The 69,816-nt window shown below is 46.8% G+C and overlaps 1 pseudogene; it reads right to left on the reverse strand.

Moving 5' to 3' along the window:
- Window positions 1–30,753: 30,753 nt before the first annotated feature.
- Window positions 30,754–32,140, reverse strand: LOC146763096 (uncharacterized; annotated as a pseudogene).
- Window positions 32,141–69,816: the final 37,676 nt, after the last annotated feature.

Raw genomic sequence — 69,816 nt, forward strand, 5'->3', positions numbered from 1 at the left:
ATATCATCATATGAGTAGATACTATTTCCCAAAAATTCATCCAACCTCTCCACCACCCCCAACGGATAATCCATTAGTTTCCCTATTTCCTTTTTAAAAGCCCTTACACCCCCCATATTGATGGGAATGTTTACGAGCCTGACTTCCCTTAAAGGGTATAGATTAGGTCTGTCCCTTTCATCATTGCTATACTCCATGTTTTCTCTCCTCGTCTTATGCTGAGTTCTACTGGTGGGAGGAGATGTGTTTTCCCCAGTGTGAAGCTCGTGTGTGTATGTGTCCCCGTGTTGGGGGGGGTAGGTTGAGAAGGTCCCGGCATGATGTCTGCAGCTGATATTTGTGCATTAGGTGGCAATGAAGACTGATCCGGAGGTGGTCTTGGTGGGGCTGCTGAGACCTGTGCTTGTGATGGAGGAACTTGGTACGGGGGTGGCAGGTTTTCCAGGGGTTCCCAAGCTTTACCCGTACTTACCTTGCTGCCAGAGGTCTTAATAGGGAACAGCTGCATACTGGCATATTCCCATATCTTGGCATAATCCAGCTCCTCATTGTCCCACTCCCCTTCTTCCCATAAGTAGTCAGATAGTGCTTGGCAGAGTTTACTTTCATAGGTACCAAAAAATGGGCCAGTATAGATATTTTCCAATTTCCATATTTCCCCATACCTCTACACAGTAGTATATAATATTTTCCTTGGACCTTTTCCGCCTTAAAGAACAGTCCTCCCAATGCTCTAGCATCCATCTTAAGGGGCTTTCCCTCAGGATTTCAGGCAACTCATCCTTTTCCCCTTTTCCTGATTTAGTTTTTCGTGGTTTTGAGTTCTTACCTTTTTCTGATTTAGTCCTTTCCTGAACCTTACTGTTCCTTTGTCCCATGTTTAAAGTTTTCTTACCGTATCTCTGAGTCAGTGTCCACAAGCCAATCCAAAAAATCAGTTGCCCATGCATATATTTTGGTCCCATCCCGGACCAAGTCTTACCAAATGTTTAAACTGGTCTGTCTCTGACCGAGCCTTGCCAACCTAGTAACCGCACAGTGAACCGGTCCGTGGGTTTTCAGTTGGAAGATGGGTGAGCTCTCTTTTTACCTGTGTTCCTGGACTCCCTGAGTCCAGAGTCGGTGAGGTTTACCAGTTTCTTGAACCTACAAGAACGTACCTTCCCTCCCCCAATCCGTCCGTGACTGAATTCCCGTAACTCCCCAAGTTTCGGGTCGTATGCATGTTGTGAGTGTACCCGATCTCTTTCGCTTCCCCTGTGACAGACCACTTCCCTCGCGGGACAGTGGAACTGCGATATCACGGTTTCTCCTTCGCCTCGTGACCAGGTCACATCTCACACACACACTCAGTCATGCCCCACTCAACCATGCGATACTTACGGCTCTTTTTCCCATGTGGATTCTTCATGCACGTTGATTTTATGAGTGAAAAATTGCTGCTGCAGCCTCGGAAGCATGGCTCCAAATTCTGAGAGCTCTGGGCCTGTTTTTTTCCTTAATGTGGCTTTGACAGCTGTTTTCAGAATCCGGTTGGTTCCGCGGAGTTCCTCTGCCCTGTCCGGCCACTGAAAGCAGCGGGGCGCCGCCCGGATTGAGGATAGGGAATCCCCTGGATACCACCAAATGGGATCATGTTGGGGTCACCAAGATTGTTATAAATGAAAATTGGTCCAGCCAAATTAAAAAAAATATATATTTTGCAATCAAATTCTATCTAGCCCCAGCCACAAGGGAAGAACAGTGCCGAGCCCAGGATGGGCGCTGGGTGTGCAACAAAGAAGTCAGCCTCAGCAGAGGTTTTCCTCTATGCTCACACACCACCATCCTGGTACAAGCCGTTTTTATAGGGAAAATTCCACATGAGGCCAAGATTTCAGCAATCAGTTCTTTCTTCTATTCAGAGTCCCATAGTTTGATGACATTTCTTTTCTTGGTGATGAGGTAGAACAATTCGATATCTGGAGTTGGTGAATCCCTTGATGAAATTTACGGGAACCCTGCATTCACATGTATCTGTCCGGAGGATTTCCATGATATCCATCTCGGGTCGTTCACACAATGATCAGTGCCTGGGGGTCCCCATATCGCTTCAGATATGGCCCATCTCCAGAAGAGCCACATCCTTTTACTTGTAAATCGGGTTTCAACATACACCAAGTTTCTCCTCCTGCGAGGGTGGGGGGGACTCCTAATACAAATGTGTATACTACAACAAATATTCAATATTACATATATCACACTAGAAATGGCACTAATTATATCTACTACACATAACATCTCCTTCCCCTTGTTGCTATATCCCTCAGCCATTCCCTCCCTATTCCCCTACTGTCCCTCATCTTTGTACTGCCCTGATGCCACTGTTCAGCCCCTACCTTTCAACACAGAGTAACCTGGACTGCACCATGAGTGTGCCCTTGGACCCTGAACATTTTACCACGCAGCTGAATTAAACATCTGTGGATATTATGCAAAGACCCCTTTTGCTTCCTTACCCTGGACTTTATTAGCAGCTATTTCAGCTGCAATACTATGAGAGGTTAAAAACTTTAGAGTCACAATTTGCTAAAAAAAAAAAAAAAAAAAAAAAAAGGATAGCAATAAACACAACAATAAAAAGAAAATTGTACAAAAAAGGGAATGGTTTAACCAACAAAGGCAAAGTGTCACATGGTCCCCCAAAACAAAGACAAGATGGCTGCTTTTCCTGGACAGTTCCACATGGCCCCTCTGGAACAAAGACAGCAGAACAGTCCCTGTTGTGGATGGGGGGTACTAGCACTGCCTGGAACAGCCTGGGACCTGTGGTGACTGTTTCTTGCTCCGTCTCTGCGGCAGCAGTGATGGTGATGGAAGTCTCTCTCTCCCCCTGACAGCAAGTGGCAATGGAGATGGGGATGCTGGATCTCTCACTCCGTGGAAGCAGCAGCAAAACTGCAGGCAACCCACTGCTGGGACCTGAGCAGGCTCTGGCTACATGTGGCTCAACTGGACTGGGGGATACTTGTAAGAGCCTGAGATGAGAGATGTGGGACATCAGGCCGCTCTTCAAAATGCTGTTTATTGTATAGAAGATGTTACAGCAGCCATGGGTCATGGGTAACAGAGCCACGCCTACAGCTGCCAGCTACAGCTTATAGGCAAACCTGAAGCCGCTTTTGTTCTGGTTACAATGCATTATATATTTTTCTTTGCTGAGCATCTTAATACATAACAATCAATCAGCATCATACACAGTACCTTTACTATTACCTGTAGCCTATCATAACTGCTATCATTACCATATTACAGTCATTACTACATTACTATCCTACCACGAATTAGTATGTTGCAGTTTAAGCTTAAAGTTGTTTTTCTGTTTTCTTGCAGTGGAAAATTCTTAGACCTTTTTTCTACTTGTTACATCAGCATGTTTTTGCCTATGGTATCTTCTACTTTTCCTAAGACCTATTTCTGCTTGGTAAAAACATATTTTTTAGCCATAAAACCTCTTTCCAGCTCGACTTAACCTTTGCTTTTTTAGTTGCCCAGTAACGACTGGCTCAGCAATTCTTAATTTAGACATCTCTTATTCTTCTATATCAAAACTTGCTTCCATCTCTATTCCACTCTCAGGTTCTACATTCAGAGAGTTTTCTGCCAAGCATACATATCTGTGAAACTTTCTTGTCAAACATTCATCTTTCCCAGCAGTAACCCTCTTCATTCTGTCTCCCGCAGCAACCTTCTTAACAGGAGCTGTCTTTTTTCAAGGCTTGGGCTTCACTGGCTGGACAGAATGACAAACAGGGGACCTGCCGTGATGGTGCAGTCTGGGTAGCTCCCAGCTCTCCCCAGTGCTGGGCTGGAGAAAGAAGAATGGCCCCCCTTCTGTTGATGGCTGCAGGTCTTAAAGAGACAGTCCACTAAAGATGACATAGAGGAGGTGTACAATACACAATTTGGACTCCACCTCCTATCCCTGTAACTAGGACAGCTGATAATGCCTTTGGTTTACGTGAGATGGAATTATTTTTTAAATAAAGGTAGCAGGTTTTAATGTTGTGATGCTGGACAACACTAAAATCTCAACTTCAAAGAACGAGCAGTTTTATATCTCAAGCATTTCATGCAAATATTTGCCAGGATTTGTACCTTAGTACAGTGGCTCTAATATTATACAAAATACTGTAGGAAGACATCCCCAGGGGATTATGTAGCTATTTGGCTTGATACTTCTTTCACTACTTCAAATAAATCATCAGCTTATTCAGATGTGTCAGAGGGCATTCCATTTCCCTGAAAATGACAAATTATAAATAATATGCATTGCTAACTTCCCCCCAATTCAAATCCTATCTAGCTCTCCACTGACTCCAACTGTTGCATCTTGTCTATTTTTGCAGATGTCCTGCAAAATGACTCTGGGACTCTCAGATTTCATGCATGAAAATCATTCTTGTTCAGTGCTACGCATATGTATTCATTTTATTCAGCTCATTTACTGTAAGTGTGAATTTAGAGGGTCTTCCTGTCCCACTTGAATTACAGAAACACATGGAAATAATGGAGATTATTAATTGTTCTGTTGAACTTCGGCACCAAGTAATCATCCAAATAAGTATGTAGCAAGCCTACTTTGTATAGTTTGTGCTGAAAAGCATGACTTCACTCTCAGTATCTCTAAGACAACTAAAGATGATGCAAATATGCCTTTAAAAGTTGCAATCACATATTCAAAAAAAGTTGCAAACTGTGGTTGTCACAAACAAGAGCGTTTGAGAGTGCTTAAAAAAATCACCAACAAGGGTATGAGTAAAAGTCATATTTAATATTAAGCAAGAAAGCACAAATTCATTGTCAAGATTCACTCTACTACTTACAGGACAGCTAAGGCACAACTAGGGAAAAAAAGCAACGCCAAACCAAACAAAATCCAAACAATCAAAACAGAAATTAACTGAGAACTACCTAGGGATGGGGATGGGGGGGGGGGGGGGGCTGGGGGGGTTGTGTGTCTGTAGGGGTGTGTGTGTGAAAAGACAGTGCAGGCAAGGATATAAAGGAATACGGCCTAAAAGCTTAACACTCAACAGTACTCATACCTTAAGTCTAGCAATTTAACATAGGGAAAACACTTAACTTATACCCAACTTAATTTATTACTTAATTTATAGTTTAACAATCTAACAGGTTAACAGCAGTTAACCTAACTTATAACTTCGAAGTTATACTTAACAACACTTAGCTTAGCTTATAACTTATGCTCAACAATTTAGCAAAAGAACAACACTTAGCAGTATTTAAGTAAGCTTTTAACTATAACTTAACCTTACTCATAGGCCTGAATACATAGATATCAGAGGTGCTTAAACATCTAAGAAAGAAGTATTTGTCTCAGATTTGCTGCAGCAGCCAGAGGCCCTGCAAGGCCTCCCTGGCAGTTACTTGCCTAAGATAAATGCCTAGTCATGATGACTGGACCAAAGTAGCCTCTCTTCTGCCTTCGGACCCTCGTTATCTCTCTGTAAGACCATAGGACATATTTGCCTTGACCCTTACTATTGAACCATTTCCTAAAACACCTGTACCCTATATAAACCCCCATTTCTGCCCAGTTCAGCAGAAGAGCTGTCACTGAAACCCTTCGCAGAAGCTGCCAATAAAGACACCACTGTGGAACCTGATACAGCTTTCTCCTCTCTCTCCTTGCATCTGCCCGTGGCATTTAACAAGTAAAGAGCTGAAATCACTAAAGAGCTGAATTCACCAAAGAGCTGATCTCACTTAAGAGCTGAGCTGCTTGATAAAATTGCATGCAGCTGGGAGCTTGCCTGAGGGACCTGGACAGGTTGTGCTTATCAGCCCAGTGCTATCCGGGACATCTACGGCAGCCAGGGTCGGATGGACCCCGGGAACCCCAGGCCATAATATGTGGCCACCAAACTGGTGTGCTGGTACCCTGGCACTACAGAGAGCAGCATTTGCCCTGAATTGTCACTGCCTTGGCTCGCTAAAACCTCCTGAAGATAAGTTCGCTGTTATAGAAGAAGTTATATGAAAGAGGCGTCCGACGAACCTGTATATTGCCATGTGGGACAAGATCCTCAGGAGCCGGACGGTAGACCACCCGCCCAGCAGTCCTTGACCCACATTCGGCTGAAGAAGTGTAAGTTTAAAACAGCCTTTTTTGCACGCTTTTACCTTGTGTCCTTTTTTGATTTTTTTATTATTTTTTTTTTCTTTTTTAATGCTGGGGGAGGGAAGGGAACAATACTGGAATGGGATCAAAACCTAGTAAATTAAAATGATCCCAGAATGAGAGAGACTTATATCTACAAATCCTAGAAATCCTATCTGCTAACAGCTTTTCTTTCTCTAAAGGCAGTCTTTCAAAAACTAACTTGAAAAAAATTATAAAATTGATTATTTTCCAGTTTCTGGACACTAACAAACACTCTTATCAGTTTAGATTATTTTTGGAGCACAGTAGAGACAAGAATATACACTCTCCAAACTAATGAAGACTTTTCTGTAACTCGGTTTTTACCTCTTTTTCATTCTATCATTAAAGCAGTCGAAAAGACAAATATGAAGAGCCCAATTTCTCTGCAGCCTTCTCCTGCTGAGGGCATTCCAATCTTATCTCCCTCACCAGACACTGTGTCTTCAAATGCTAATAAGCCAGATAACATTCCTCTCTCAGTCTCTGAATCATATTCTCCAGTTTCTCCAGGTCCAAACGCCAGCCCTGGGACCACTCTACCCTTGGCCACTGTAAGAGGCTGTCTGAAGACCCTCACTCATTTGCCTGCCGATTGCCATGAGCAGGATTTCCCTTCCCCCTCTGCAGTTCCGGCTTGGAGAAGACAATAGTGCAGGTGCAGCCACTGTACCGTTACGTTGCTTTTCCCAACGAGGCCCGGCAAGAACTTGGCAAGGAGTTGGCAAGGACTTGGCGAAGACCCAGCACGGACCCAGCACCGAGCGGCCTACTGCAATTCCTGCTTTGCTCTCCACCTTTAAGCCAAATGAACTGTTGGGGTGACTCTGGTGGTCTCTCACTGAAGACCCCTCATCTGCCTCACTACCAACGTGACAGACGGAGATCAAGAACCCTCTCCCCAAGGACTGAGACTGAGACTCCTACCACAAACAGTGGGCAAAGGGAGAGAATGACCTGACCTGTTCTTCTCCAGTAACTTCAATGGACTTATTCTTTATTGTGTTTGTTCAGCCTAGAGACTCTCACTGTTCTGCCTGTTCCCCCCCTTTTCCCTCTGTGGACTATAACTAGACCCCTGGGTTAGGTAGGACTTTGGAGACTCTCCCCAACACAACAAGACGGATCCCCATCGTCCGGACCAGTGAGGACTCCGCCTGTGTTGGTAGCTATTCCCATCCCCCTTCTCTCTCTCTCTCTCTCTCTATCCTTTTTATGTCTTTTCTGACCCCACTATCACATTTATTGTTTGGCCCCTAATAAAGGTGCATTTGTTGTGATTAAACTGCTGTTTGTCTTTTGCACTTTGGGATCGGCTAACGAACCATCATGACACCCCGCTATAAGCGGATCGTGACACCACCCTTCCTGGGACAGGGAACACGGGAATCATGCCGCCCCCACCCATTGTCTCTGTACCCGCAGGGTCCATAGAGCCCACCTATACCTTGGCTACCCCACCAGATGGGGCAAGCGCGGATTCCGCTCCCCAGGTTACACAATACATGACATGCTGCTTGCACCGCCCCCCCGCTCAATGTTCAGGTGGAACTGCATTGGTTTCTACCGGGTCCGCCCAACACCAAGCTTCTTAAGCCTAGTGGGATAGTAAGGCGAAGAGCGCGTGGCCGGAGTTCAAGTGTAAGGCTCGGCAGGATATTTCACCTAACCTCGGAAGGGAGACTTAGCTTCCTAAGCCCAGTTGGGGAGTTAGGCAGTGGGGCTTGCACTTATTTTTGAGGGTAAGCCTCGGCAGGACGTTCGACCTTACCTCGGCAAAGAGACAAAACTTGCTAAGCCTAGTAGGAGAGTCAGGTGCAGGAAGCTTGGCTGGAGTTCGAGTGTAAGTCTTGGCCAGGATGTTCGACCTTTTCTGTGCAGGGAGACCAAGCTTCCTAAGCCTAGTAGGACAGTCAGTCGTAGGAGGCTTGGCCTAAGTTCGGCCCCAGAGAGACCCAGACCCCAACAGCATTCAAAGAGATCCAAGAGAAGAGAGTGAGCTCTGAGCCTCGAACAGGCCCTGACATAGGGAGGGCGGGGAAACCCGATCAGCCAATGGGAGAAAACATGCATGTGGCCCTCCGAGAGAAGGACAACTGGGGTATCCGCTGAGAAGGGAGAAGGGGCGGGACCCCAGGCCATTGTCCAGTCACCAAGCGACCACGGCAGAAGCCTCCAGAGAAAGGTGAAGGATGGACAAGTCACCTGGGAAGGGTCAGGGGCATGAGTAAGTGTTTTTGGGATTGATGGGACACACAGGTACTGACAGGAAAACCTGGGATGAACCAAAATGGCACAGGGAGGTACAGAGGGACAAACCATTTTGAACACACATACAGTGGACCTAAAAACAGAACTCCACAGGAAGGAAGGCAGGAAGGCAGGAAGGCAGGAAGGCAGGAAGGAAGGAAGGAAGGAAGGAAGGAAGGAAGGAACTGCCGCGTCTCGTCCCAAATTCGCAAGAGACGATATCTTGCCAGCCCTGGCCAGCTCTCCATGGGGCGATAGGGCAGCGAAAGGCACTTTCTGCTGAATCCAGCAGGGCTTTAAAGGAGTGCCTTCATGGGTCAAAGGACGCTGCTGATTCCACCGGCAAGAAAGGAGGCGAAACTCTGCTGGAGATAGGTCCAAGATTTATTGTGACTCCGAGGACATCCCTAGAAGCCAACAGCACTTGAAGAGATCCAATAGAAAAGAGTGAGCTCAGAGCCTCCAACAGGTCCTAATATAGAGAGGGTGGGAAAACCCGATCAGCCAATGGGAGAAGACATGTGTGTGGCCTGTGGGGCCGCTGTGCTCCAGCTCACTTTGGCTGGATGGAGACAAGAAATCTCTGATGGCTGCTCTTAGAATATATGGTTTATTATAGAGGGTGAAAGGTCCTGCTTGGAGCAACCAGACTCAGCATGTGGAGAGGTCTGAGGGAGTGGGGGAGGGGAGAGAAAAGGGGTAGAGGGAGACAAGAGGATGCTCCAGGAGAGGGTGGAAGTTGCAAGAGGGCGTCTGGTTCCTCAGAGACCCCTTATCAGGGGGCTTCAAGGTGGGCTGGAACAAGAGTTAGGCCAATGGGGTCACAGACAACTGATGCTTCAGGGGAGGGTTACAGGTGTGGGATGAACCATACATTTTGGGGGGTGAGATAGAACAGTCCATTTGAAATTTGGACCTATCTGTGTGAAAAACTGCATTGACTTGTTTATTCATCAAAAATATGAAATTAGGATAAAAGGGTTGGGGGAGGGGGGGGTCGGGGCATGGAATTTGCAGGCTTGGGCAAGGCTGGTAACCGCAAACAAAGATTGTGAAAGATCTTGCAGGACTGGCTGGAACTGATAACCGCAGCGGAAGGAGATCCATCACCTCCACTTGTCAAACCAACTACTGCTAGGACTGATAACCACAGTGGAAGGAAGCCCATCACCCCCACTTCTGCTGGATAAAAAGGGACTGAAGAGAAGAAAGGTTGTCAGCTTTTGGCGGAGCCAGGCTCCCAGCTGAACCCAGCGCTGTTTTGCTTGCTATCGCTTGCTGTAATTAATAAAATTATTAATTAATCTTAAAAAGCTGAAAAAAATTATTCGCCTCAATTTATAACAAATTTGGTGCCGTGACTCGGATCGGAACACCCGGAGAGGAGGTCTCCTGAGGAGGCGCCCCACTGCCTTTGCTTTAACAGTGGCCTTACGTGGACACTCCTCCCCGGACTCCGACCGACGAACCTAAAATCTGATAGCAAGCAAAGAACTGCCGGCGACCCCCTTAATCTTTGTGCACGAAGCCCCAGGCGAAGACACTGGATGGTGTAAGTATTTTCTGAAGGACCTGGTGTCCGGAGGAGGCCTGTTCTGGGAGAACAGGACTGCCTATTCGGGGGTGGGGATCCTGGAGTGTGACGAGTGTGGTGTATGAGAGGGGAGCCAGCAGCTCGGACTCCCCAAGCAATTGTGGACCTCACAGTAGTGCGGTTCCCATATCCGACGACAGACTGGGCCATGAATTGAGGGAAGCAAGTGTGTGTGTGTTAGAAGGCACTCCAGAAGATGGGTCAGAGGAAAAGCAAGCCTGCTGAACTCATGGGTGGGGGAATCCCTGTAAAATTTCCCCATATTTCAGAGGATAGTCCATTAGGCTTAATGATTAAATATTGGAATGCCTTTCCTTCTAGGAAGGGAAAAGATAAAGTAAAAATGGCTCATTACTGCATAGAAGTTTGCAGGGGGGAAACAAATAAGAGGAGATGCAATCCATGTTAGGGATTTTGTTTTCTGCAGAAGAAAGGAGAATGATTAGAGAAACGGGCATGAGAATCTGGGATGATGAACATCAACAGGGACCATTAGCAGATATTAAATGGCCCCTAAAGAATCCCCAGTGGAATAATCAATACCTGTTACACCCTACCCATATGGTCAATTTGAGAAATAATAATACAGGGAATAAGGAAGGCTGTCCCTCGTGGACAGAATGTACAAAAGGCATTCAAGGAACAACAAAAGAACGATGAAGATTCAATTGAGTGGTTAGAAAGGCTGAGAAAAGCCTTTCAATTATATTCAGGAGTGCACCCTATCCTGAAGGAGAGACACTGTTGAAAGTTCATTTTTTGGTAAAACATATGAAGCAGGAATGCTGACAAAGGATGGCTGATGAAGAGCAGTTTAAGGAAGATTAGGGGTGTCAGGGGCTCTATCTGCTGGGGACAAGAGAAAGAACAGAGCCCCATGTAAAATTAAAAATAAGTCCCCAGCAGCAAGAATATGAGTTCCTTGTGGACTCAGGGGCAGAAAGATCAACCGTCCAGACCCTTCCCCAAGGGTGTAAGATTTCATCTGAAATAATACAAATTATTAGAGCCAAAGGGAAACCCTTTGGAGTACCTATAATCGAGGATGTACTCTTAGAAAGTAACTCCACATTAGGAATTGGGTCGTTTTTATTAGTACCAGAATTATGTTATAATTTACTGGGAAGGGATTTAATGATTGAATTAGAAATAGGGATAGAGATTAATAAGGGAGAAGTGACAGTAAAACTGTGTCCTCTCTGGGCTGAGGATGAGAAAAAGATTAATCCAGAAGTTTGGTACACCCCTGATAGTGTCGGAAAATTAAATATTGAACCCTTTGAAGTAACTATTAGAAACCCGGAGATGCCTGTCAGAATTAGACAATATCCTATATCTAAGGAGAAGAGGCAAGGACTGAAACCAGAAATAGAAAGGCTTTAAAAAAAAAAACCAAACAAATAAAAAACAAGTTTACAGGCGATAGTGGCCACTGCTCTCCTAGTAGAGGAAGCTGGGAAGATAATCTTTAGAAGTGAGCTAAAAATCTTATCTCTCTATAACATTCATGGAGTTTTGCAACAGAAGGTCGACAAATAGATAACGGATGCCAGATTCCTAAAGTATGAAGGCATCCTAGTCTCCTCTCCTAAGTTAAGAAACAATGGGCCTGAAAAACCCAGCCCAGTATTTTTTTATATAAAGAACCAATTACAGAACTAACACATGATTACCTCCAACAAATAAAAGAACAAACAAAAATAAGGCCAGATCTTGAGGAAAAAAAACTAAAAGAAGGAGCTCAATTATATGTAGACAAGTTGTCTCAAGTTCTGAAAAAAAAAAAAATAATAAAAAAAATCCAGGTATGCTATAATAGATGAGAAAACATTTAAGACAGTGGAATCTGGTCCCCTTAGCCCCAGCTGGTCAGCCCAATTATGCAAATTATATGCTGTGCTTAAAGCTCTAAATTTATTGAAAGGAAAAAGTGGGGCTATTTTTACTAATTCTAAATATGCCTATAAAGTAGTTCATACTTTTAGTAAAATCTGAGAAGAAAGAAGACCACAAGAACTGCAATACGGATGGCCGAGAAAGAATGGACGCATGCCAGTCGAGTTAAAAGTCCGGCCACCACGGATGACCAGTGGAAAGTACACAGCCAGCCTAGGAATTTGAAGGTTACCATTAAGAAAAATCGATGAACTCTGTGTGCATCATTTAAGTCGATCGCAAAGGAGAACTAAAAGGGATATAATTACCTACTTATTAGTAATTATTTAGTAGTTTATAATAAGGTAAATTATAATTATTATCCTTTCGTATGTGTTAGTAATTATTTTAATGATTATTTGATAATTTGTAATAAGGTAAATTGTGATTGTTGTCCTTTTAAGTGCTTTACATGTAAAATTTGCCAAGAACGATGGCAGGTCCATTGCCAAGGGGGGGAAGCCGCCAACTGGGGTCTGAACAGAAATTGTGTTAAAATCAAGAAAAATTGAAAAATCAGTAGATTTGTTTGGAGTCTGAGGACTGGTAAAAAACTATACACCAAAGGAGTGCATCAGGAAACTTTTGTTTCCATATTAACGAACCCACTCCATTTGTTGCCCAAATTATAAAAGGGTGTTGTCGGAGGGAACTAAAGGGGGTCCCGTGTGACCCACCCCCGGTCAAGGATAAAAATTGGGAACAGTACAAGGTGAGGCAAGAGCAGGGGAAAGGGACGCCCAGGCGAGTACCGCTGCTGCCGAGAAGATGGTTCACCTCGCGGCTCGAAGCACCCAAGTCGGAAAACGAGGCAGAGGGGAAAAAGCCAGGTCCCCCCCCAATGGAATAATGCTGAAATGCTTCAACTATTGCCAGCTGAGTACTAGGCTCCCGCAGACGACCGGTCTGATTGCCTCTGTGTCTAGGTTTGACAAGACAGGAATCTGCGAAGGAGGGCTAAAGCCTCCTGTGCAATGGAGAAGGTAAACCCCCTCCCTCCGAATTACTAGGAGTTTTAAATCAAAAGGCTCTCAGGCAAAGATATGGGAATGGGAGTAACAATTCTTTACTAGGAGAAAAACTAGACAACAATTTAAAAAGGCAAATGCAATCGGTACAAACAAAACCAGTGAAAAAGTCCAGAACCTGAGGATTCGGGGTGCCAGTAGCAGTCCTGCTGGGTCGATTGCTCCCCTTGCAGTGGTTGATGAATTGCAGCTGCAGTGGTGATCTTTAGAAGGGTATAGTTTTCCTCTGAAGATCTGGTGGCAGTGGGGCCGGTCTTCCTCTGCGCCGGGGTTGCCTCCGAGCTCCGCCGCCGTCGCCTCAGCGCGCTCCGGCTGCTTCGCTGCGAGTGCCGCCGAAGAGAGCTGCTTCTCTGGCAATCCCCCAAAGTAAAGAGCTGCTCTGTCCCCAAAAAGGTACCCCCTTATATCCAATAAAAGAGTGCTTGGCTTCCCCCTCTGGGTGGAACATCTCACAATAGGATGGTGTTACGTTACCAGCCCTGCATTGAATCAGTCAATGGCCCACTAACAAACCATTACCTCTTAGGAGCAAAACCGGTTCTTGGAAAAGATAACAAACCTGCCCAACAGGTTTGCCTTCAACAGATGGCAAATAGAATACAAGCTTATCTTACAACCCAGGACACTCTGAAACACCAGAAAGACAACAAACCCAAGAGGGGAAAACAGGATATTATGCAGTAAAAACAAGGTCAGGACCCCACCTTTATTGGCAAATTATTAGTATTTTAATGCTTTATATCATACATAAAGGGGAGAGTTCCCCAGCTCTGCACCAGCCCTTTAAGTGGACACTAACCGGAATAGATGGCAGGGTAATTCGGAGTCAGATAACATCCGGACCCCCTAGTTTTACCCCACAGTTATGTGAACTAGCCCCTGTAGAGCCCTGTTTTAATACTGCGAGATTTTACATGTGTCCAGCATCAAACCCAGGGAAAGGGTATTGCAATTACCCTGGAGAATATTTCTGTAGGTACTGGGGGTGTGAAACAATAGCCTCAAACTAGCACGCAGCAGGAGATAAATTTCTTAAAGTATCATGGGGACCCTATGGGTGTACACCTCCACAAAAGGATTCTAGTGGCGCCTTCTTGGGCGGGTGGAAAGGGAGTTGCCAATTTAACCTGATAACGAATAACCAAACTACAACTCCTACAACACCGCCAAGTGGGGATTCCCGGTTTAACACTCTTTGGAAGTTAGTTGAAGGAGTATATAAAGTCTTAAATGCTACTTAGACAGAATTAACAAAACAGTGTTGGCTCTGCTTTAATATTAGGCCTCCATTTTATAAAGCTGTAGGGATATCTGAAAAGGCGAGACGTCTTAATGGTAGCAATCCCCCACAATGTAATTGGAAAGATTTCCAGGGTAAAGGAATAACTTTGGCTTCAATAACAGGAAGGGGACGATGTATTAGCAGAGTACCCACACACCTAGAATATTTATGTAAGACTGTTACTAAAGCTAAACGGGAAGATACTCCAGCTAAATGGCTAGTTCCCGCTAAAAACACCAAGTATATCTGCTCAAAAGGAAGATTCACCCCCTGTATTTCCTTAGAAATATTTAACGAAACTTCTAACTATTGTATACAGGTAGCTGTGATTCCCAAAATTATCTATCACCCCAACGAATATATGTATAATGTACAAAACATCCCAGAACACCACATACAAAAACGAGAGCCTTTCACCGCACTTGCAGTGACAGTTTTAATGCTTGCAGGGGGAGCAGGTGTCAGTACAGGAGTATCCTCCCTAGTAAAACAAACAAAGGAGTTTAATTCCCTGAGGATTGCTGTAGACGAAGATTTGGAACGTATAGAACAATCAATATCAGCATTAGAAAAATCAGTAAGGTCCTTATCGGAAGTAGTTCTGCAGAATAGAAGAGGACTAGATCTGCTATTCTTACAACAGGGAGGACTGTGTGCGGCTCTCCGGGAAGAATGTTGTGTCTATGCAGATCACACTGGGGTGGTACGAGACACCATGACAAAACTAAAAGCAGGACTTGAGAAAAGGAAAAGGGAAAGAGAGGCCCAGCAGAGCTGGGATGAGACCTGGTTTAATCACTCTCCTTGGTTAACTACCTTGCTATCTACAATTGCGGGTCCTTTAATATTATTAGTGTTAGGATTAGCATTTGGCCCATGTATATTCAACAAGGTAATTGAAATAGTAAAAAGAAGATTGGAAGCAGCACACCTGATGCTAATCAAAGCCAAATATGAAACTCTCCCTGGAGATCCTGAAGTAGAAGAGACTTTGATTCTAGCCCACCAAGAAATAAAATTATTTGATGAACAAAATGATAAAAGATTAAATGGGGGACTGTGAGAAACTGCATTGACTTGTTTGTTCATCAAAAATATGAAATTAGGATAAAAGGGTTGGCGGGGGGGGGGGCGGGTCGGGGCATGGAATTTGCAGGCTTGGGCAAGGCTGGTAACCGCAAACAAAGATTGTGAAAGATCTTGCAGGACTGGCTGGAACTGATAACCGCAGCGGAAGGAGATCCATCACCTCCACTTCTCAAACCATCTACTGCTGGAATTGATAACCACAGTGGAAGGAAGCCCATCACCCCCACTTCTGCTGGATAAAAAGGGACTGAAGAGAAGAAAGGTTGTCAGCTTTTGGCGGAGCCAGGCTCCCCGCTGAACCCAGCGTTGTTTGCTTGCTATCACTTGCTGTAATTAATAAAATTATTAATTGATCTTAAAAGGCTGAATCAAATTATTCGCCTCAGTTTATAACATCTGTAGGTAAGGGCATTATTCAAACTGTAGGGGGGATTGTTTTCATCCTGGCTGTACTATTGGAAATCTATTGCCAAGCAATCATATTTATTCATCCTCTCCAACAGTGGCCCACCAAGGGAAGGACAACTGGGGTATCAATTTAGGAGGGAGAAGGGGAGGGACCCCAGGCCATTGTCCAGTCTCCCAGCAGCCACAGCAGAAGCCTCCAGACAAAGGGGAAGGATGGACAAGTCACTCGGGAGGGGTCAGGGGCATGAGTCAGGGTTTTTGGGATTGATGGACACACAGGTACTGATGGGAAAACCTGGGATGAACCAAAAGGGTACAGGGAGTGTTGCTGTTCGCTACCGACTCCGGGCGGGCGCCGGCGGGACACAGTGGGAGGGGGAGAGAGGCGGTGCTGCTTTTTTTCCCCTTCGGCTCTGCGAAGCTTTGTTCTAGCGCAGGAACAGACGAAATGGCCACACGGGACTCGGGTGCAAACACGTGTTTATTGTGGGAGCGTGTCCCCGAGACACCGGGGCAGCGACCGGGGGTCGGTTATACCCTGTGCTGGGGCGGGGGAACCTGAGCTGCGGTCAATGGGACGGGAGGCAGTGGACAGGGGCAGGGAAACCCCGGGGACAGCGATGAGAGAGGCGGGGGGGCCAGGACAGACCGCGTGGTGAGGGGAAAGGCGGGGGGGGGGGCAGGGACCGGACCGCATGGTGAGGGGGAAGGACAGGGGAATGCAGGAATTAGACAAGGTATTGCGGGAGGGAGGGGGAACGCGCCGGAAGGGGGGAGGGGGTGTGGAGTTGTGTTATTTGTATGTTTTATTATCCCTGTATTATGTATTGGTTTATTCCTTTGTACCCCCATGTACAACTTGGTTTACCCACAGTTTTCCCGCCTTGCCCCCCCTTCCCGCCTTTCCAGTATCTATCCATCACCCTGGAAGGGGCACTTAACCCCCCCCCCCCGGTGCCTTGTCTGTCACTCGGTGCCCCTTCCCATCCATCCAGAAGCTTCCACCTTGGGCACCGGGTGATTGGGCGAGGACCTGGGGCTCCCCCCATATCCTTCCCCTATTGGACCACATCATATCACCCTATCCCGGAGCCACTCCCTATCCCTATCCCCATCAGTCGTCGGTTACCCCTCCCTTACAGTTTATAAGCCGGTGCAAGCACCTTGTGCTTGTTCCTGTTGGCTGGCACCGTTCTAGGATATTTGGCCCCGTTGGGCTACAATAAACTCGAACTTAGCCCCCAGCAGGATCCGCTCTTCATTTACCACCGCGAGGCTTGCTAGCGCTGCCCGGAACCCACAAAGGCACTCTCCAAAGCCCAGCTGGGAGCGGCAGAGGGTGCCTCAATCGCCCGCCCTCGCCCCAGGACGAGCTAGCCGGGGCTGAGATTAGGGATTTGGGGCGGGAGCGCGGCAGCTGGTGCCCAACGAGCGGCCCCGTTTTTACGGCGTTGGACCCTCGTTTGAGGATTTTAGGGTCGCGCAGACCTGAAGAATCGTCCTCCCTGGCCATCAGCTACCCCAGTAGCAGCAAACCCACGTTCTAGTGGGTGGCACTCTCGGGGACAGGACCGGCAGCTCCGGAACGCACCGCCAGAATCGGTCCTCTCGCGGAGAAGTTCTAGGATTGGTTTTTCTTTTCCACCCTTCCCTCTCGGACCCCTTTGGTTTGTGAGTATAGGGGCCCCTGGGGCTTTCCCGGTCCTTTTTTGGTTGGTTCCTTTCCCCTAGGGTTTAGGGAAAGGATCCCTTTTTGGTGGGTTTCTTTTCCCCGGGGTTCGGGAAAAAAATTCCTGTTTTTGGTGCTTCCCTTCCCGGGCGGGAAGCTTAAGGACTGCGGCAAAGCCAGAAGCGTGGTCTTTTGTTTTTCGTTCGTGTTTTCCCAATCGTAGGCGCTGCGGCACGATTTAACATCTAACAGCCATGGGTGCAAAGCTGTCCGTGCTGCAGAAGAGCATTTATTCCCAAGTTGTGGGTATCCTTTTAGTGGGGGGAATTAAGGTTAAAAAATCTGAAGTTAAGAAGTTTGTTCAGTGGTTGTCGCATACCTTCCCTGACATTTCGGCAGCTAAATTATACCAAGTGCCCTTTTGGGACCAGGTAGGGAAAAAGATCCTGCGACAGTCGGATCTCTCTCTCTCCATATTCACCCATTTGGCTCTCCAAATTCGCGATATAATTAAATATCGCTACGAAAGTCTGCCACAGCCAGCCGCAAACAAACCGATCCCCAGTTTGGCTGTTAGTTCGAATAACCCTATTCCGCTTTCCTCTCCCTCTCTCCCGAAGTCGGGTATTATCAGACAGGCATCCCGGCATTGCCCGCAGTCAGATTCTGGCCCCTCTGAGAATATCCTTGACTCCCCGCAGGACGGTGCAGGCACTGTCTCTGCTTCTACCCGTTCCCCTTCTTCCCCGCGCTGTACAGCCCCATCCCGTGGAAACTCTGTTCGTTTTAAATTGTTCCAGACCCCCGAAGATCCCTCATCCCCCATCCTCCATCCCCAAACCCCACGAAATGGCTCCCCTTCTCCCCCCTTCCCCAGGACACAAGATGGCAGTGACCGCGTGGCTTTTCCCGCCACTTGTGCTCCTTCTTCCCATGATCCCTGTCCTCCCCCCTCCCATAATCCCTTCCGGCAGACCAACCCCTTCTGCTCCCCGGATTTCTCCGCCTACATCCCTCCTCCACCCCCCGTCAACTCCCCCTCCCTTGAATTATTCAACACCCCACCCCTCAGCTCCACCCCCGGGGAGGGGAGTCCCCAACATACAACTCCCCCTGCTCCAGACCACGCCTCGTCCCCTGGTTCCCACGACCCCACTTCCAGTTCCCACGCTTTTGGTTCCGGGGGGGGGGGGAGCATGGGAACCCCGATCCACCCCAATCCCTACCTGCCTTCTCGGCCGCACCTGTCACCTATACTCCGCGGCGGCGGGGTAGGCCCCTTGCACAGTGGTCCCCCATCCCCCAGCAGACCATCAAAGAGCTCTGCAAGGCCAAGAAGGGGTTCAGGATGGAAAGTGAATACTTCCGAGGCTTATTAAAAGCAACCCTTTCCTCCAAAGAATATGTCCCCGCGGATATTCGAACTCTCTTCTCCTGTTTAATTACCCACGGAGAATTCCTCATCTGGGAGTCCGAGTGGAAGCGGGAGATCAGGGAGGTGTTGCCTGACCTCTGGGCCAATGCAGATAGCTCTAGGGATGAGGATGGGGCTGTAATATCGCTAGACCACTTGTGCGGGGAGGGGGATTGGAAAATGGGGACCAAGCAGGCAGAAAAAATCCCCAGAGAGGCGCTGCAAGTCAGCACTAGGGCGGCAGAAAAGGCGTTTTTTAAGTTAAGACCCAGCAGTACGGCTATTAACTTCTTGTCCCTAAAGCAGGAATCCCTAGAACCTTTTGTCGCGTTCGTGGATCGCTTGCATCACGCGATAGAGGCTCAGGTCCTGGACGAGAGGCTGCGAGAGGGGATGCTTGCCACAGTTGCGAGGCAGAACGCTAACGACGCGTGCCGGCAAGCAATCCTCAGTCTGCCCCTGGGCCCTGAGCCTACCCTTCAAAGTATGCTTCAGGTCTGCGCGCGAAAGGTGACGGTTCCTGCTGGGGACACTCCAAGGACTCCTAAACCACCTACTAGGAGTGTAGCCTTCGTTGAAGCCGTGACATCGCCAGCCACCCCTTCTCCAGATCGCCGCCCTACAGGAGCACCCCCGAGGGGACAACAGCACCATCAGGCCTGCAATCTATGTAGGCAGAAGGGACACTGGGCTTCCCAATGCCCGCTGAGGGACGAGTTTTTTAGGTTTAAACAGCAGCGACAAGAAAAGAGTGCCCCCAACTCGGGGGGAAAACAAAAAAACTGAGTCATCAGCGCAGTCCCTCCCTGCGCGAGGACATAAATATGGTGGGCTCTATAACATCAGAGGAGGGGAGGGACAACTACCTGCAATGCCCACCTGAGGACATTTCACTGGACTTGACACACCGGACTATAGCTGACAAACCAGCCTATATGAAGGAGGATGTGGATTTCATTCCCACTGCCTGGCTGGGTCGAGGCTCGAACCAGCCCAAGCTGGTACGTAACGCCCCATCTGATTTCTCCCCATATAGGTTGGCCCTGATTGAGGCTCTGCACCTAAGGGACAGCGACTGGCACTCCATCGCCGTCGACACAGAGGACCTGGGAACCTGGAGGAACCTCCACAGTAAATATATCGTTCTTGGGGACACAAAATTCACGCCTCTCGAAGTCACCATTGCACCATCCCTGACATCCAGGAACACCAAGCAATTAGTGGTGTGGCTGCACTGCCCCCATCCTCCGGTCTTCCTTCCCAAGGGCCAAATCATCGCCCAGGCCATTCCAGCATCTAGGCCTCCGGCACACCCTGAGGATCTATGGAAGAAGTCAGCGAAGAAAAGCTACCAGGTGTGCCAGGCCCAGGTCATAGAGAAGGAAAGGCCAAAGCTCTCCTGCTATATGCGGAAGGATGGGGAGTACAAACACCTAAGTGGTCTCCTGGATACAGGGGCAGACGTGACAGTCATTCCCGCACGGGATTGGCCGTCACGCTGGGAATTGCAAAACGTGGCGGGGAAAATTCAAGGTGTAGGGGGTTCTCAATGGGCAAAGCAATCAAAAAACATCATAAAATTTGAGGGGCCAAATGGGCAATCGGCCTATTTACTCCCGTTCGTATTAGATTACACGGAACCCTTGTGGGGGAGAGACCTGATGGCCCAGTGGGGGGTCACAATTGACATCCCGACCCCCCAGGTTTTTCGGGCAACAGTCACTGAGGAGCGTCCTACCCGGAAACTTAATTGGCTCACAGATACACCTGTGTGGGTAGAGCAGTGGCCGCTCAATAAACAAAAATTAAAAGCGCTTCGAGAGCTCGTGAAGGAGCAACTCGCCAAAAGGAATATCCAGGAAACAACATCCCCCTGGAATTCCCCTGTCTTTGTCCTGAAAAAACCTGGCAAAGACGACTGGCGCCTCCTTCATGATCTTCGTGCCATCAACAATGTAATAGAAGACATGGGTCCTATCCAGCCAGGGATGCCGTCCACCACAATGTTACCAGAAAATTGGGAATTGGCTGTAATTGATATCAAGAATTGTTTCTTTCAAATTCCCCTACACCCTGATGACGCACCACGGTTCGCCTTCTCGGTTCCTTCCATCAACTGAGAAGCCCCAATGGAGAGATACCACTGGAAAGTTCTTCCCCAAGGCATGAAAGTCAGCCCAAGCATTTGCCAGTGGTACGTCTCTTCATTGCTGTCCCCTGTGCGTGCAGCCACCGAGGGCGTGATCATCCAGCACTATATGGATGATATTCTTATTTGTGCCCCCAACAGCGATCTACTTACACACGCGCTTGAACTGACAACCAGTGCGTTGGTTGCTGTAGGGTTCGAGCTGCGAGAGGATAAGATTCAAAAAATGCCACCGTGGAAGTACCTGGGTTTGCAGATAAACAAGCGAACCATTGTTCCGCAGAAATTGGCCATAAAAAATTCAATTCGGACTCTAGCCGACGTGCAGCAGCTGTGTGGGTCTTTAAATTGGGTGAGACCCTGGTTAGGTATTAACAACGAAGACCTAGCCCCTCTTTTCAATTTATTGAAAGGGGGGGAAGAGCCTAGTTCTCCCAGGGAACTCACTCCAGAGGCTAAAGCTGCTTTGCAGAAGGTTCAGGAGGCAATGTCTGCCAGGCAGGCCCATAGATGTGATCCAGGCCTGCCCTTCAGATTCATCATATTGGGCAGACTGCCACACCTCCACGGTGTCATCTTCCAATGGGCAGACACCCTAGGAAAGGGCAAGGATCAGGACAAAAGGGACCCACTCTCCATCATAGAGTGGGTATTCCTGAGTCATTCATGATCCAAAAGGTTGACACGGCCACAAGAGCTGGTGGCAGAGCTAATCCGCAAAGCGAGAACGCGGATTCGGGAGCTGGCGGGGTGTGACTTTGATCACATCCACATTCCTTTGAAAGTGGAATCGGGCCAATTCACAAAGGGAATGTTGGAACACCTGCTGCAAGAGAATGAATCATTGCAGTTTGCACTGGACAGCTACACCGGAAAAATTTCTGTTTTGAGACCGGCCCACAAAATTTTCAATTCGAAAATCCAATTCACTCTGTCAACGAAACAGATTCAGAGCAAAAAACCCTTAAAGGCTCTAACAGTTTTTACGGACACGTCCGGAGGGTCCCACAAGTCAGTAGTGACTTGGAAAGATCCTCAAACTCAGCAGTGGGAGGCAGATGTTGTTGAGGTGGAAGGATCCCCGCAAGTAGCTGAGTTGGCCGCAGTCGTTAGAGCTTTTGAGCGGTTCTCTGAACCTTTTAATTTGGTCACCGATTCGGCCTATGTAGCAGGTGTAGTGTCCAGAGCACAGGATGGAATCCTGCAAGGTGTCTCCAACGATGCCCTTAGCAAGTTGCTCTCAAAGCTGATAAGGCTAGTCTCCCACCGAGAGCAACCATTTTATGTGATGCACATCAGGTCACACACCGACCTGCCGGGGTTCTTGGCCGAGGGCAATCGGCGTGCCGACTCCCTCGCTGCCGCCCCCGCACAGCTGGCGCCGCTCCCAGACAAGTTCCAGCAAGCCAAAATAAGCCACCAGCTTTACCACCAAAATGCGCCTGGTCTGGTCCGGTAGTTCCATCTAACCCGGGACCAGGCCAAGGCCATTGTGGCCACATGCCCGTCCTGTAAGTCGCTCCCTCTAACATCAGTGAGCGCAGGGGCTAACCCTAGGGGTCTGAAGTCCTGTGAGGTGTGGCAGATGGACGTTACTCATATCCCCTCCTTCGGGAGGATGAAGTACGTCCATGTCTCTGTGGACACCTTCTCTGGAGCAGTTTTCGCCTCTGCCCTCACAGGGGAGAAGGCCAAGGAAGTAGAGAAACACCTGATACAAGCCTTCTCCATGCTGGGCGTCCCAAAATTGATAAAAACAGACAATGCCCCCGGGTACACGTCCAAGGAATTCGCAGGCTTCCTGCAGCAATGGGGAATAGAAGATAAAACTGGCATCGCCTATTCCCCGACAGGTCAAGCCGTGTTGGAGAGGACTCATCAAAGCATCAAAAGGATGCTTAAACAACAACAGTCGTCAGCTAAAAATGAGTCCCCCCAGGTTCAGTTGGCGCGGGCCCTTTTTACCATCAATTTCTTAAACTGTTCCTTCGAGTGCCTCAACCCCCCCATCGCGAGGCACTTTAATTCCTACGAGCAGAGCAAGGTCAGGGAAAAGCCGCCAGTTCTCATTAAAAACCCTGAGACCTGGCGGCAGGAAGGACCCTATGACTTGGTCACCTGGGGACGGGGGTACGCTCGCGTATCCACGCCCTCAGGCCTGAGATGGGTCCCTTCCAAATTCGTCAGACCATATGTCCCTAAGACCCAGAAGAGAAAACCGGACAGTCCTCAAGTTGGGTACGCCGCCCTCCAACGGCGGAAAAGGTCCCCCTCACCTGATCCCCCCTCTTCCCTCTCTGGCTCCCGGGATTCTCTGTTCCCCTTTGAGTTGGACCTCCCCTACCTCGACTATTAATTTCAGTTGCTTTCTAAAAAAACAGGACTTTTGCTGCTGCTGGGACTCATTGTGTTTATTACAGGCTTTAGCGTAGTGATGAACTGGAACCCTTGAACAAGGAAGGGTTTCAAGAAGAAAAATTTCCAGAAAAAGGAAACATCTGGTTTCAAAATGAGCCCAGTGACTGTGAAGCCCCCGTTTAAAGACTTACTTTATCCTCTTCACCTTTCTTTCTTTTTAAACAAAAAAAGGAGGAGATGTGGAGTTGCGTTATTTGTATGTTTTATTATCCCTGTATTATGTATTGGTTTATTCCTTTGTACCCCCATGTACAACTTGGTTTACCCCCAGTTTTCCCGCCTTGTCCCCCCTTCCCGCCTTCCCAGTATCTATCCATCACCCTGGAAGGGGCACTTTACCCCCCTCCCCCGGTGCCTTGTCTGTCACTTGGTGCCCCTTCCCATCCATCCAGAAGCTTCTACTCAGGGCACCGGGTGATTGGGCGAGGACCTGGGGCTCCTCCCATATCCTTCCCCCATTGGACCACATCATATCACCCCATCCCGGAGCCACTCCCTATCCCTATCCCCATCAGTCGTCGGTTACCCCTCCCTTACAGTTTATAAGCTGGTGCAAGCACCTTGTGCTTGTTCCTGTTGGCTGGCACCGTTCTAGGATATTTGGCCCCGTTGGGCTACAATAAACTCGGACTTAGCCCCCAGCAGGATCCGCTCTTCATTTACCACCGCGAGGCTTGCTAGCGCTGCCCGGAACCCACAAAGGCACTCTCCAAAGCCCAGCTGGGAGCGGCAGAGAGTGCCTCAATCGCCCGCTCTCGCCCCAGGACGAGAGCTAGCCGGGGCTGAGAACAGGGATTTGGGGCGGGAGCGCGGCAAGGGGGAATGGGGGGGAAGAAGGGAAAATTACAAACCCCCTGCAGCTCACTGTTTTGTATTAACATAAAGGAAAGGGAGTTCTGAGATAAAAATAAATTAGCAGGGTTGCAAAAAGACATCAGAAACTGATACACCAATCATAGTTACAATGAATGGGGCAAAAATCTTTTTTACATTACAACTGAAGATAAAGGGTACTAAATTATCATAAACACATTCTGTATTGAGGATGAAAGCAGGATTCCTGATGCGATGCTTGTGGTTTTCAAATTCTAGCAGAGCAGAAGCAGGCAGCAAACAGAGATATGGTTTCTCCAATATGATTATTGGGTTGCCAAGTAGGCATAATATCTTGGGTATTAATTAAATGGGATGATCTTTCTTTCTATAAAATATAACTCAACAAACAGATTATTCCAAAAATAATCAAAAGCAATAAGAAAATTTTTTAGCAAAATAAAAGGGAACATTGGGTAGGGTACATTAAGGAATAGGATAGGGGAATCAGACAATCACTTAATTAGTGATTGTCATGAATAATAAGGGGAATCGGCAAGGAGTGGACCAGGATACCGCCATTTTAGGGGAAAAACAAAATGACGGATTCCTGGTCCCGGGTTTCTACTCCATTTCCTCAGAAGGAGGTCCCTCCCGATCCTTCCCCCTGGAGGAAGAGCCAGAAGAAGGATTGGGGAGTATCCAACCCCATGTCCCCACAATAGGGAGTAGCCTCGTGCAGGGATGGTGCAGGGCCATTGAGGGAGGGGTGGGGCCGGCGGGAAAACGTGGACGGAAGAAAAGGGTCAAGGTGGGAAAATGGGTTCCAAGTAGCGTGGCCAGCGCCATCTTGGGAGGGGGTGCCAGGTGCACTGCATCTCGCCTGGGGAGGTACGGCCAATGCCACCCCTAAGGGAGGATAACAGTGTCCGTCAGGGCGCTTGGGGCGGCTTGGCCGCTGCCATCCCCAAGGGAGGAGGTTCGGGGAAGTCCGTGGGGAAAAAGGAAGGGGGAGCTTCACGGAAGCTGAGGGGGAAAACTACAGGAGAGGGGCCTGAGGCGGCTGGAAGCTGACGAAATGCATGGATGTGAAGGGCCTCTCTTAGGATGTTAACAATTCTCCCATAGCTAACGTGTCGCCGTTTACAATTCTGTCCCATTGGTGTCCTTTCGATCCCCCCTGCCCCCATAGCCCAGAATAGGGAGGAGAGGGTAGAAAAGGCAGCTTTCCGAGAAAGATAAGGAGCTTTCCAGTATGAGTTACCCCAGAAAAGACTGAGCGAGGTTGCGTCCTCCTCGGAAAATAAAAAAGCCTCCCGGCCTCCAGGGACATGCAAGCCTACAGCCCCCATCTGGACGCAAACGGTGGTTAAAACTCAAAAGAAAAAAAGGTAGCTCCGCCGCCCGCCAGGGTCCCACACCCTGCTCTGACCCAACTTACCCTCCTGGCTCGGGCGGTGAAATCTCTATCTCTCTCCTTGGTGGTGGAAAATCGCGCTAAACTGAGGATGTATTCTTTCGTAGTTTGGCTCTCCCAGAAGCCTGGGTGTTCCCGTTAACCCAGAGTTTGTCCCCTGAATCTCTGGGTTCGGCCACTGTCAGCCTCTGGTCTCCATTCAAATGCCGTCTTCTGACAGGCCACTCATTGAGCTCAGTCCATCGAGCCTCTGCCAAACTCTCCTCTTTGTTCCTCATGTAAGTATACCAGGCTCCCGGCCCCTGCAGTCCATCTGCCCCTGCAGCACGGCCGCTCCCGGGCGGGTAGAGAGCACGCCGGCGAGGACGAAGAGGGTCCCGGAGCTTCGGGTTTGTTTTCCGCCCGGCGAATCCACTCCTCTTAGCGTCTGCAGAGCTATTGTGACGGCAGAGTTCCTTTCTCTTTCCCCTCTTTCACAAACTGATGGGAAGAACCATCCTCTGCTACCATTTGTTGCCGTTCGCTACCGACTCTGGGCGGGCACCGGCGGGACACAGCAGGAGTGGGAGAGAGGCGGCGCCGCTTTTTTCCCCTTCGGCTCTGCGAGGCTCAGTTCCAGAGCAGGAACAGATGAAATCGTGACATGGGACTCGGGTGCAAACACGTGTTTATTGTGGGAGCGTGTCCCCGAGACACCGGGGCAGCGACCGGGGGTCGGTTATACCCTGTGCTGGGGTGGGGGAACATGAGCTGCGGCCAGTGAGATGGGAGGCAGGGGACAGGGGCAGGGAAACCCTGGGGACAGTGATGGGAGAGGCGGGGGGGCCGGGGCAGACCACGTGGTGAGGGGAAAGGCGGGGGGGGCAGGGACCAGACCGCGTGGTGAGGGGGAAGGACAGGGGAACGCAGGAATTAGACAAGGTACCGTGGGAGGGAAGGGGAACGCATGGGAAGGGGGGAGGGGGAATGGGGGGAAGGGAAAATTATAAACTCCTGCAGGAGGTACAGAGGGACAAGCCATTTTGAACATACATACAGTGGAAACTAAAAACACAACTCCACAGGAAGGAAGGAAGGAAGGAAAGAAGGAAGGCAGGAAGGAAGGAAGGAAGGTAGGAAGTGCCAGTGTGAATGGCCGCAAAAAAAGGCCATTTTCCATTGGAAAAAGATGTCATTTCCCTAGGCTCTGGGTATCAGCTCTGAGGTGGCATTTGCATCTCTGAGATCACACAGATTCCTAGTTGCTGACCACTGTAGTTGTGGAGAAATCCTGCAAAGTTTACAAATTTGGAGGTTAGGATGGCACTGTGGGCCAGTGTGAGCGCACGCAAAGAGAGGCCATTTTCCATGGGAAAAAGAAGTCATTTCCCCAGGCTCTGGGTATCAGCACAGAGGTGGCATATGGGGCTGTAAGATCACACAGGTTCCTAGCTGTTGACATGTGTAGTTTTGGAGAAATCCTGCAAAGTTTGGAAATTTCAAGGTCAGGACGCTACTGTGGGCCAGTGCATGTGTCCTCAAAAATAGGCCATTTTCCATGGGAAAAAGAATGCATTTCCCCAGGCTCTCGGTATTGGCATAGAGGCGGCATTTGGGGCTGTAGGGGAATGTTTTGTCTTTTACTCTGTTAGATTTAGTATTGTATAAATGCTGGAAACTCTGCTAATTTGTAAGTTTGGACGCCACTGTGGGCCAGTGTGAGTGGCCGCAATAGGAGGCCATTTTCCATGGGAAAAAGAATAATTTCGACAGGCTCTGGGTATCAGCATAGAGGTGGCATTTGGGTATATGAGATTACACATGTTCCTAGTGCTGACATGTGTAGTTTTGGAGAAATTTTGCAAAATTTGGAAACTTCGAGGTCAGGATGCCAATGTGGGCCACTGAGAGTGGCCGCAAAGGGAGGCCATTTTCCATATGTCCAAGATTGAAGTACCAAGATGTTTCCTATTACCATCTGAGTAGCAGTAGTCTCTGGGAAGTTTTCCTTTTCTCCTGTTAATAGGCCCATCAATATCTTGCCACATGACTCAGAAATAACACTCTCCAGGAGCAACTTCTGTTTAACAGGTGATTAAGGACACACCTTGTGACTCAGAATAACATCAGCCCATTGTGAGATGTTCCGCCACGGGGGAGGAGCTAGGCATTCCCACCTGGATAAATCCGGGGATTTCTAGACAGAGAGGCAGCCTTTCCACAGGTTTCCAAGAAGACACAGCAACCACATCTGCCATTCCAAGAGGACTGCAGCCACTCCAATTTGGACTGCTACCAGCACGCTGGCCAGAGGGGTGTCAGGTTGTATTCTGACTTTGTCAGTGGTCTTCCTTTTGTATCATTGCATGTATTTTTGTCTTTTTCCCCTTTCCCAATAAATTGTATTTCTGACTTGGAGTCTCTCACTGGTTTTGCTTTCAAACCAGAACACCATGGAAAAGGGAGTAATTTTCTCAGGCCCTGGTTTTCTGCTTGGAGGTGGCTTTTCTGTCTGTAAGGGAATGTGTTGTCTTCTCCTCTGTAAGCTTTAGTATTGGAGAAATCCTGCAAAGTCTGCCAATTTGTAGGTTTGGATGGCACAGTTGGCCAGTTCAAGTCGCCGCAAAGAGAGGCAATTTTCCATGGGAAAAAGAATGCATTTCCCCATGCTCTGGGTATCTGCTTAATGGTGGCATTTGGGGCTATAAGATCACACAGGTGCCTAGTTGCTGACATGTGCAGTTTTGGAGAAATCCTGCAAAGTTTGTAAATTTTGAGGACAGGAGGCCACTGTGGGCCAGTGTGTGTGGCCGTGAAAATAGACCATTTTACAAGGGAAAAAGAAGGCATAGCGGAGGCACTTGAGGCAGGACGGTAACGCTTGGTTCTCTTCTCTGTAAGACTTCGTTTTGTAGAAATTTTGCAAAATTTGCAAATTTTTGTGGGCCAGTGCGTGTGGCTGAAAACAGAGGCCATTTTCCATGGGAAAAGGAAGTCATTTTACCAGTCCCTGGTTTTCTGCTTAGAGGTGGCATTTGTGGCGGTAAAGGAATGCCTTGCCCTCTACTCTTTAAACTTTAGTATTGTAGAAATCCTGCAAAGCCTGCTAGTTTCCAAGTTTGGACACCACTGTGTGCCAGTGCATGTGGAGAAAACCTGCACAGTTTGCCAATTTAGAGGTCAGGGCGCCACAGAGGGCCACTGTGAGTGGCCGCAAAGAGAGGCCATTTTCCATAGGAAAAAGTAGGCATTTCCTCATGTTCTAGGTATCTGCTTAGAGGTGGCATTTGTGACTCCAATATCACACAGGTTCTTAGTTGCTGATGTGCAGTTTTGGAGAAATCCTGTAAAGTTTGTAAATTTCGAGGTCAGGACACCACTGTGGGCCAGTGAGTGTGGCCACAAAAAGAGGACATTTTTCATCGGAAATATAAGGCATTTCCCCAGGCTCTGGGTATCATCTCAGAGGTGGAATTTGGGGCTCTGAAATCACACAGGTTCTTAGTACTGACGTGTAGTTTTGGAGAAATCCTGCAAAATATACAAATTTTGAGGTTGGGATCCCACTGTGGGCCACTGTGAGTAGCTGCAAATGGAGGCCATTTTCCATGGGAAAATGTAGGGAACGCTGGGCTCCAGGACGGCTTAGATGAATGGAGATGAGAGATCTCTGAAGGCTGCTCTTAGAATATAAGGTTTATTAGGGATGGAGAAAGGTCTTGCTTGGAGCTGCCAGACACAGCACGTGGCAAGGCCTGAGGGGATGGGGGAGGGGAGAGACAAGGTGTAGAGAGGATGCTCTAGGAGAGGGTAGAAGTTCTAAGAGGGGGAAAGATCCAAGAGAGGGGAAGTTCCAAGAGAGGGGAAGTTCCAAGAGGGCGTCTGGCCCCTCAGAGACCCCTTATCAGGGGGCTTCAAGGTGGGCTGGAGCAAGACTTGGGCCAATGGGGTTACAGACACTTGATGTTTCAGGGGAGGGTTACAGGTGTGGGATGAACCATACATTTTGGGGGTTGAGATGGAACAGTCCATTTGACTTTTGGACTTATTTGTAGGTAAGGGTATTGTCCAGCCAGTAGGGGGGATTGTTTTCATCCTGGCTGTACTATCATAAATCTTTTGCCAGGCAATTATATTTATTCATCCTTCCCAACAGGAAAATATGTCATTTTCCCAGTCCCTGGCTTTTTCCTTAAAGGTGGCATTTGGGGCTATAAGATCACACAGGTTCCTAGTTGTTGACATGTATAGTTTTTGAGAAATCCTGCAAAGTCTGCTAATTTTTCAATTTGGATTCCACTGTGGGCCAGTGCCAGTGGCCGCAAAGAGAGGCCCTTTTCTATGGGAAAAAGAAGTCATTTTCCCAGGGTCTGGTTATCAGCTGAGAGGTGGCATGTGGGGCTGTAAGGAAGTGCATGGTCTTCTGTTCCGTAAGCTTTAGTTTTTGGGAAATCCAGTAATTTTTTGCCAATTTTGAGGTTGGGAGGCCAATGTAGGCCATTGTGAGTGGCCACAAAGCGTGGTCATTTTCCATGGGAAAAAGAAGTAATTTCCCAGGTGCCGGAGACAACCCTAGGTCGCAGGGTGGCTCCATGTGGTGGAAAAATTTCTTTTCCAACCCATGCTTCCAAAGAAAGGCTCAGTAGTCTCTGTTCGTCGGTCTCAAGGCAGTTTATTGTAAGCTATTCAAAAGATTGTCTTCTTGGGCTGCTGTGGTTTGTTCAGCAGCTCAGGCAATGGCACACACACGCCTGACATCCTCTCTGTCTTTCGTCTTCTTCTTCTCTCCCACCACGGCTGGGCTGCTGTTATCTTTTATATAGTACATTACGTGTTAAATGTTTACAGTTTTTCCCCAATACCTACTACCTATATTAAATGGTGCTTTTCTACTCTAAGCCAATCTGTGAATGCCAACATCACCAAAAACATGTGGGTAAGGAAGAAGAAAGAGGGAGGACAGGACAGGCCCATATCTCTCCATCTTAAAACTTCTGACCCCAATGTACAAAACTAAAACCCCCCTGTACAGGACTTTAAAAAACCCCTGTACAGCACTGAAAAATTCTTCCCTCTACTTTGTTACTACTTCTACTATAATATCTAAACTTTTGTGACTTCTTGTTCTTCCTGCAAGGTTGCTAAATCATTCTATGGCTCAAATCCAAAATCAGAGCTGTTTCCAGCTGCCTGCCAGGGTCTCAAATGCTTCTGACCTGGACCCGGAACCTCCAAAAATGTCTGAGGGACATTTTGAGTTCTGACATCTCCCTTTACCGTTTGCACCAAAAACACCTGTTTTGCCACTTTGTTCATGGCCCGTCGAATGCGCAGAAAGATGCATGGCAAAACAAGCAGAAGAACTAGAAGCCCCATAAGAATATAAAATGCTATTTTCAAAAGCTCCCTCTACAATGGTGAGAGATTAAAAAAGTTAATGAAATCATCCCAACAGGATCCTGTAACTTCTTTCAATTTACTGGTGCTGTTTTGCATTTGTTTTATATTTTCATGGATAGATTTTGAGTGATCAGAGAAGTTCATGGAGCACATGCCCTCAAATTCTTTGCACCCATGCCCATGTGATAGCAGCATATAATCAATTGCCGCCCTGTTCTGAAGTGTTGCTTGTCTTGCACTGTCGATATCTGTTAACATGTCGCTCAGTGCAGAGGAAATGGCATGAGTGTGTTTGCTCAACCAACATGCCATGTGGTCCAATTGTGTAACGGCCACCCCTGATGCTGCTTGGTGTGTGAAAAGTGCTATTGCAATTCTCCGAGCCTTGTTCCAGGTATAAACTTCATCATCACAATTCGGACTATATTGCTCAATGGATCTTTTTTCCCTGCCTGTCTGTTCCCTCAAAATTTCCAAATCAGGTGTTATCAATGAGAGTTCTCCAATGCTATATGGACCGCCCTTGACTTTTGCAGGGATAGCAGGCCAAAATCTGTCCCTCCAAATCAAAAACATTCCTTTTGGTAAAATGGCTGGGTTTTGGAGGGATGGTTTGCTCATCATTTTGGTGTAATTATACCAGGATGATGCATTTCTGTAAAAGAGCTGGTTTGGAGTGACATCTATTATGTGGTTATCTGTCTCTGTCACTCCCAATTGATTGAATTTGATACATAATTTCATTTTTGTTGACCCAAAGATGTCCAATTCCGGAGGTTCGAAGTGAGACACAGGGAGGAACTGTGTCCAAACATGCCATCCTTCCACAGGATCTGAAAGACTTCAGAACCCTTGGAGGGATGCTTTTTGGGATTGGCCATTCCTCCACTGGCACACCTACCAAACATGTTGAGAATGGTTTCCCTGGCTTTGAATGGGTCAGGCAAATGCTGTCCAGACCCGCTGCCTTTGCCAAAGTCTCCCACACATTTTCCCTTGGTTGTCTCATGGGAAAATCTGTCCTATTGCCCAAGACAACAGGCGAGAGAATGAAGCACATGAACACTCTCTGTCTGAACCCCATGTCCATGTTCCCACCCTCTGTAAGAAACCCCGCAATGCAGCAACACCCAAATAACACTTAATTCCCTAGAAAAACCCCAAGTCTCTGAGTTGTCAATCATTTTCTGATGAGATGTCTGCAGCGTCATTGTCTGCCTTTGTCTGCGTGCTTGCCTTTCTGCTTCTTGGGTCCACATCCACTCTTGTCTGCATCCGATAAGGTTTCATGTGCCTTGCTGACACCCACTTCAGTCCTTGTCCTGTGGAAACACAAGCGAAACCCTTGTCCCAAGTTATTAATGCAAATGGGCCTTCAATTTGTCCTGACTCTGGGTTTCAAAACAAAACTAAAGGATTCTCCCTTAGTTTTGCTTGTGTGCTGTTCGTAAAGTGTCTGATAATTGGTGGAGTGGGCTCTGAGAAAGAACCATTTTAAAAATTCAGCACATACAGAGCTTTGTTCAACCGCATAGAAGGTGTTGCACCTGCCTCCCCCCTTTTCTGTTTATCCAAAAGGGATTTTAAAGTAAGATGTGTTCTTTCAATGATTGCTTGACCTGAGGGAGAATAAGGAATACCAGAAATGTGTTTGACTCCCCATTTTTTCAGAAATTTGTCAAGCACCTTGCCTGTGTAAGTTGGACCATTATCTGTTTTTATTTCTTGTGGCACCCCTAATGATGCAAATTCTTGTAAAAAATGTCTGCAGGCATGTTCTGTGTTTTCCCCTGTATGTAATGATGCAAAAATTGCCTCTGAAAATGTATCTACTGAAACATGAATGTTTTTGAGCCTCCCAAAAGATGGATATTTTGTGACATCACTTTGCCACAGCTGAAGACTTTGCAATCCCCTCAGATTGACTGCTCCTGTGGATGCAGGTGGCTGCACAAGCTGGCAATCTGGGCAAGCACTGATGATTTCCTTTGCCTGGCTTTTAGAAAGGCAAAAGGATTTCATCAATGCTTGTGCATTTTGATGGAAAAATGCATGGCTCAATTTTGCTTGCTCAAAAATGTCTGGCAGTGTCTCTGAGATGGGCATTGTGAGTTTGTCTGCACGAGCATTCCCTTCTGCTAAAAACCCTGGAAGTGAGGAATGCGCTTTGATGTGTGTAACAAAATATTTGTGTTCTCTGTTTTCTAGGATTGTTCTCATTCATGATAGATATGAATATAAAATTTCATAATCTGTGTGTTTTAAAAGTGATCCCTGTTGGGGAAGATGAAACAAGAAAGCCTTATAAATATGACTGCCTGGCAAAAGATTTAGAAAATACAGGGATTGAAATGGTAACAAGTTTTGAGATACCAAACCTTAGTTACTGAACAACTAGAAAACAATAGTACAGCCAGGATGAAGACAATCCCCCCTACAGTTTGAACAATGCCCTTACCTACAGATAGGTCCAAAGGTCAAATGGACTGTTCTATCTCACCCCCCAAAATGTATGGTTCATCCCACACCTGTAACCCTCTCCTGAAGCATCATGTGTCTGTGACCCCATTGGCCTAAGTCTTGTCCCAGCTCACCTTGAAGCCCCCTGACAAGGAGTCCCTGAGGAGCCAGACGCCCTCTTGGAACTTCCACCCTCCTGGAACTCCCCCTCTCCTGGAACATCCTCTTATCTCCCTCTACCCCTTGCCTCTCCCTTTCCCCACTCCCTAGGGTCTGTCACGTGTCACGTCTGGCAACTCCAAGCAGGGCCTTTCACCCTTTCTAATAAACCATATATTCTAAGAGCAACCTTCAGAGATCTCTCATCTCCATCCATCTAAACTGTCCTGGAGTCCAGCTTCCCCGCAATCCCTCTAATCGTTTGACCACATTTGCAACATACGCTGAATCTGTGATCAGATTGAGGGGTTCCTGAAATAGCTGAAAAACCCTGACTACTGCTGCCAATTCTACAATTTGTGGTGAACCCTGTACCATTTTGATATCTGATTCCCATTTCCCTGTTTTTGGATTTTGCCATGTGATAACTGATTTGTGAGTTTTCCCTGAACCATCAGTGAACACTGTTGAAATGAACAGGTTTTATGTCTTTATTAGTGTTCAGATCTTTATTAAAAAGTCAGCTCGGCAGGGGGGTGTTGTAGCTTCTTCCGGTAGCTGAAGAGTGAGAAGGCGTGCAGAGTCTGTCCCTGGAGTCTCTGTGGCACACTGGTAGCCGGAGGTGAAGAGACGTCCAGTCTGTATCTGAAGTCCCGATCAGCAGACCATCCTCTCTCCTTTCCTCCTGGCCCACTGGTAGCCGAAGGGTGGCGGGATGTGCAGAGCCTTCTGCCGAGATCCAGCAGCAGCTATCCCTCTCCTGCCCTCCTGGTAACACCAGGTAGATTGTCTGATTCCTTGTGCCTGCTTCCCACAGCCCAGTCCAAGCTGGTCCTCTGCAGGTTATAGTGGCAGGTTAAACACAGACTAGGGATGGGGTTCCCTTTTCCCCAACCAGCACACCCATCCAGCCCCCTCCACTGTGCCCCTCTTTTTCATTTTGGGGTGTTTTTCATCCCCAAAACCCCCTCCCATTATTCCACTGGCTTATTTTGCATCCTAGTCCTAGTTTGGGTGGGGGTGTAGGTGATTCCCAGGAGCGATTAGCTAATTAACATTTCAATGTCAGTACTTAGGTCGAGCCAAGTGTCCCAGCCAGGCTGTTTTGTTCATAACACTGTCACCCCTTCCACTGGTTCCTGACTTATTTTTGGTTTTTTTCTAAAACTTATTTTTGCATTTAACATTCTGTGAGCTGGAAAATGAGCTGTGAAAACTCTTGGATACCCTAGCAATGCAATTGAAAAATCTTGTGATTTTTGCATTGCCCACTCAAAATATTTTTTCTTTAAAGTTACATGAATGACTGAGAAATCTTTGCCTGACATTGTCAGCAACCTGGTCCTTGGCTTAATAATGATCTGAGCTATCATCTCTAAGTCTGTGAGAATTGTTTTTGAGGATCTGTAAGCTAAAAAACCCCACTCTATCAGCAAAAGAGGGACCATTTGAGATAAATCCCACTGAAAAATCAACCCATATAACTGTGCTGTTTCCCCCAGCACTGCCAAATGAAAAGGCAGTGATTTCACAAAGTGATGTGCTTGTTTCTGTTGAATCAAATCTGTGATCTTTTCAAGATCTTTTCGTGCTTCAGGCGTCAGAGTTCTGGGAGATTTGATGTTGTTGTCCCCTCTCAAGAGGTCGAGCAATGATGAGATGTCATCATTGGTGATTCCCAAGATTGGTCTCATCAAGTTGATTTCCCCCAAAAGCTGTTGCACGTCCTGCAGATTGGTGACTTTTGTGTTGATTTCCAGTTTCTGTGGCCTTATTGTCTGCTTTGTGATCTTCCATCCCAGGTATTTCCAAGGTGCAATTTCTTGTATTTTTGGTGCACTGATTTCCAGTCCTGCTTTTTGCACCTGTGCAATTACATAGTCACAAACCTTCTGCACCTCCTGTTTCGTTGGTGCTGCAATGAGCAAATCGTCCATGTAATGAATGATTTTTGTTTTTGTATGTTTCTCCGGTGCTGGATGAAAAGCTTGAGCCATGTTTTAGAGTTGTGTTTGCACTGTATATCCCCTCATAATGGTTTGTCCCTCCATATCCCCTCTTTGTACCTGTTTGGTTCATCCCAGCTTTCTCATCAGTACCTGTATGTCCATCAAACCCCAACCCATCCCCCTGTCTCCTCCCAGGTGATGTTTCCATCACCTGGTGACCCTTCCCCTTTGTCCAAATCCTTCCCCCAGGGTCACCAGGTAACTGAACCCTGGCTGGGACTCCTCCCCAACCCCCTCCTCAGTGGTCACTCTGAGGCCTTGCCCCCAGAGAGCCACTCCCATGTCCTTCTCCCATGGGCCGTTCGGTTTTCCCCGCCCCCCTATATCTGGCTGCTCCGGGCCGGGAGACCCTCTCTATTGCTCTGGAGGTCCTTCAAAGCCAGATGTGGCCTGGGATCTCTCCAGGACCTCATTAAACTTTGGAACTAATCCTGAGGGAGAGCGCCTCTTTCCTTTGCTTGTGGGACCAGCTCGTCTTTGGACTCACGTGGGAGCTTCTCCAAGCCCCCCGGGATCCAAGGAGAAGTTCCTTCCCTCTGCCCAACTCGCCCCACTGCCCAGCTGGCTGGGCTCCACAGGGGTTCTATCTCCATGGATTCGAGGGGGAGACGCAGCACTCATGTCTTCGATGACCTCATTGATCTTCCTGAGATCGTGAAGCAGTCTCCAAGACCCTGAAGTTTTCTTGCAAATGACAAACACTGGGGAATTCCATGGGCTGTTCGTTGGTTTGATGTGTCCCTTCTGCAGCTGTTCCTGGACCAACTTTTTCAGTGCACTCAGTTTCTTTTGTTTGAGGGGCCACTGATAACCTGAAACGGGATCATTTGTTTTCCAAGTCAATTTCAGAGTGGCGAGTGCCACAGTGACCCCTGTTAAAAATCCAGTTCCAATTTCAGTCCCCATTGTGCCAAAAGGTCTCTTCCCCACACTGTGATGGGCTTTTGCACGTTGAAAGGATGGATGATTGCTGTTTTTCTTCCTGAGCCTGTGAAAACAATTGTGTTCTCACTCTGCATGCATAGGGAACTTCCTCCTATGCCTGTGAGAGACCCCAAAGGTGCAACCAAGTCCCATTCCCTGGGCCAAAAGATGTATGAAATGACTGTGACATCTGCTCCTGTGTCAAGCATTCCTGTGATGGCAATTGTTTTATCATTACAAGTCAACTGACAGGTAACGATGGGTCGATCTCAGCTCAAATGTTTCACCCAAGATGCATGTATTTCCATTTGGTCACCAGAAAAAGAGTCCCGTTTTTTGAACACTGGCATGATTTGCTTTTCTGGGTGAGATGGCAAAGCCATGGCTTGGGCTATCGGTGTATTTTGTGGAATTGCCAGAGCTGATTGCAAGGCTTTTGCCGTGACCATCAGCTCCTCTTTATGGTTTGCTGAAATCAAAGATGGATAAACAAAAAGTCCAAGAATTCTGCTTCTGTCCCTGGCCATTATAAAAATATCTTGCATTTTCCAAGAAGTCCCAGTGACACCCATGGGTATCACTGCATGGATGTTTTCCAGAAGGCACGTCAATTTGGTGTTTGCCAGGATGCATTGGAATCCGGGTGGTACCAAGTCTGGGTCGCTGGGGATTTTGGAGATTGTTCTACCAAGGGGTTCTGTTTGTTGTTCCCCAAGGATTGTCCCTGCTGGTTTTGTGTCACTGCCAGGATTTGTGTGGGAGCATGCTGGCGATGATTTGCACTCCTTTTCCCATTTCCCAGAATCGGAAGAGGTTTTCCATCCACATCTGTCTGTGAATGACACTCACTTGCGAGATGTCTCGCTCTCCTGCATGGGGGACAAAGGTCTAGTGGCTTGTTGGGTTTTGCAAATTGTGGGCAGTTCCTTTTAATATGTCCTTGTGCCCCACACCCAAAACATTGCCTTTCTGCACTGGTGTTGCTCTTTGTGTAATTTGCAACAGCTTCCTTGACTCGTTTTTCAATTCGGTCTCCCAACTGCTCCTCCATGATGGATGCAACATGTTGTGATGTCCCCACCTTGCTGCACGCCTCAATCATGTCTGCCAAGGTGACCTGGTGTGGCATCATGCTGATGATTCACCTGTATTCTGGGTTAGCATTGGAGAAAGTGAGGCTTTTGGTTATATGTGGTTTTGCCCCCTCATCAGTCACTTGTCATTCCACTGCCTGTGAAAGACGATCCACAAATGAGGAAAATGGCTCCGAAGGACCCTGTTTGATCTCGGTGTAGATGGTGTCCTGGACCCCCGCTGGAGCAATCTGTAGAATGGCTCTCCGTGCTGCCTCTTTGATGTTGCTGAGCACGTGCTGCGGAAGTCTCACTGCCTGTTGAGTCAGATTGTCCTCAGAAGGGTCACCAGCAAGCTGCACCATGGTGAGGTTCATGTTTGGCCCACCTTGGTATCTGGCTCTCAGCTCCTCCAGGGATCTCCTCCATGCTTTCTGCCACACGAGAGCTTGGGTGTCTTTAAGAACTGATGTTGCAAGATATTTAAGATCATAAGGTGTTAAATCATACATGCCAAAAATGCTTTTCAACATTTGTTTGAAATATGGTGATGACAACCTGCTGTCTCGAATGGCTTTAGTTAAATCTTTGATTGCACCACGATCCAGGTGTTCCCACCTCGTGTTTTGGCCCTGAGTGTCATAGTTCACTGGCATCATTATGTTTCCCGAACCCTGTAATAAACCTTTCTCCTTTTCCAATTCTGCTTGAATGTCCTGCCAGTCCACTTTTGCGCTTGGCAAAGCTGGAAATTTTGTGGGTACTTGCCTGTAGAGTGGAGTAATCTGTTGTGACTGCACCTTTGGTGCAGCAGCACTCACCAATACCAACGGCATCTGTGGCATCTGCGAAGATGAAGGCTAAGTGCTTCTGGATAAAAATGGAACATCTGCTGTGGAGGAGAACACACGGCTGCCCCGCATTATTTGGAAAATTTTTGGAAGATGAACCAACAGTTCTGTCTGTAACTCCAAGGCTGTGCTCAAGTACCGTAAAAGAAACTCGACAACCCCTTTTGATATTAAAATTGACTCTCCCTGACCCAAAAAATCGGCACACCTTGATGTTGGAATTGTCCAAGCTGGGGCACCCTCCAAAGCAGTGATGTACACAGTATAATCCTGTTGCTGCGCCTCAGCAGAAGTGTCCTGAGTCCCATGCTGTTCTGGAATCAGCGGAGGTTCCTGCTGTCGTGCAGATGGGGCTTTTTTGACTCTGGATTTTTTCTTAGAAGAAACTGGAAAAAAGTGATGCAATGTTACAGTCCAACCACTAGGTGGCGCAGTGGCTTGGATGCCCGAGTCCTGTGAAGCCTGTTGCAATGTTGTGGTCCCGCCACTAGGTGGCGCTGCCGCCTGACCGAATGAGGTTGGGACTGCACTTTGCTCCTCTAGTTGTATCTCTAATAAACGTTTGAGCATTTCTTCTAACAATTGATTCACATTTGCAAACCCTGCGATCTGAGAAACGGACTCTTGCTGTATCGACTGTTCTAACCTTGGAATGCCTGAGGCTGGCAGGGTTTGGCTGTGAGCCTGCACTGGCTGTGTATGTTGCCATGGGAACCGTGGAGGGGCCGTGCCCTGAGAGATGTTTACATCCTGGTCACGCCCCGTCCCTGCCTGTGTCATCACAGGGGTGTGGACACTTCTGCTCCGACCCCGGCCACGTTTCTGCCTAGCTCCAGACCACACAGCCGCAGATCGGGAGTCACTCTCGTCCCCCATGAAACTGACGTCACCACTCTCCCGATCCCATTCCGGCCCTGATATTTCCGCCCCGCTCTGCCCCTTATAGGGACACGCCTCTCCTGGCTCTGCGCCAACGCCCGCAGCCCCCGCGCGCCGCCTCCGCCTATGCCCGTGCTGCGTTTAAGACATGCAAGATATTCCCCGCTCCAACTTCCGGGTTTCGCTCTACCGTCACGCACATGCGCGCTGCCACTGCGGCGGCGAGAGAAGAGTCCTACTCCTTCTCAGCCGCCCGCTCGGCAAACGCTGCCGCTCCGGTCAGAGAGCTGTCTTCCCGCGCCTGCCAGGCGGCCGCTTCTGCGGGTTCACGGATCCTCGTCACCGAAGGCGTCACCGGGCGCTCAGGGCGTACAACCGCCGTGCCCGCACTCCCCGCCTTCCCCCCGGTCCGCCTCGTTCCCAATTCCCCCTTCTTTCGCCTGCTGTGTGGGCTGTTTTGAACTCCCTGCCTGCGCCACTGCGAGAGCCCGCTCTTCCCCCTCTTCCCTCTGCTCTACACTCGCGCCTTCGTCCGCTCCCCATCGTGGCCGTCGCAGTCCCCCTCGCCGCGGGTGCAGACACGGGCTGAGACTGTGCCTGGCTTATCTATCACCCTCTGAGGGGTTTCTGCATCAGAGGAGATTAGGGATTGAGGTTCAAGGGAGTCTGAGGAAGAGTGAGAGCCTGGGGACGCGGGGAGTGATGAGACATCATCTCCCTGATTTTCCATGGGAAGTGATCCCGCTTCCCCTGGATCTGTGGTGAGCGGGTTGCCCCAAGCTCCTGACTGGGCAATTCTCCCCCTTGATCTCCCGTAGGAGCCTGGGCTATCTGGTGTTGAATACCGCGTTGTGAAAGTGACTCTAATACTATTCTTGCTGAAGGCAAAAGTTTCACAGCGATCTTATCTTTTTTATGGCTCGGTAATATAACTGCTTATTGATCTCTTGCCAAAAATTTGGCTCAAACAAGAGATGTGCCTCTGTGTGTGGATAATTACACCGCACCCACAATATCAAGGCTTTAAGCATTTTGGAGCTATCTCTACCGGATGGGTAGAAATCATGCCCTGTAAGGCTGATAAAATTTGGGTCTGGTCTTGGGAATATCGAGTCCCCATGTTCTTAATTTTGACCGTTCTCACCAAAAGCTCGGTCAGCACGAGGTCAGTCCGGAGATGGCACTGATCACTGTCCAGCAGGTCACACGTGAGACATCCCAGGCGCGCTTCTGGTTTTCTCCTCCCTGGAGTGTCCTCGAGACGAGTTGCCTTGGTGAAGGTCAGGATGTTTTGTCTTGAGCTTTCCACTCCCTCTCTCTCTGGAGTCTTCGGAAAATGTGTGTGCCTTTTTCCGCTGAAGGTTGGAGGTTGCTTGATGGATTGGCTTCTTGCCCTTTTTGTTGGCCGACCCAGGGATGCCAGATGCCGGAGACCACCCTAGGTCGCGGGGTTGCTCCGTGTGGTGGAAAAATTTCTCCTCCAACCTGTGCTTCCAAAGAAAGGCTCAGTAGTCTCTGTTGTTCAATCTCAAGGCAGTTTATTGTAAGTTATCTAAAAGATTGTCTTCTTTGGCTACTGCGGTTTGTTCAGCAGCTCAGGCAATGGCACACACACCCCTGACATCCTCTCTGTCTTCCGTCTTCTTCTCTCCCCCCACCCCTGGGCTGCTGTTATCTTTTATATGGTACATTACGTGTTAAATGTTTACAGTTTTTCCCCAATACCTACTGCCTATATTAAATGGTGCTTTTCTACTCTAAACCAATTTTTGAGTGCCAACATCACCAAGAACATGGAGGTAAGGAAGAAGAAAGAGGGAGGACAGGACAGGCCCATATCCCTCCATCTTAAAACTTCTGACCCCCATGTACAAAACTAAAACCCCCTGTACAGAACTAAAAAATTCTTCCCTTTACTTTGTTACTACTTCTACTACAATATCTAAATTTTTGTGACTTCTTGTTCTTCCTGCAAGGTTGCTAAATCATTCTATGGCTCAAATCCAAAATCAGAGCTGTTTCCAGCTGCCTGCCAGGGTCTCAAATGCTTCTGACCTGGACCGGAACCTCCAAAAATGTCTGAGGGACATTTTGAGTTCCAACACTCAGGCTCTGGCCATCAGCTCAGAGGTGGCATTTGAGGCTCAGAGATCAGACAGGTTCCTAGTACTGACAGGCATAGTTTTAGAGAAATCCTGCAAAATTTGCTAATTTGTAAGTTTGGATTCCACTGTGGGCCAGTGCCAGTGGCTGCGAAGAGAGTCATTTTCCATGGGAAAAAGAAGTCATTTCCCCAGGCTCTTGGTATCAGCTCAGAGGTGGCATGTGGGGCTGTAAGGGAATGCACAGTCCTCTGTTTCATAGGCTTTTGTTTTTGGGAAATGGTGGGAGGAGGAATGATTTGAAAAGTTTTCATTTTGGATTTAGGTGTGTGTTTTCCTTTCTCTTTTTTTTTTTTTTCTTCTTCTTTATAGTACTATAGTAGTAGTAGATTAATAAAGTTTTTTTTTTTCCTTGATATTAAGCTTGGGCCTGCTTTGCTCTGTTGCGCTGGCATTGTGCCAGTGCCAAACCATGACAGGATGCCACTGTGGGCCAGTGCAAGTGGTCGCGAAGAGAGGCCATTTCCCATGGGAAAAAGAAGGCTGTTCCCCAGGCTCTAGGTATCTGCTTGGAGGTGACATTTGGGGCTCTGAGATCACACTGGTTCCTAGTACTGACATGTGTAGCTTTTGAGAAATCCTGAAAAATTTGCAAAATTTCGAGAACAGGACGCCACTGTGGACCACTGTGAGTGGCTGCAAAGAGAGGCCATTTTCCATGAGGAAAGGAAGTCCTTTCCTCAGGCTCTGGGTATCTCCTTAAAAGTGGCATTTAGGGCTATAAGAACACACAGGTTCCTAGTTGCTGACATGTGTAGTTTTGGAGGAATCCTGCAAAGATTGTAAATTTCATGGTCAGGACGCCACTGTGGGCCAGTGTGTGTGGCCAGAAAAAGAGGCCATTTTCCGTGGGAAAAAGAAGGCATTTCCCCAGCTCTGGGTATTTTCTTGGAGGTGGCATGTGGGGCTGTAAAGGATTGCTTGGTCCTCTTCGGTCTATGCTTTAATATTGGAGAAATCCTGCAAAGTCTACTAATGTGCAAATTTGGACGACCCTGTGGTACAGTGGTAGTGGCTGCAAAGAGAGGCCATTTTCCATAGGAAAAAAAGACATCATTTCCTCAGGCTCTGGGTTTCAGCTAAGAGGTGGCATTTGTGGTTGTAAGGCAATGATTTGTCCTCTACACTGTAAGCTTTCGTTTTAGATAAATCCTTCGATGTCTGGTAATTTGTAAGTTTGGATGCCACTGTTGGCCAACACCAGTGGCCACAGAGAGAGGCCATTATCCATGGGAAAAAGAAGTCATTTCCCCAGGCTCTGGGTATAAGCTCAGGGGTGGCATTTATGCCTCAAAGATCACATAGGTTCCTAGTCGCTGATATCTGTTGTTCTGGAGAAATTTTCCAAAGTTTCGCAATTCAGAGTTCAAGACACCACAGTGGCCCAGTGCAGGTGGCATAAAAGAGAGGCCATTTTCCATGGGAAGAGTAACTCATTTCCCCCATCTCTGGGTATCTACTTAGAGGTGGCTGTCCTGGTTTGTAAGATATGCTTGTATTCTATTTCCCATCTGTTGGAGGTTGGGCAGGTTTGTTATGTCTTCCAAGAACAATGGTTTGCTCCAAAGAGGTAATAGTTTTGTTAATGGGCCATTGACTGACTCACTGCAGGCCTGGTAACGTAACACCATCCCATTGTGAGATGCTCCACCCAGAAGGGGAAGCCAAGCACTCTTTTATTGTATAAAGGGGTACCTTTTGGGAGAGAAGACAGCTCTCTCTCTTTGCGGGATTCCCAGAGAAGCAGCTCCTTCGGCAGGATTCTCAGAGAAGCAGCTCCTTCAGTGGGATTCCCAGAGAAACGGCCGGAGCGTGGTGAGGCGGCGGGGGCGGAGCTCGGAGGCGGCCCCAGCGCAGAGGAAGACCGGCCCAACTGCCACCAGATCTTCAGAGAAAACCATACCCTTCTAAAGATCACCACTTCAGCTGCAATTCATCAGCCACTGCAAGAGGAGCAGCTATCATTTCAACCGGACTGCTACCAACACCCCGAATCCTCAGGTTGTGGACTTTATCACTAGTTTTGTTTGTACCAATTGCATTTGCCTTTTTAAATTGTTATCTAGTTTTCTCCTAGTAAAGAATTGTTACTCCCATTCCCATATCTTTGCCTGAGAGCCTTTTAATTTAAAAATCCTGGTAATTCGGAGGGAGGGGGTTTACCTTCTCCATTGCACAGGAGGCTTTTGCCCTCCTTCACAGACTCCTGTCTTGTCAAACCAAGACAGTGGCATTTGGACCTATAGGATCACACAGTATCCTAGTTGCTGACTTGTATAGTTTTTGAGAAATCCTGCAAAGTTTGCAAATTTTGAGGTCAGGATGCCACTGTCGGCCAGGGCGAATGGCAGCAAGTGGAGGTAATTTTCCATGGGAAAAGGAAGTCATTTCCCAGGCTCTGGTTATCAGCTTTGAGAAGGCATTTGAGACTGTATGATCACACAGGTTTCTAGTTGCTGACTTGTGTCGTTCTAGTGAAATCTTACAAAATTTGGAAATTTAGAGGTTAGGACGCCATTGTGGGCCAGTGCTAGTGGCCGCAAAGAGAGGCCATATTCCATGGGAAAAGGAAGTCATTTCCCCAGGCTCGGGGTATCAGCTCTGGGGTGGCATTTAGGGCTCCAATATCACACAGCTTCCTAATTACTGACATGTGTAGTTTTGGAGAAAGCCTGCAAAGTTTGAAAATTTTGAGGTCAGGACACCATTGTGAGCCACTGTAAGTGGCCGCAAAGAGAGGCCTGTTTCCATGGGAAAAATAGGTCATTTCCCAAGGCGCTGGGTATCTCCTTAGAGGTGGCATTTGGGGCTATAAGATCACACAGGTTCCTAGTTGCTGACATCTGTAGCTGTAGAGAAATCCTGAAAAGTTTGCCAATTTTGAGGTCAGGACGCCACTGTGAGTCAGTGCATGTGGCCGCAAATTAAGGCCATTTTCCCTAGGAAAAATAAGTAATTTCCCTAGGCTCTGGTTAACAGCTCAGAGATGGCATTTGTGAGTGTAAGGGAATGCTTTGTCTTCTACTCTGTAAGATTTAGTACTGGAGAAATACTGCAAAGTCTACTAATTTGTAAGTTTGGACCCAACTGAGGGCCACTGTGAGTGGCTGCAAATTGAGGCCGTAATCCACGGAAAAAGAAGTCACATCTCCAGGCTCTGGGTATCAGCTCAGAGGTGGCATGTAGGGCTTTGAGGGAATGCAAGGTCCTCTGTTCCATATTTTTTAATTTTTTGGAAATCCTGTAAATTTTGCAAATTTTGAGGTCGGTACGCCAACGTAGGCCTTTGTGAGTGGCTGCAAAGAGAGACCATTTTCCATGGGAAAAATAAGTCATTTCCCCACGGTGGCACTTGGGGCTCTGAAATCACACAAGTTCCTAATTGCTGACATGTACAGTTTTTGAGATATCCTGCAAAGTTTACACATTTTTAGGTCAGGACGCCACTGTGGGCAAGTGCATGTGGTCACAAATTAAGGTCATTTTCCATAGGAAAAACTAGGCATTTCCTCAGGCTCTGGTTTACAGCTCAGAGGTGGCATTTGGGGCTATAAGATCACAGAGGTTCCTAGTTGCTGACATGTGTAGTTTTGGAGAAAGCCTGAAAAGTTTGCAAATTTTCAGGTCCGGATGCCACTGTGGGCCAGTGGGAGTGGCCTCAAAGGGAGGCCATTTTCCATGGGAAAAAGAAGTCATTTCCTCAGACTCTGGGTATCTGCTAAAAGGTGGCATTTGGGGCTGTAGAGGAAGGCTTGGTCCTCTTCGGTGTAAGCTTTAGTTTTCGAGAAATCCTGCAAAGATTGCAAATTTTGAGGTCAGGATGCCACTGTCGGCCAGGGCGAGTGGCTAAAACTGGAGGGCATTTTCCATGGGAAATGGAAGTAATTTTCACTGGCCCTGGTTTTCTGCTTAGAGGTAGTATTTGTGGATGTAAAGGAATGTTTTGTCCTCTGCTATGTAAGCTTTAGTATTGGAGAAATACTGCAATGTCCGGTAATTTTGAAGTTTGGACAGCACTGTGGGCCAGTGTGAGTGGCCGCGAAGAGAGGCCATTTTCCATGAGAAAAAGAAGTCATTTCCCCAGGCTCTGGGTATCTGCTAAAAGGTGGTGTTTGGGGCTGTAGGAGAAGGCTTGGTCCTCATCACTGTGAGCTTTAATTTTGGAGAAATACTAAAAAGATTTCAAATTGTGAGGTCTGGACGCCCGTCTGTGATGCTGTGTGTGGCCGCAAAAAGAGGACATATTCCATGGGAAAAAGAAGGCATTTCTCCAAGCTCTGGGTATCCACATGGAGGTTGTGTTTGGAGCTGTAGGGAAATGCTTGGTCCTCTTCGGTGTAAGCTTTAGTTTTCGAGAAATCCTGCAAAGATTGCAAGTTTTGTGGTCTGGATGTAACTGTGAGCCAGCGCCAGTGGCTGCAAAGAGAAGCCATTTTCCATGGGAAAAGAAGTAATTTCCCCAGGCTCTGGGTATCTGCTTAGAGGTGTCATTTGTGGCTCTAAGATCACACAGTTTTCTAGTTGCTCGGACCTGTAGTTTTAGGGAAATCCAGCAAAGTATGGAAATTTAGAAGTCAGGATGCCACTGAGGGCCAGTGCGTGTGACTGCAAAGAGAGGCAATTTTCCATGGGAAGAAGAAGTAATTTCCCCAGGCTCTGGGTTTTGGCTAAGAGGTGGCATTTGTGGGTGTAAGGGAATGCTTTTTCCTCTACTCTGTAAGCTTTAGTTCGGGAGAAATCCTTGGATGTCTGCTAATTTGTAAGTTAGGATGTCACTGTTGGCCAATGCCAGGTGCCACAAAGAAAGGCCATTTTCCATGGGAAAAATAAGTCATTTCTCCAGGCTCTGGGTATCAGCTCAAGCGTGGCATTTGGGGCTCCAATATCACACAGGTTCATAGTTGCTGACATGTCTAGTTTTGGAGAAATCCTGCAAGGTTTGCAAATTTTCAGGTCAGGACACCATTGGGAGTCACAGAGAGTGCCTGCAAAGAGAGTCCATTTTCCATGGGAAAAAGAAGTCATTTTTCCAGGTTCTGGTTATCAGCTCAGATGTGGCATTTGTGGGTGTAAGGGAATGCTTTGTCCTCTACTCTGTAAGCTTTTGTATTGGAAAAATCTTGGAAAGTCTGCTAATTTGTAAGTTTGGACGCAACTGAGGGCCGCTGTGAGTGGCTGCAAAGTGAGGCCATTATCCATGGGAAAAAGAAGTCACATCTCCAGGCTCTGGGTATCAGCTCAGAGGTGGCATGTAGGGCTTTGAGGGAATGCAAGGCATTCTGTTCCGTATTTTTAAATTTTTTTGAAATCCTGTAAAGTTTGCAAATTTTGTGGTCGGTACGCCAACGTAGGCCTGTGCGAGTGGCTGCAAAGACAAGCCATTTTCCATGGGAAAAATAAGTCATTTCCCCACAGTGGCATTTGGGGCTCTGAAATCACACAGGTTCCTAGTGCTGATATCTGATGTTCTTGAGAAATCCTGCAAAGTTTACAAAATTTCGAGGCCTGGGCGCCACTTTAGGTCCGTGTGAGTGGCCGCAAAGTGAGGCCATTTTGCATGGTGTCCTGGCTTGTAGTATAAGCATGTATTCTATTTGTCATCTGTTAGAGGTTGGGCAGCTTTTCTTATCTCTTCCAAGAACAATATCTCCCTCCAGGGTGATCTCTTCTGTTAATGGACCATTAAATGACTTGGTGCATGACTGGTAAAGTTACACCATCCTATTGTGAGAAGCCCTACCCAGAGGGAGGAGCCAAACATCCCTACCTGCATAAAATAAGCCTTTTTTTGGGACAACAGATCAGCCTTTTCGCTGGATTCCCAGAGGAGCAGCTTTCTTCTCTGCTGGATTCCCAGAGTAATATTAGGCCCATCTATTCCATCACCAGACCTTCAGAGAAAACTACATGCTTCTATAGGACCACCGCTTCAGCAGCATTTCATCTGCCACTCCAGGAGGCGCAGGCACCATTTAACTGGACTATTACCAACACCCTGACTCCTCAGGGTGTCAGGTTTTGGACTCTATTAGTAGTTTTGTTAGTGCTAATTACATTTTCTTTTTAATATTTTTATTTTTTTCCTAGTAAAGAACTGTTATTCCTACTCCCATAAATTTGCCTAAGAGACTTTTAATTTGGAAATTGTGGTAATTTGGAGGGAGGGGATTTACCTTTTCCATTCCACAGACTCCTGTCTTTTCAAACTGACACATGGAAAAAATAAGACATTTTTCCAAGCTCTCAGTATCAGGTCAGAGGTGGCATGTGGGCCTGTAAGGGAATGCCTGGTCCTCTGCTCCTTAAGCTTTATTTTTTTGAAAATCCTATAAAGTTTGCAAATTTTGAGGTAGGGATGCCACTGTGGGCCAGTGCCAGTGGCTGCAAAGAGAAGACATTGTCCATGGGAAAATAAGTAATTTCCCCAGGGTCTAAGTATATGCTTAGAGGTGGTGTTTGGGGCTCTGGGATCACACAGTTTCCTAGTTGCTGGCATCTGAAATTTTAGAGGAATCCTGGAAAGTCTGCTAATTTTGAAGTTTGGACGCAACTGTGGGCCAGTGTGAGTTGCTGCAAAGATAGGCCATTTTCCATGGGAAAAAGAAGTAATTTCTCCAGGCTCTGGGTATCAGCTCAGAGGTGGCATTTGTGGGCTGTAAGGGAATGCACGGTCCTCTGTCCCGTAAGTTTTAGTTTTTGGGAAATCCTGAAAAGTTTGCAAATTTTGAGGTCAGAACACCACTGAGGGCAACTGCGTGTGGCCGCAAAAAGAGGCCATTTTCCATGCGAAAAAGAAGTCATTTCCCCAGGCTCTGGGTATCGGCCTAGAGGTGGCATTTGGGGCTATAAGAACACACAGGATCCTTGTTGCGGACATGTGTAGTTTTAGAGAAATCCTGCAAAGTTTGCAAATTTTCAGGTCAGGATGCCACGGTCGGTGAGGGAGACTGCCCACAATTAGTGGCCATTTTCCAGGCTCTAGGTATGAGCTCAGCGGTGGCATTTAAGGCACCAATATCACACAGTTTCCTAGTCACTGACATCTGTTGTTCTGGAGAAATTTAGCAGAGATTGCAAATTTTGAGGTCTAGATGCCACTGTGGGCCAGTGTGAGTGGCCGCAAAGAGAGGCCATTTTCCATGGGAAAAAGAAATCATTTCCCCAGGGTTTGGGTATCGGCACAGATGTGGCATTTGGGGCTCTAAGATCACACAGGTTCCTTGTCACTGACTGTCTTGGTTTGAAAAAACAGGAGTCTGTAAAGGAAGGCAAAAGTATCCTGTGAAATGGAAAAGGTAAACCCCCTCCCTCCAAATTACCACAATTTCAAAATTAAATGGCTCTCAGGAAAAGATATGGGAATGGGAATAACAGTTCTTTACTAGGAAAAAAACCCCTAAATTTAAAAAAAATGTAATTAATACAAACAAAACTACTGATAGATTCAGAAATCTGACACCCTGAGGAGTCAGGGTGTTCGCAATAGTCCAGTTAAATGGTGGCTGCTCCTCCTGGAGTGGCAGATGAAATGCTGCTGAAGCGGTGGTCCAATAGAAGCATGTAGTTTTCTCTGAAGGTCTGGTGATGGAATAGATGGGCCTCTGGGAATCCAGCAGAGAAGAAAGCTGCTCCTCTGGGAATCCAGCGAAGGCGCTGCTCTGGTGTGCCAAAAAGTGCTGATTTTATGCAGGTAGGAATACTTGGCTCCTCCCTCTGGGTGGAGCATCCCACAATCATTCGATGTAACTTTACCAGTCATGCAGTGAGTCATTTAATGGTCCATTAATAGAAGATATCTCCCCGGGGGGAGACATTGTTCCTGGAAGAGATAAGAAACTTCCCAACCTCCAACAGATGACAAATAGAACACATGCTTATCTTACATACCAGGACATTATCTACCCCTTATTCTATTTCCATCTGCATCACAATGAAATCTTACACCTAGTGCTTACTTAAGACCAGGTTTCCCTGTGGTGCACAACGGGTTTCCCCATCTTTCTGCATTACCCACCAAGTGTAACCAGGTCCTTGAGCAAAAACAATCCCATGGATAGGTTTGTCTTTGCCTGAGGTTGCATTAATCCAAACAGTTTTTCCTAAAATACCTTTCTGTCCTGGTTTGTAAGATAAGCTTGTATTCTATTTGCCATCTGTTGGAGGTTGGGCAGGTTTGTTATCTCTTCCAAGAACAATGGTTTGCTCCGAAGAGGTAATGGTTTGTTAATGGGCCATTGACTGACTCACTGCAGGCCTGGTAATGTAACACCATCCCATTGTGAGATGCTCCACCCAGAGGGGGAAGCCAAGCACTCTTTTATTGTATAAAGGAGTACCTTTTGGGAGAGAGAGCAGCTCTCTCTCTTTGCGGGATTCCCAGAAAAGCAGCTCCTTTGGCAGGACTCCCGAGAGAAGCGGCCGGAGCGCGGTGAGGCAGCGGCGGCGGAGCTCGGAGGCGGCCCCGGCGCAGAGGAAGACTGGCCCAACTGCCACCAGATCTTCAGAGAAAACTATACCCTTCTAAAGATCACCACTTCAGCTGCAATTCATCAGCCACTGCAAGAGGAGCAGCTATCATTTCAACCGGACTGCTACCAACACCCCGAATCCTCAGGTTGTAGACTTTATCACTAGTTTTGTTTGTACCAATTGCATTTGCCTTTTTAAATTGTTATCTAGTTTTCTCCTAGTAAAGAATTGTTACTCCCATTCCCATATCTTTGCCTGAGAGCCTTTTAATTTAAAAATCCTGGTAATTCGGAGGGAGGGGGTTTACCTTCTCCATTGCACAGGAGGCTTTTGCCCTCCTTCACAGACTCCTGTCTTGTCAAACCAAGACACTTTCATATGTACCACAGGGACTTTATCACCATCTACTGTATGCAAGGGTTCTGACTGGGCAGGACCAGCTCGATTGATGGACCCTCGGGTGTTGACCATCCAGGTTGCTTTTGGCAGGTTCATTTCCCAATTTCTAAATATTCCCCCACCAAGTGCCTTCAGGGTAGTCTTAAGGAGTCTGTTGGCACCATTCAACTTTGCTGGCAGCTGGAGCATGATAGGGAATATGATATATCCATTTGATACCATGTTCTCTGGCCCAGGTGTTGATAAGGCTATTCTTGAAATGGGTGCCGTTGTCAGACTCAATTCTCTCAGGTGTGCCATGTCTCCACAGGACTTGCTTTTCCCGGCCTAAGATGGTGTTCTGGGCAGTGGCATGAGGCAGAGGGTAGGTCTCCAGCAATCCCGTGGTGGCTTCCACTATGGTCAGCACGTAGCACTTGCCTTGGCGTGTCTGAGGCAGCGTGATGTAGTCAATCTGCCAGGCCTCCCCATACTTGTACTTGGACCACTGTCTGCCAGTACCATAGGGGCTTACATTGCTTGGCCTGTTTGATGGCAGCACACATCTCACAGTCATGGATAACCTGGGAAACACTGTCCATAGTTAGATCCACCCCTTGGTCTCGTGCCCACTTCTCGGTGGCATCTCTGATGACCTGAGGCATCATGAGCCCATCGAGCTAGGAACAACTCCCCCTTATAGTGCCAATTTAAGTCTATCTTTGACATCTCTATTCTTGCTGCCTGATCTACCTGCTTGTTGTTTCAGTGCTCCTCCTTAGCCCGACTTTTGGGGACATGGGTGTGGAGTTGCGGTTTTATATGTTTTATTACATCTTTATTCTGTCATGGTTCGTTCCAGTGTACCCCCATACTGTATTGGTTTCTCCCTGAGTTTTCCCGCCTTTCCCCAAGTGTCAGTTTCCCTAGAAAATGCCAAGTCAGTTCCCTGCCCCCTCCCAAGTGCCTTGTCTGTCACTTGGTGCCCCTTCCCCTACCTCTAGAAACTTCTATCCAGGGCACCGATTGATTGGATGAGGTCCTGGGACCCCTACCCTATCTCCCCCTCACTGGATCCTCCAGATGTCAATCCCCACAAGAGTCACTCCTGTCTGTTCCCCACTGGCTGATCGGCCCCCCTCCCTCTCTCTATGTAGCATGTTGCCAGCACCCCTCAGTTGCTCTTGTTGGCTGGCCCCCTCCGGTGATGTTGGGTCCACAGGACCTCAATAAACATCGGATTTTCGCCCCCAACAAGTGTCTCTCCTCATTTCCTCGCCGTTGGAATCAGCAGCGACCTCAGGACCCACAAAGCACTCTCCAAAGCCCAGCCGGGTACAGCGGAGGGTGCTTCCACTCGCCCTACTCGCCCCGCAGGAGAGCTAGCCGGGGCTGAGGACAGTGGTCTGGGGCGGGGACGCGGCACATGGGCATCTACATGATGGACTTTCACTGTTAGTTTCTTTACCCGAGAAGCAATGTTTTTCCATATGTCAGCAGCCCAGATTGGTTTGCGTCTACATTGCCAGTTGGCCTTTCTCCACCTTCCCAGCCTGCCCCACAGAGCATTGGCTACCATCCACAAATTGCTATAAAGGTAGAGCTTTGGCCACTTCTCCCTTTCTGCAATGTCCAGGGCAAGCTGAACAGCCTTGAGTTCAGTGAGTTGGCTTGATCCACCTTCTCCTTCAGTAGCGTGTGAAACTTGCTGTGTGGGGCTCCATACAACTGCTTTCCACTTCCAGTTCATCCCTACAATGCGACAGGAACCGTCAGTGAAAAGAGCGTAGCAGGTCTCCTCTGCTGGTAGTTGGTTATATGGTGGACATTCTTCAGCCCTTGTCGCTTGTACCTGCTCCTTGTCATCAGTGAGACCAAAGTTTTCACCTTCTGGCCAGTTCGTAATTATCTCCAAAATCCCAGGGCGATTCAGGTTTCCAATACGGGCGCACTGACTCATGAGGGCAATCCATTTGCTCCATGTAGCACTGGTGGCATGGTGGGTGGAGGGAACCATTCCTTTGAACATCCACCCCAGCACCAGTAGTCAGGGTGCCAGAAGGAGTTGTGCTTCCATGTCAATCACCTCCAAGGAGGCTTGAACTCCTTCATAGGCATCCAAGATTTCTTTCTCTGTTGGGGTGTAGTTGGCTTCAGACCCTCTGTAACTTCAGCTCCAGAATCCCAATGGTTGGCCTCGAGACTCATCAGGCACCTTCTGCCAAAGGCTCCAGGACAAACCATGGTTCCCGGCTGCAGAGTAGAGCATGTTCTTCACATCTGGTCCCATCCTAACTGGGTCAAGGGCTACTGCATGAGTTATCTCCTGCTTGATCTGGGTGAAGGCTTGTTGCTGCTCAGGGCCCCAATGGAAATCACTTTTCTTGCGGGTAACCAGGTTAAGAGGTCTCATAATCTGGCTATACTCAGGAATGTTCATTCTCCAAAAACCTATAGGACCTAGGAAAGCTTGTGTTTCCTTTTTGCTGGTTGGAGGAGACATCGCCGTGATCTCGTTGATGACCTCAGTGGGAGTCTGGTGCCATCCGTCTTGCCATTTCACTTCCAGGAACTGGATCTCTCGGGCAGGTCCCTTCACTTTGCTCTTCTTGATGGCGAAGCCAACTTCTAGCAGTGTCTGGATGATCCTCTCACCTCTCTCAAACACTTCTGCCACTGTGCTCCCCCACACAATGATGTCATCAATGTATTGCAGGTGTTCTGGAGCTTCACCCTTTTCTAGTGCAGTCTGGATCAGTCCATGGCAGATGGTGGGGCTGTGTTTCCACCCTTGAGGCAGTCGGTTCCAGGTGTATTGCACACCCCTCCAGGTGAAAGCGAACTGAGGCCTGCATTCTGCTGCCAGAGGAATGGAGAAAAACTCATTAGCAATATCAATAGCGGCATACCACTTTGCTGCCTTGGACTCCAGCTCGTACTGGAGTTCCAGCATATCCAGTACAGCGGCACTCAGCGGTGGAGTCACTTCATTTAAGCCACGATAGTCCACAGTCAATCTCCATTCTCTGTCAGATTTGCGCCCAGGCCAGATGGGGCTGCAAAGCCAGGGACCTCGCTAGACAGGAAAGCTGGACTGGACAAATGCAGATGAGGCCAATATGGTCAATCAAACGTTCTCTGTTTATTGTCTGAAAGATGGCAGTTTATATACACTCCAACATAGTTTACAAATTGTGAACCCAGTATCATTGGTCAGCAAACATTTTTTACCTTTGCCTTAAGGTCATCAGGCTTTTCACACTTCAGCTCTACCCTAATTCACACTCAGGTAGCTCATTACTTGGTGGTTACCTTAACATAATTTCTAACTGTGCCACGACTAATTTGCTACTACGCAAAAGTCTTCCAGGCCCCACCAAGGCTGCTTATCAGGGGCCTAGTCTGAGGGGTAGCTCAATTCTTACTCCAGACATAAATCATGCCCTCTCTCTCAGAAATTCTGCAACAGGGCTCTTGAAGGGTGAGTGGGTTTTGCTGACCACCCCTTGGCTCTCCAGCTCACGAATCATTCTGTGGATGGGGATCACGGCATCTTGATCCGTCCGATACTGCCGGCGGTGCACTGTCGAGGTCGCAATTGGCATGCGTTGCTCTTCCACCCTTAGGAGTCCTACTGCAGAGGGGTTTTCTGACAGTCCAGGCAAGGTGTTTAATTGCTTAATGTCCTCTGCCTCTACAGCAGTTATTCCAAAAGCCCATCTGAGTCCCTTTGGGTCTTTGTAATAGCCGTTCTGGAGGAAGTCAATGCCTAGGATACACAGAGCATCTGGGCCAGTCACTATAGGATGTTTCTTCCACTCCTTCCCAGTCAGGCTCAACTCAGCTTCCACCAGAGTCAATTGCTCTGATCCCCCTGTCACACCAGCAATGGAAACAGGCTCCGCCCCCACACATCCTGATGGTATCAGAGCACACTGTGCACCAGTACCAACTAAAGCATCATATTTTTATGGCTCTGATGTGCCAGGCCATCGGGTCCACACTGTCCAGAAGGTCCAGTTTTCCCGTGCCTCTCCCTGGCTAGAGGCAGGGCCCCTCTAACACTGGTTATTATTCCTTTCCTGGGCATGCATACTAGAGGTCCCTTCAAGGGGATCTGAAAGATCATACCCAAAAGCTTGGTCATGGGACGTTGAGGCTACCTTCACCTTGGTGGAACTCCCCTGGTTAGTTTCCCTCCTTGAGTTGGTGCGAAATATAAACTTTAAGGAATTTAGAAATTTTAGAGGAGCTAAGATTTTAGTTAGAAATAAGCCTTACTAGAGTTAATTAAAATAATAATAATAAATGAGTAGGCCTTGATGAAGTTAGGCGTTAGTAGTTAACTAATAATTGATTGCTTGTCAGCACAATGTTTAGTTACTTGGGTTTATAATGAAGAATATAAAAACTGACAAATAGCTTTTAGGAACATAAGACAATTGTGGGCCTCCTCTGTTCTGAAACCAATTGAAGACAAGGAATGGGGGTTCTAACCAGAGTTCATTTGTCATATTTGCATTGAAAAGGTAGAAAGGTCAGAACGAGGAAGACTTCATTTACTTCCTCATTTTGGGACCACTGACCCATTTCAAGGGACAAACTACACATCCTTAATAGCTTTTGGAGTGATTAGCATACAAAGCGGGGAATGGGATGTACCAAAGTTATGAATATTTATTTGTATTTCGGGTATTCAATATTTGTATGGATAAAAAGACTCCGTAATCACCTGGAAGGTGCGGTGTGTATTTGGGAACTATCCCGCATGCTGCCCCGCGTCGAATAAACATACACTTTCTAACTTTAAACTGTTAGAGAGTTTTTGTCTGTCACAGATGGATATCGGTACTAGATCAATATCCATATTTTTAATAAATCAGATGCACCTGTTCTTCCAGGACAGAAGTGGGTTTCCCATCCCACCTCCCCATGTCTTCACCATGGTCATGCAGGAAGAACCACAGATTAGCCCTTGGGGTGTACCCTCTCTCTCTAGCTGGGGAATGTTGGGCTCTGACTTTGAGGCCTGTGACTCTCACGGGTGCTGCATTAACCTTCTTCATCTCCTCTTTGAACTCCTTAATCACAGCTGAGATATGAGCCTGCATTTGGTCATTAATCATACTCTCATAATTCCTAAGTTTGTTGACAACAGAGCCCACTGTCTCTCGGTTAGTGTCAGCATCAATTGTTGCAGTGAAAGTGGTGTACTGAGATAGCCCAAGGTTTGCTAGACTCCACAGCATTTGTCCTGTGCACCTGACCTTGTCGGGGTCATTATTGTGTCGTCCATCCCTCCCAAAGAGTACCTCCAATACTGCCACTTCCCTCAGATGTTAGATCCCTTCCTCAAGGCTCTTCCAGCTCATTCTATGATGGTGCTCCTGCATTCTCTCCCTGTGGACACACCTCTCTCTGACACTCATTAAAAGCTGCTCCCCGAGAGAAAGGGGTCCTGGCTCCCTTACAAAAATCTGATTCATACCTGAGTCCTGGCCAAGGGTCCCAAGTTCCTTGCCTCACCACTGTCCGGCTGCACACCTGTACCCATAGGGTCCCAGACCTGGATTAACCAAGTAGTATAAGGCTCATGCCCTCGTCGCACAATGTCTTTGTGCAGATTATGGAGACTTTTGTACGTCAGGGACATGGTGATGATCGCAACCTCTGGCTCCCCTGTTGGGTTGTGAGGTTCTTCCATTCCTATACTTATCTGGGTGCTCTGCTTTCATCTTAGACCTCCTTGTTTCTACCAGGGCAACTGCTGCTGTCTGTGACTGCCTTTGTGGTTCAGCTGGAACCTGGACAGTTGTAACATCTGTGGGTTCCACAGCTGTACTATTAGACTGTCCCTCCTCAAGGCAAAGGGCCGGTTTCTCACCAGCTGGGGAAATGTACTCCAGCATCTCATGTAACCAGAACCCTCACCCAATCTGGGTGGTTCATTTCTGAGGCGGGCTGTGGCGCAGGGTCAGGCTCTGGAGCAGCAGCATCTCCAGTCTCTGGGGCCATGTCAAGCTCTGCAGCAGCATCTCCAGTCTCTGGTGAAGGTGTCAGGGTAGTTATCCAGGTTAATCTTCCCTTATCTCCAAGTGCTAAATATAACAGGCATATCAGCAACACCACCCATTGTATGATATCATTAGCATTTAGAGTGGGTCTTAACCCTTTGAAAACTGGTGGAGCAGACCCAAAAAGATGGTTAAAAGGTTGGGAAAAAAATTTCCTCTGGTGTCATTTCCTCACAGTAGGTGCCATTACTAAAGTAACCCCAAAAACATACAGTTAGTGTGTGATAGTTCTGAATCCATGTACCTTCCTTCCAGAGGAAGTTAAAGATCCATGAATTCCTCACCTTATTAACCCATAAGCCAAACTGGATAACAGCTAAAGTAGCCTTAGTTATAGGACCCATGTCTAGATAAGGGCCTGCAAATGGGAGAAATACAGCTGCGACCAGGTGCCACCCAAACCAGGGTAAACGAGACCACATGGTGACACTTAAAGATGTTTCTATATCAGCACACACACACAAAAAAAATTAAATTACTTAAGAACTGTTAATGCTTTTTTTCTCTCAGTGCCCCTGAGCCCCACATTGGGCACCAAAATCTGTCTTGGTTTGAAAAGACAGGAGTCTGTGAAGGAAGGCAAGAGCCTCCTGGAAATGGAAAAGGTAAACCACCTCCCTCCAAATTACCAGAATTTCCAAATTAAAAGGGTCTAAGGCAAAGATATGGGGATGGGAATAAAAATTCTTTACCAGGAAAAAAACTAAAAAAAAACCAAAAACAAACTGTAATTAGCACCAAAAAAACTACTGATAGAGTCAGAAACCTGACACCCTGAGGAGTCAGGGTGCTGGTAATAGTCCAGTTTAAATGGTGGCTGCTCCTCCTGGAGTGGCATATGAAATGCTGATGAAGCGGTGATCCTGTAGAAGGGTGTAGTTTTCTCTGAAGGTCTGGTGATAGAGTAGATGGGCCTGGTCTTCCTCTAGGTATCCAGCAGGGAAGAAGCAGATACTGACATCTGTAGCTTTGGAGAAATCCTGTAAAATTTGCTAATTTTGAAGTTGGTATGCTACTGAAGGCGAGTGTGAGTGGCTGCAAAGAGAGGCCATTTTCCATGGAAAAAAGAAGTCATTTCCCCAGGCTCTGGGTATCAGCTCTGGGCTGGCATTTGGGGCTCTAAGATTACACAGGTTCCTAGTTGTTGATGTGTAGATTTGGATAAATCCTGCCAAGTTTGCAAACTTTGAGGTCAGGATGCCGTGTTGGGCAAGTGCGAGTGGCTACAAAGAGAAGCCATTTTCCATGGGAATAAGAAGTCATTTCCCCAGGCTCTGGGTGCTTTCTTATAGGTGGTGTTTGGGGCTGTAGGGGAATGCTTGGTCCGCTGCAGTGTAAGCTCTGGTTTTTGGGAAATCCTGTTTTGTTTGGAAATTTTGAGGTTGGGGCCGCAATGTAGGCCAGTGCGAGTGGCTGCAAAATTATGCCATTTTCTATGGGAAAAAGAAGCCATTACCCCAGGCTCTGGCTCTCGGCTCAGGGGTGCAATTTGGGGCTATAAGATCTCACAGTTCCTAGTTGCTGACATCTGTTCTGGAGAAATTTTGCAAAGTTTGCAAATTTTGAGTTCAAGATGCCACTGTAGGCCACTGCGATTGGCTGCAAAAAAAGGCCATTTTCCATGAGAAAATGAAGATATTTCCTCAGGCTCTGGGTATCAGTTCAGAGGTGGCATGTGGGGCTCCAAAATCACACAGGTTCCTATTCGTTGGCATCTGTTGTTCTGGAGAAATCCTGCAAAGTTTACAAATTTTGAGGTCAGGACGCCATTGTGGGCAGTGCAAGTGGCTGCAAAGGGAGGTAATTTTCCATGGGAAAAGGAAGTAATTTCCCCAGGCTCTGGTTATCAGCTGAGATGTGGAATTTGGGGCTATATGATCACACAGGTTCCTAGTACTGACATATGTAGTTTTGGAGAAATCCTGCAAAGTTTGGAAATTTTGAGGTCAGGACGCCCCTGTGGGCCAGTGTGAGTGGCTACAACGAGAAGCCATATTCCATAGGAATAAGAAGTCATTTCCCCAGGCTCTGGGTATCAGCTCAGAGGTGGCATTAGGCGCTCTAAGAGTACACACGTTCCTTGTTGCTGACATCTGTAGTTTTGGGGAAATCCTGCAACATTTTGAAATTTTGATGGTGCTATTGAGTAGCAAACAAGGGCTTTGACAGAAGAACATACAGAACAGTCTTGTTCTTACCTTCTGACGAGCAATGAGATAATAGGGATTACAAAATATTTTGCAGCCCTCAGGAAGAATTTTCTTAAGAATTAGAATTTAGAACTAGATGATATTAGAACTAGATTTTTCTCATGAATTCAACAGGTGTAGCTCATTTTGACAGCTACTATCAAGCTAAATCCTGAGAAGTTTGATGTACTTGAGCGGGCCAGCAGTTGTTTTCTGTAACTGCAAAAGTTCAGCAAGACTTGTGCTAGCCTTCCCCATGCATCTGCCTGTAGTTCATGGCATTTGTAGATCATTCAAGTGAGTATGAAGGACAAAATAGATGGAAAATATTTGGTATTTGAAATTAAGAATAAAATTCTACAGTTCATGCATGGCTGAATTAGGGAGTGAGTTTTCTGTGAGTAAATGACTACAGGTGATGTCAGGTAGAGGCTGTGCTTGTAAATCTGTGGTGATCTCAGCTGGATGCCAGTGCACATAACCATTTTATCTTCTGTGTGTCTGGATTGCCTTCCCACACAGAATGGTGTTTTTGAAAGGACACTCAGTGCTCTGCCACTCTCCAAATGTCAACAAGAACTCTTGTTCAGACCACAGGTGCTCTGCAGGGTTCCTGTGTCTGCTAAGCACAGGTAAGCCAAACTGAGTAGAATATACAGTCCAATTAGAAGCATGCCATTTGCTCACATAGCAGTACTAGTGAAACGTGGATGAAAAATCAAACCCTACAATTATAATAAAGATCTGTAGGGAATGGGTATGTTTATTCACAGTGCTCTGGACGTATGTCGAGATTCATTGCTTTTCAATGGACATGCGTACCTCTGAGAGCTCTTGATCCTTTATTATTGCCCTTACTAATTTCTATATGCATAGAATTTCACAATTGGCTAATGCATATTCATTCTGCTGATTTCACATTACACTTACAGCTAGTTACACTTGTACTCAGTTTTTGTCAGAAAGTACAGAAAGAACTCTTGGGTTACTCTGCCCTGTCTGTTTCAAGGTCCGAGGAGTCTTTCTTATTTCTTATCTTTTAGTGTAGAAATTTGCACTCTTCCTTAGATAGGGTAGTTTTCCTAGGGCTGCATATTAGCTAGACTAAACAGCATATTTAGCAATCTCAAAGTGGCACATTTCACCTAAATCCAAATGGATTTCTACCCTGTTAAATTTTCACTCTGTCTCATTCCCCCCTTTTCTCAAGATGATAAGTAAATTATTTTACTTAATGCAAATTATTACATTAGTAAGTGCCCTTTAGTGCTTTACTATGTACATTTGACCTACTAGGCACAATTACAGAAGTACAGGGAGTTCTCAAGCATACACAATTTTTACCAGCATATACAAGCACAGTTTTCTGATTAGTGTCTGAATGAATTTTGAATTGGTAAATAGTGGCATTGAGTACAGTTAAGTACTAAGGCAGTGGCCACATTAGAAGCAGGATTATAGGTTACAGATGCTTTTCACCCTCTCCTGTATGATTAAAGTTGCTGTTGCTTGTATATAAAACTGTGCTTGTATAAAACTGAAAGTTAAAGACATATAACTAGTGATTTTGGACCCTGGCTTTTTAGATATAACTGTAGGGGTTGTTTTAAGTTTCTTAGCCTACCTGATGTAGTGGCTAGCTCTCTCATATATTTAGTATATTGATTGGAACCTGGGACCAAGGCTACTGAGCATTGTTTTGGATAGAGGTATTCTAGGATTTTAATTACAATTATACACAAAGCAATTCTAAAAAAGAAATTGCAAACTACCCCCCCTGTTACAATACATTCATTTTGCCTGAATAAGTTTTAGTCTCAGTTCATTGTCTCTTGGTGTCAGTTTTTAAGGGGCTTCTGGGACCATTTTTATTTGAGCATGGTGGATCTAGGCATTCTGCTTCTTAATCTTGATTGCAGTGAGGGTGGTGAGAAGCATTTTGATTGGTGTTTTCTCACTGTGGTTCTAAAGTCTTTTTTGTAAGAGACTTAAGGTAGACTTAATTATCAGGCTGTATGTTATGTACTGGTTCACTTAGCTCTTTGCTCTGAGTTTTAGCTACATGTAATATTGTGACTGGGACTCTAAAACTAGTATTATTTACTCTGGTCACTTTGACAGTTTAGGGAAATGTTTCTGGTTACTCTGAAAATGTATTTGCTAATATTTATAAATATTGACACCCCCCCTTTCTATGGGGGTTTGGAAAAGCAAATTTACTACTGTTGTCTAGATTTATGGCTCTTCTTAATTTGACTAAGTTTTGTTTCCGGTACTCTTGGGGTTAGTTTGGAGGCAAGGATCATACTATCAGTTTACTTGGCATATAAGTTCTTGGCAATGATTATGATTCTCTAAATTAGATATGTGTTATAAAAGCTTGTGGGAGCTACTACTTACTTTTGATGCACTCTGTAACACCGGTAGCTTTGGTTATTTTGGGAAAGGGGCTATACTTTAAAAAAGCTTTTAAGTAGTTAGGTTCCAGTGTATTTTTTGGTGCTTCTCTTTTACTAGTGACTACACGTATGGGAAGGGATTTCTAGCTCCCCTTCACTGGTAGTCCATAGCCAATCCTTCTTAGTTATATGTTCTTTTTGATTAGTATTATTATTTTTTGGCTTACCTTTAAGGGAAATGTGTATATAATTACTTGTTGTGGCGCGGCATGCGCTCCTCTTGCCGCGGCACTCCGAGCCGTGCCGTGCTGGGCAGTGAGGGAAAAGAACGGGCGGCCGCTTCCCCCTGCAAGCTCTGCTGTTCAGTTCGTGGCGCGCGGGGACAGACGAAGGCGACACGGGACTTGGGGGGTGAACGGGATGGTTTTTATTTAATGAGCCCCAAGACCCCCTCGGGGGCGGGAGCAGAGGTTTTATACAGAACTCAGGAGGAGGGGTGTAGGAACAGTAACCACTAAGGGAATAGCAGGGGAGGAGTTTAGAGCAGAACTAACATGACAGGGAAGGTTCCAGGGAAAGGGGCAGGGAAAGGGGGGTTGGGGGGGGGGAAAACAGATATTAAACTAATATTAAATGAAAGAAAAACACACCACCGCATCTCCCTCTTTTCTTTTACAAAAGGAAGGAGAATTTTGTGGTTTAAGCAAATTAATAAAACATGCAAATAATATAAAATCATATGATAACATTGTAAATTACTTAAAGGACATGAAAGACACATTATTGCATTTATAGGGCAGGAAGAGTAGAAACATCCTAAATCAGACATAAGACTGTACAAAACTTGCTGTTTTGCTGCTCTGAGTAATAATCTAAAACAATGTAAATAATTGAAACTATTGAAATAGAATGAAATAATTGACAGAAATTAAACTAAAAAATTTAATTAGAATGATTAAAATTACAACTATCTAATTTAAATAAAATAATTAAATGGAATTATTGGAATTAAATATAATAAAAAATCAACTAAATATAACTAATAAATTTTTAAATTTCGCAGCAATGCAGCAAGCCTGAAGCGATATAGTAGCTGAGTGATTCCTGTAGCAATAATGGTTAAACACAGCTTTTAAGTCAAAAAATATCAGAAAAGACTGAATTAATTATAATTACAACAAAACAACTTAATATAAAATCAAATTGTAACATTACATATTATTAAAAAAACATAAATTGAAAGACATTAAAAAATGATAAACTAATTGTGATTATAACATATGAAACATATAAAAACTTCATCTGGAATATATAAAATTGTCCTGAACGAAAGTCCAAATTAAGGGTACAAAGCACAGCAGGATTTGTGACTTCATCTGATTTAAAACTTGCTTTGTTACGGCGTTTGCGATGTTCAGCTTCTTAAATTTTTAAAGCAGAGTCAGCGGATAACAGCACTTGTCTTAAAGCAGAGTCAGCGGATAGTGATGTGGTTTGTTCAATTTGAATGTCCGTTTGAGAGGTGGGCCTAATATCTTGAGTATTAATTAAATGAGATGATCTTTTTTTCTATAAAATATAACTCAACAAACAGATTATTCAAAAATAATCAAAAGCAAAAAGAGGAATTTGTAGTTAAATAAAAAGGAATATTGGGTAGCGTATATTAAGGAATAGGATAGGGGAATCAGACAATCACTTAATTAGTGATTGCCATGATTAACAGGGGGTATTGGTAAGGGGTGGACCGGGGCGCCGCCATTTCAGGGGGAAGACAAAATGGCGGATCCCCAGTCCCGGGTTTCGGCTCCATTTCCTTGGAAGAAGATCCCTCCCGACCTTCCCCCCGGAGGAAGAGCCAGAAGAAGGATTGGGGAATATCCAACCCCGCCTCCCCACCATAGGGACTAGCCTCGTGCAGGGACGGTGCAGGGCTATTGGGGGAGAAATGGGACTGGCGGGAAGCCAGGGGCGGAAAAGAAGGGTCAAGGCGGGAAAATGGGTTCCGAGCGGCGTGGCCAGCGCCATCTTGGGAGGGGGTGCCAGATACACTGCACTTGGCCTGAGCAGTGTCCGGCAGGGCACTTGGGGCGGCTCGGCCACAGCAATCCCCAAGGGAGGATAGGAAAGGGTTTTAGGAAAGTCCGAGGGGATGGGGATATAGGGAGCTTCACAGAAGCAAAAAGGGGAAATTTATAGGGGGGGGGGGGGGCCCAATGCAGCTGGATGTCGGCGCAATGCGTGGGTGTAAAGGGCCCCTTTTAACAACGCTCCTATAGCTAACGTGTCGCCCTCTTAGCTGTTCCCTACTGGTGTCTTTTCTACCCCCTCCGTCCAGCCCAGAATGGGGAGGGGAGGATAGAGAAGACAACATTTTCGAGGAGAAGAAAAAGCGATCCAATCTAGGTCCCCACAGAAGACTAGGCGAAGGATAGCACTCAGTGCTAGCTTCCCCCAGAAAAAGAAAACCCACCCGCTTGCCAGGGACATGCACGGCTACAGCCCCAGTCTGGGCGCAGACGGGGGTTAAAACGCGAGGAAAAAAAAAAAGCGGCAAACCCAGCCGTCCGTCGGGGCGACCCCGCACCCGTATAGCCCACCTTACCTTGCAGGCTCGGACGGAGATGGCTTGGATCTTCTCTTCGACTCGATGGAAAAGTCGCGCTGAAAACTGGGGATGTTCCTTCTCTTTCGGTTTGGCCCTTCCGGAAGCCTGGGTGTTCCCGTTAAACCAAGACTCATCCCCGAAGCCTTGGTTTCGGCCACTATCAGCCTCCGGTGGTCTCGCTGCAGATGGTGACCGAGGAACGAACCTCTTCTCGGTCAGCCCCTCTTCAGGCTCCCCCGAGCCGCTGCCAAAACCGCTCTCTATGTCCTCGAGTAAGTCTGCCCGCCAAAAAGCTCTGCAGCCCGGCTGCCCGTGCAGCGCGGCTGCTCCCAGGCGGGAAGATGGCAAGAACAAAGAGGGTCCCGGAGCGTCAGTTTTTCGCTCGGCGCTCAGCTCCTCTTAGCATCCGGCAGAGCTTTTACGGCCGTAGATGTTCCTCTTCCCTCCTTCTTCTTCTGTGAGGCGGGCGCCCCCATGAATTTGCCCGTTTTTTTTACAAGACGAAGGAGGGAACCATCCTCTGCTACCATATGTTGTGGCGCGGCATGCGCTCCTCTCGCCGCGGCACTCCGAGCCGTGCCGTGCTGGGCGGTGAGGGAAGAGAACGGGCGGCCGCTTCCCCCTGCAAGCTCTGCTGTTCAGTTCGTGGCGCGCGGGGACAGACGAAGGCGACACGGGACTTGGGGGGTGAACGGGATGGTTTTTATTTAATGAGCCCCAAGACCCCCTCGGGGGCGGGAGCAGAGGTTTTATACAGAACTCAGGAGGAGGGGTGTAGGAACAGTAACCAATGAGGGAATAGCAGGGGAGGAGTTTAGGGCAGAACTAACATGACAGGGAAGGTTCCAGGGAAAGGGGCAGGGAAAGGGGGGTTGGGGGGGGGAAAACAGATATTAAACTAATATTAAATGAAAGAAAAACACACCACCGCATCTACTTTACTCTCTACTGCTTTCTTTGCCTTTCTAGCTACTAGCTCATTTCTTTTTTCCAATTCTGAGTTTACTCTCTGGTGTGCTTTAATATACTTCTAGCATCTGGATTATCTCTTGTGTATGTCTGATGTTCTTTTTTTGTGAGGTTAGTAGTCTTCTCTCTCTCTCTAGACAGCTCTATGTGCATGCACAACTCTGAAGGCATATCTAGAGTTTGTTTGCCATTTTTAAGGCACAGGGCAGTGCAATAATCTCGGCCTTCTGTGCAGAGGTGCTTGTTGGTAAGGGTCTGTATTCTATTACCTTTCTGTAGGTAGTGACTGCATACTCAGCTTGTTGCTTTCTGCTGGCAACGTAGCAGCTCTTTTCAGTGAACTAGGTCTCTGTATCGTTTAAAGGAGTGTTCTTTAAGTCTGGGCAGCTGGAGTAAGTAGTTTCAGTCATCTCTGGGCAATTGTGTACGGCTTTTCTTTGATTTTTACTGAGAAAAGAAGCTGGGTTGACAATGTTAGTTACTACTCTTTCTATATCATTTTGTTTTACCATGATGGCCTGGTACTTTAGGAACTTTTGTGGTGAGAGCTGGTGGACGTTCTTTACTTTTAGTACTGCAGACACTGTGTGGGACACTAGTATAGTTATTTTTGTCTTATGGTAAACTTGTGTGCTTCTTGCATATTTAGCATGACTGCTGCTACAGCTCTGAGGCAGTCTGGCTATTTTTGGCATTGCATCTAGTTGCATGGAAGCAACTGCCCTCTGGTATGAATTCAAGTCCTGAGCTACCTGGGAGAATAGAAAGAATAGCTTACTTACATCTGAAGTCTTAAGGCTGGAGCTGACATGAGGGCACTCTTTAGCTGGTGACAGGCTCCTGTGGTTTGTTTTTTTTTTGTCTACTGGAGACCTCTGTCTGACAAACAGTTTGTAATTATAAACACACAGCAAGCACCACCCTGCCATGCTTGTGCTTTTTTTTTCTTTGGAGTTTTAGGAAAACTGAAAGGCTTCTTCTTTCTTCTTGTGGAGTTTTCTAAGGTTCTGGATCTTTGCAAGTTGTTCTCTAAACAGAGTGGGAGATTTTGAAGCCTTGAGGCACATGGACTATGTGAGCTTAGTTTTGAGCTCGCATTTAGGGCTTTTCTATTTAAATGCAAAAATTATCTGGCTGGCTTTGTGGATAGGGAGGCAAAAGAAAGCATTTTTTGGATCTAAAACAATAAACTAGGTTAGTTTAGGTATTAAACAAGTTAATAAGGTATATGGATTTACTACTACAGGATATAAATTCTTTGTTATCTTATTGACAGCCCTCAATCTTGTACTGTTATCATTGGGTTGATTTCTTCCTTATTTTTTTCAGGGGGTTGAAACGTGGACGAAAAATCAAACTCCACAATTCTAATAAAGATTTGTAGGGAATGGGTATGTTTATTCACAGCGCTCTGAACGTATGTCGAGATTCATTGCTTTTCAATGGACATGCGTACCTCTGAGAGCTCTTGATCCTTTATTATTGCCCTTACTAATTTCTATATGCATAGAATTTCACAATTGGCTAATGCATATTCATTCTGCTGATTTCACATTACACTTACAGCTAGTTACACTTGTACTCAGTTTTTGTCAGAAAGTACAGAAAGAACTCTTGGGTTACTCTGCCCTGTCTGTTTCAAGGTCCGAGGAGTCTTTCTTATTTCTTATCTTTTAGTGTAGAAATTTGCATTCTTTTCCTTAGATAGGGTAGTTTTCCTAGGGCTGCATATTAGCTAGACTAAACAACATATTTAGCAAGCTCAAAGTGGCACATTTCACCTAAATCCAAATGGATTTCTACCCTGTTAAATGTTCACTCTGCCTCACTAGCAGGTCTGTATGGTTAATTTGGAGTTTATCAACTGCTTGGCCTTAAGAAACTAGACAGAGTAAAAAACAATAGGAATGCTGACACTTTTCAAGATGGAAATTCTGTGGAGCTGTTGCTTGTTCTTCAATGCAAGTATTCTTCTGCAGATTATTTGCAACCATACTTAAGTCTTGTTGAACAGAATAGTCTAGAGTGAAGGTCTGTATATATACTCCTCCTTGTCCCTAAAATTCTTCTTCCTGAGTTTTGTTATCTTTGAATCTTTAACCATATATCTTTTCTCACAGTGCCTGCTATGGAATTTTTCTTTTTTTGAGAAATTGTTAATTTTGATCACATCCAGTTCTAATTCATTGGAAGCTGTAATTCAATTTTTAAAATGAATTATTTCAATTAAATAATCAGTGTTGTCATTGAGTTTTCTGATAAAATGGAAGGTAGCAGTTAGCAATTCCTCTAAAGTATCTCCTTGATGGCATTTCTTTCAATATTTTAAATTCTTTTCACAAATGTTTTAACAGCAAGTGAACCAAAGCAAACCAAAATGTCTCTCTCCAGGAAATACGTAGATGTATACCATGCACCATTGTTTTTTTCTTTGATTTCTAATTTTGTGTTTTGAAACTTGCTAAGATACTCATTTAGCAGAAGCTTAACCTATAGTCATTTTGTGACTGAAAACTAGATTCTGACTTTGGAGAAGAGAGCTATTTTTCTTGCTGCCATGACGTTACACTTGCTCCTTGTAAGCAGAAGCTGCAAGCAGTGGAGTTAAAAGCTGGGTGGTGCATCAGTTTTAAACAATTAATAAATGTGTTGTGTATAGTGAAGAAATTGAGATGTATTGTGACTCTTGATGTTGTGCTTTGAGACACCTTCAAAATAGAAGTTATTTTTTAAAGTGTAAGAATAAACAAACAGTTCAGCTTGAAAATTTGTGAAACCATTTTTCAATGGTATAGAAAAGAATATTTGTTACAAAATAATATGTCATGTTACTTAAAAATTTCTTGTTACTTGCTATGGTATGAAGTTTATCTGAATAATAATTTAATTCCCAGAGCTTGCATTGTATGACAGTGGTCTCCTGGGTTGCATGAGGCCCTGCTATGTTTGCAGTTGACACTTGGTTCCCCAAGATGTCATTGTGTCACAGTGGCCTCCTGGGTTATACGAGGCCCTGCTGTGTCACAGTGGACACTTTGGACACTTGCTCCCCTCCAATTCTATTGCAATACAGTGGCCTCCCAGGTGCCATGAGGCCTTGCTGTGCAATAATGGTTTCTAGTAGGCCTGGCAATGTCCCAGTGGTACCTGTTTCCCATGGGGCCATCTTGCTGAAAGTAGATTCTTGGATCCATGAGATTCCACTGCATCACAATGTTCTCTTAGTTTCATGAGAGCCTGATATGTTTATAATTGACCCTTGGTTCCTTGAGATTCCACTGCATCACAGTGGTCTCCTTGGTACCTTGAGGCCCAGATGTGTCACAATGGAGCCTTCGTTCTATGAGTTTCCGTTATGTCAAAATGGTCTCCTGGCTTTCATGAGGCCCGGCTGTGTTTGCAACTGACACTTGGTTCCTCAAGATTCCTTGGGGTCATTGTGCTCTCCTGTTGTTCCTGAGCCTGCGCTGTGTCACAATGGACACTGACTTCCGCCTGGCAATATCCAAGTGGCACCTTCCATAAGGCCCAGTTGTGTTTGCAGTTGACATTTGGTTCCCAGAGCTTGCATTGCTTCTCAGTGGTCTCCTGGGTGCCATGATAACCTCCTGTTCCCCAATGAACACTTGCTCCCAACAGATTCCTTTGTGACACAATGGTCTGCTGAGTTCCATGAGGCTAAACTTTGTCATTGATGCCAAGATGATTTTTTGCTTATTCTTTTCTGTACCGTTATAACTTTTATGTATCCTCAGTATTTTTAGCATGCATACATACAAATAAAAAGGAATAAAAAGGAACAAGTATGCCTGCTTAGAATACTGAAGATACATCAAAGTTATAGAAAAAGTATAGAAAAGAAAAGGCAAAAAATCATTTTGACATCAATGACACAGCACAGCATGATGAAACTCAGCAGACCATTGTGACAACCTGGATTTTCATGGATCCAAGGCTCTACTTTGACAAAGTGGGGCCCCATGGGACACAGATGCCACTGGAACATTGCCAGGCCTAGTAGATACAAGGATCCATTATTGCACAGCAAGGCCTCATGGTACCTGGGAGGCTACTGTGTAGCAAAGGAATCTGTTGGAAGCAAATGTCCATTATGACACAGCAGGGCCTCATGGCACTAGGGAGACCACCATGATGCTATGCAATCTTAGGGAACCAAGTCTTAACTGCAAACACAACAGGGCCTCATGGAACACAGATGTGACTTGGATATTGCCTAGGCAGGTGGAATTCAGTGTCCATTGTCTCAACGCAATCTGAAGGAAGCAAATGTCCATTGTGACATAGCAGGGCCTTGTCGGAAACCAGGAGACATCTGTGATGTAATGCAAACTCCGGGAACCAAACGCCAACTGCTGACAAAACAGGACCTCCTTGAAGCCAGGTCCTACTTGGATATTGCCCTGGCAGGCAGAACTCAGTGTTCATTGTGGCATAGCACAGGCTCATGAACAACAGGAGAGCAAAGTGACACCATGGAATCTTGGGGAACTAAGATGGTGTCTTGGTTGGACAGATGGTCTCAACACAAATCTTCCTAGGGGTAACTCTTGCAAAAAACAAAGACTTTCTTTTGTCTTCAATGTCCTGGATTATTTAGCTTTGGAAAATCAACTCATTTACAAATGTAACTGCAGGGGTGTTGTGGTTTGACACGGAAAGAGAATTTTTTCCGGAAGGAAGAGGTCAGTTTGGATATTGACCAATTGAAGGTAGACACGCCTCTGAGAACACAGATGGGTTAAAAGCAGAATTCCCAGGGGAACTCGCTCTCTTTGGTTCCGGCCAGCGCGCAGTGCAAAACTCTCCCCTGCCCAGCGACGAGCTGGGTGGGGGAGGGGAAGCCCCATGGCCTGACGAAGGTAGGCCCGAGGGTGGTGGAAGGACTGGAGCCGGGCTGGCCCCTGCAGATGGAAGGGTGGAAGAAATCTGGGATGTCTCCATTCCCCCCCAGAGTTTCCCTCCCGAGAGAGAGAGAGAAAGAGACAGCAGCAGTTCTGTCAGCAATTCCGCCGCGAGGAAGGAGGAGCAGGGGGAGCTGCAAGGTGCCCAGTGCGTGGGAGTTGCTGGATGTCTGGGCACTGGGCCATCCGGGGAGTTTGGACTTTTAACCCTTCCTTGAAAAATGAAAGCTTTGTGAATTTT

This window comes from Lonchura striata, chromosome W (genome assembly GCF_050655825.1).
Source record: "Lonchura striata isolate lonStrDom1 chromosome W, ASM5065582v1, whole genome shotgun sequence".
In the NCBI taxonomy this organism is placed as follows: domain Eukaryota; kingdom Metazoa; phylum Chordata; class Aves; order Passeriformes; family Estrildidae; genus Lonchura; species Lonchura striata.